Below are 72,089 nucleotides of genomic sequence, written 5' to 3'. Positions count from 1 at the left end.
TTAAAGGAGGGGAGAACACCATGGTCTGAGTCACCAGAACTTTGCTAAGCAGTGAGAGGAAGTGAGCTGGCATTTACTAAGCACCTGCTATATGTCAAGCTCCAGGCTATTTATTCTCTCACGTTTAGTCTTCAAATAGAATACAAATCGTGTCATTTCAGTTTTTAAATCCATTAGCATTTTTATTGGGATTGCATTAAGCCTATAAGGTGTACTTCCCCAATTACATTATTTAGCCCACCCTTCTAGAATTATTGTACATCTCTACATTTATTCAACTCTTCCTTTGTATCACCTGGAAAGTATTTTACTTTCCTTCGTATATGGCACATTTCTCATAAGGTTGTTTCTAGGTACTTTATAGGTTTAGCACTATTATGTATGGATTTTTTTCCCTACTATATGGTCTAAATGGATATTGTTGAAAAGTTTTTTTAGTATATTGATTTTGTATCTGACCACTATCCTGAACCCTCTGCTTGATTCTAAGAGGGCTAGTCTCAAGAGAGTGTTTTGATTGTCTTGAATTTTCTATGTTTAATGAAAGGCCATCTGAAAATAACTAATTTACCTTCCTCAACTGTTTGCACCTCTCACTTCTGTTTCATGACTATTGCATTGCCTAGATCTTTCAGAACAATAGTCAACAATTTGGTGATATTTTACATTCTTCTCTTGTTTCTAATTTTACTAGGAATGTCTCTAACTTAGTGATTCTAAATGTTTGGTATATATTAGACTCAGCTGGTAGAAGACCCTCAGGCATGTGTATTTGGGGTATAGGGGAGAAGAATCTCCACAAGGAAATCTGAAGTACATCAGTTTTACTACTATCATTACTCTTACTATTATTATCATCGTAGTAGAATTTGGTATACAAATGTTATTATAACACTGAGTATTACTAAGTTCCAGGCACCATACTAAACACTTAACATGCATCACTTTAATTATGCCCACACCAACTCTACGAAGTAAGAGATTATGATGCCCATTTTACAGACAACTGAGGCAGAAAGATTAAATAACTTACTGAAAGTCTCACAGGCAGAAAATGTTATAGCCAGAATTTAAGCCTAGGTCAGAACGACTTTGTAGCACGTTACCATAACCAACAGTCTGTATGGCTAAGTGTGATGATCAATGATCATATTAAGGATTCTTCTATTCCCAGTTTTATGAAATATACTTTTTAAATTTTACCTACTGCTTGTTCAGTATTCATTGAGATGGTTTTTCTCCTTTGCCCTATTGATGTTATTCATTATAGTGATAGTTTTCCTAATATTAAATCACTTTGTCATTCCTAGCATAGTTCATCTAATGGTACAGGATAACTCATTTAGATGCTATTGAATTTGACTGGCTAGTGTTTATTTAATATATTTCTGCCTACATTGATTAGTGTCATTGATCTATAGGTGGGGTGTGTGTGTGTATCTTTATCAAGTTTGGATTTTAGGCTCATGCTTCCTTCATTAAAAAACAAATTGTGTAGCTTTTCAGCTTTTCCTGTGCTCTGAAACAAATTATGTGGCAGCAGAATGATGTGATGTAGTTCCTTCAGTGTTTGAAGAAATTCGCTGGTAAAGCGTTATGGCCTCTGATATGGTTTGTAGATAATTCTTTAATAACTTATAAAATTCCTTCCATGGTGATTGATCTGTGGGAAATCATTCCTTACAGGTGAAAAAGGAGTCAGTGTTATTTTCTGCAACCTGCTCATTATTGAAAACTTAGAAAACACAAAAAGTAGAGAGCAGCAGAAAAATAATCACTGGAATCCCACACCGCCGATCCACCGCAGTTACCATTAATGGATTTCTTTCCACTTTTTTCAGACTCACAATTTTTGAATTTATACTGCACACAAAATTTTGTATCCTGCTCTTCTCGATTAAGGTGATAGCATAAGCATTTTACTTTTATTGTAAAAAATTGTTTTAAATTACTGAATAATATTCTCCCATTTTCAGAGTACTCTATTTGGATTCAGGTTTTGCACACTTGTTTAATGACTGCATTCTACTCAACTAGCTGTAGAACAAAGGAACAAAGAGAAGATAATATACAAATGAATTATCGTTAAAAACCATCCTACTGTAAGACGCTCCCTGCCAGTGAGTGCAAGAGAGAGCCACAGTAGATCTCTATGTCCTCCAATTTAGCTCACTTCTTTTTTAACATTAAATATTCAGTTGATTGATACTTGCATCATTCTACACTAGGAAGCAGAAATAATCAGAATGGCGAATGACTCCATTGGTGTAGGGGAATGAGGCAAGAGGATTCCCGAAAGACGGGACAGCTTCAATGTGTTTTAAAAAATGAATAGAAGTTTCTAGGACAGCAGCAAATAGAAAAGTCAAAGATGTAGCGATATGAAACAAAGAGGTGTGTTAGGGGAATTATAAGTATTGCCTCAAACACCAAGAGTGAAGGACAGGCGGTAGAAAGTAGGCCCAGAGACGTGGGTGCGGTAGCCCATGATCTGGAAGCCGAGGGCAGTTGGACCCTCTGACTCAGCTGTGCCTATCAATATCATCCCAGCCTGCAGGTGCTGTCAAATTGCCAAGATTTTTAAGTAGATGTCTTTTTAATCCTTATTTTCTCAAATTTTGATTTAGTTGGTTAATTATTTTCTACTGAATTGGCAACAATTAGTTGGTGTCTTAGTTTGTGATCTCCCAGAGGCGGGCCCTCAGACAAGGATTTGAGTACAAGTAATTTATTTATGACGTGATCCCAGGAAGTACAAGTAGGGGAGTGGGAAAGAGAGAAAGGGAAGGAAAGGCAGCCAATATCATTACTGTAGTGGACAATTGGAGTTTCATCCCACCTGGGAACTCTGGGAATGTAAAACACGCCCCCCAGGATCATCCCACCTGAGGGGCAAGGGCGCTGGGGCATATATATGCCAACTCCTGTCAGTCATTAGTCAAGGATTGCTGGGGGACAGTGAGTGGTTAGTTCCCTGCACGTCTGGCCTGCTACGTATGCAAGCTGAGCAGGCTCTGGAGGCCAGGGAAAGGACTCAGGTAAAGAGGTGCAGATGGAAGTCAGGCGAGCATGCACTGAAATAAGGCTCAAGGGGATAATGGGTGCGGTGCTGACAACTTCTGCTAAGCTAGATATTTTTTACTCCAGCTTTAATAAAATGAAATATTTTTAAAGCTGCTTTGTGTCTATAGGCCTTTGTTTCTTTTGACAAATATAGACTCTTAAAAATCCTAGAGGCCAACTACCATTCTTGTTCAAACCTCTTAGATTCATGCCTACAAATTGCTCATGTAACCCCATTTGAATCCCCCAGTGACTCAACACTCCCTCCCTTCCTGCCAAGGCAGCCCATTGAATCTCCGGACTGCTCTGTGTTTTAAAATGCATCTCCTAGTAATCTGCAAAGACCTGTCTCCTGTCCATTGGCTCTTGGTTGCATGCTGAGAAAATCTGATTTCTCATTTACTTGGGAGTTCCCAACCTTGGCTGTGTGTCAAATTCACCTAGGGGACTTTTAAACTGTACAGATTTAGAGAGGGAGATCTCCCCCATGGGGCACCTAAATAAGAATCTCTTAGGGGGTGGGACAGAAGAATCTGTAGAATTATCACAGGCCGTTCTTACAGGGCTGGTCCGATTCTGATCTGTGGATTAGTTGGGGACCGTTGCTCTATATAGCATCCTTCAGTAAACTGTAGGCAGCCATCACATCCATCTTGAGTTTCCCTTTCCAAGGAAAAGCTTCCCATTCCCTGCAAACATCCCTCGTATGACATGGTTTTGAGTCCCTTCAACATTCTATCCCCTCTTCTGAATATAGTTGTATCTATTTTTACACTAAAATGTGTCTCCAAGAACTGAATATAATTGTGATCTCAGAGTGTAGAGCACAGCAAAATTATCCCCTCTTGCCTTCTAAACACTATAATTTAATTAATGCAGCCTCAGGTCACATTAACGCTTTTTAAGGCCAATTAAACTATGGATTCATGATGAACTCACCATTGACTAAAGCCTGACTCTCCCTTCTTTACTTTGGAAGTTGGACTTTTAGTTTAATTTGGTTTTGACTCAAGGGCAGTACTCTATTGTTTTCCCTTTTCTTCAGTATTTATTTATTCCAATTCCAACACCTACTATAAGACAGACATTAAGGAGATGGAGTCAACAGGATTTGGTGATCAATTAGATATTTAGGTGTGATTAGGATGAAGGGTCAAGGATGCCTCCAAGGATTCTAGCTTGAGAAGCTACTTGAAGCTTCTATTTATTAAGAATTATAGGAGGTGAAGCAGTTTGAGGGTGGAGCAGAGGTGATAAATCCAGCTTGAGCCATGTTGAGCTTTTGGTGCCTCAGGTAGAGATGTCTAGGAGATGGATATGGAGCTCAGAAAGCAGGCTAGAGACATAAATTTGGAGCCCACAGGTTTCTGGATGGTAGTTCAAGCTATAGAACTGTTCTTCCTAGCTTAGGTTATTATTCACAGATTTTATCAATCTGTTTTAATTATAATAAAGTCATTGAAAAAAAATACAGGACCGCCACATGGTTCTAGAAACCTTCCTCCAGGTTGCCGTTGATTATCCAGAACATATTTCTATATTAAACCCATTCAGACAGCATAAGAAATCTTGTCAAATTTCTAAATGAAGTTCAGATATATTATTTCTATCTCATTTCCCTGATGTTCCAGATTAATAACCAGGTAAAAGAAGTGAGGTCCGACTTCAGGGACAAACCATTAGCAAATTATGTTTTTGTTTATAATTCTAGTCACAAAGTTATTTGTTCATAGTTTAATGCCTTTTAGCTTGATCAAAAGTCTTTACATATGAATTGCATTCTAAGCCTGGCCTGCTTTAAGTTTTTGTAAAATGTTTTAAGACATTTGGCAAACCAAACATACTTTCGATTAATGATAAGCACTCTTTCTCCAGGAAGAAACTTTTAGGAAAAAAAAAATGAATTAATTTAGAAAACAAAAGTAAGCCAAAACAATCTTAATGTAGCTACAAACTGTTTCTCTTTCTCAGCAGTCAGGTCTCAAGTTGCGACATGGTTAAAACAAGAGAAAGCATTTTGGGGTTTTGTTGGGAAGATGGTCCCTGGGATTCAATTCTCCTTTGACCTGACTTCAAACAGAACAGAGCAACAGGATGGGGTTCTCTGTGCTTTCGGTATGTATGTGATCAATTCCTTGTTATGAATTGCTGTTAAATTATTCCCTTTGCTCCTGTTTACCTCATTATTCTTTGAGCATAAATCTTATCCTCAAATAATTTATGCGTAAAGGAATCTGATAGAGGAACAGAACAAACTCACCAAGTGTCTCCTGCTCATTACAAGTGAATAAATAAATAGGAATACGAAACAATCATTCTCATCAAAAGAATCTGGTGGGTTTTTTTCCTAGACGTCTCTCATAATTGCTGAGGGCTTAGGGGAATCTAACCACTGGGAAACTAGGCAGAGGCATATCAAAATCGCACATTCAAATATCTGGGATCCAGCCTTGGTGGCATTATTTTCTGCCATAGTAAGCCTCTTCATGATTAATCAGAGATTTTCTGCTGTTGGGAGCCCAGTCTGTGGAGATAGAGTGGGGTTAGGGGTGGAGTGTGTGTTATTTGGGGAGAGGGTGTTCATAGTAGAGCACTATTTTGTTATGACACAATTCAGGGAATTGATATAATCTTTTGCCTCAGATTATCTGCTAATGCATGCCCACCCCAAGTTAACAATGAATAGAAGGATGAATCTCATTGGCCCACATGGGCGTTATGCATACACCTTTGGTCTTATTAGCACAGCACACCAATCAGCTCAATATTCTCACCTTTGATAGCCTTCTTCCTCTTCTATCAAATCTAAGAGTCAAATGCCCAATCCAGTGCCTCACTTTATTCCCACACATAGGCTCAGTATCTCTCGGACCAGGGGAGGTACTAGCTCCTGACTTTTCTTTGGCTCATACTAGATAGTGAGCTTATGCAGGGCAGAGGACACCGAATTTCATCCTAGCCTAGATACGAAGGAATCCCATCTGAAGTTTAACCCCACTGTGGTTGATGCTGTGCCCTTCTGTCCAGATCCCCTTTCAGGAATGAAGGACTTTTTCCCCCAGGTGGTGGGAGTACTCACAAAAAGCAGCCCTCAGCTGTCAGCCCTTTCTGGGGATTGTCTTGGCTGAAGAAAACTGCCTCGCCTTCCAAGGTCACACCTCTTTCCACTGGTAGCCCACATTCAATTCAATTACTGATCAACATGAGGATATAAAAGCCCAGCCCTCTGCCCCAACTCAGGACAACTTTAGAGGACCAACCCAGCTCCAGAGCTCCCTGTTGGGTCCCCTGAGGCTTGCAGTGGGACTTCATCAAAGCTAGCATCTCCCTCTGCCCAATCCTGATTCCTCCCCCTCCCTTCCCCAGGTATTGTTCCCAGGAGCTTTCCCTGACAAAAGCCCTGCATGCTAATCTCCATCTCAGAGTCTACTTCCCAGGGACCCACTCAACTTTGATGTGTATAAATTAGCTTTATTTTATGTTATTTCATTGGTTATACCCCAGCTTGTTCCAAAAAAGATTTAATTTAGGTCAAGACAAAGTCTGAATAAGCAAAATCCAGTGACTATTCATGCCACTTTGGGGACTGGGATTTTGGCTGATATACCTACAGCAGATAGTCAGAATGATTGAGGGAGATGAAGAAGACTTTTAAAATAGAGGCCCTCTTTTTAAGTAGGACTCTCCAGGAGTAAGGTCTCTGAGTCTGTATTTGTTCAAAGCCCACCTGGTATTCTGACGTGCAGTCTGGTTGGAGAACCATGGCTCTAGGCCATCCTGGCATCCTGACTTATTATGGAGAGCTCAAGGTACCAAGCCCCAAAACCAGCTCTTCCTTTGCCCTGACAGAAATGTGACAGTTATTAATAAGTTCAAAATGGATCACTTGTGTTTTCCTCTTGGCTCCAGGAGAAATGTATCTCTGGGAAAGTTTCCAGGGTGGTTTTAGGTCTGCCCTCTAATAGATATTCAGGTCCAGCCAACAACTGATACACGCTCCAGACTTAGGAGCTCTAGTATTGAGCTTGACTCTGTACTGCACTTGGAGGAGGAACACAATCTTTTGGTCATGAGAGAGGCTGGGGAGCTCGAAGCTGTGGGCCCAGATTTGCCAGCCAATGTGCCCCGTGAACCAAAGACTTGCACAGGCTCTTGGGAACTTTGTACAGCCTTGGGATGCGTTATCAAGCTTCACCAACATGAAGACGCCCCTGGAAATCCACTGGAGAGAATGCTTGGGCACCTACTAGGTCTTAAGAGCATGCTTCGTTCCCTGACAAAGGCATGTCTTTTTGGTGAAAATCAAATGCTCAGTTGGGGCAAATGCTCACCCCGGTGTTCCGCGAAAATCATTGAAGTTTGCAGTTGTCTATCAGGGCTCACCAATGCTCTTTCTCAACATGACTGCACCCCCATCCTCTACTACCACCCCCACCACTATCACCCCTACCCCAATCCTCACTTCTTTATCTGGTGCAAAGCTCTTTATCTTGGAAGCTATTAAATTAATCCTTTCCTAAGGAGACTTTGAAGACCTTCAGGGATTAATTTCCAATGGTGGAATTTCAGTCATTCTGGCAAGACATGGGGAGATATTTTTGAGCACAACGTGAATTCCCCAGTTCACCTTCAAGTCATACAGGAAAAGAGGCTTCTTCCTATGTCTAATTCTGAAGCTGTCCCAAGGAAAGCAGGAGGGTATGCAGGGGACTGACTTGTGACAGCCAAGAGAATTCACCTAACAGGTCTCCAGTACAGGGGTGCAATTGAGCAATGGCCCAGTTGGTGCACTTTGAAATTTATTGCTGCATTTGCATTGAGAACATGACTGCCATGGGTTTCTCTCAGCCATGGACTGAGAGTGGCAGGGACACTGAGGCCAGCCCATTTCTGGGAGATGCAGAATTCCTCTGACAGGCAACTTTGGTTCAAGGACTCCCCATCAGCCTTGCAGAACTTCCTGTAGACTGCATGGCAGTCTGGGATGCTTCCATCCAATCTCTCTTTCTCCGTTTTTCACTGAGGGATCAGAATTGCCTGGCGGTCTGACAGCTCTCCAAGATCTCCCAATGTTGCCTCATTTTCTCTCACAGGCACTTCCTCTAATAAAATCCTTCAACATTTAATCCCTTCTTGGCTTCTGCTTTTCCAAAACACAGATTAATGAACTAGTCTTCTGTCTTAGCTGCCAATATTTGACTATTTACTGAATAACTCCTTCCACCACCACCATCCCCCATCTCAGAAGAATAAGAAATGGTCCTTCCCGTTGGGACAAAAGGTTTTAGACTCAGGGATCTTCAGAGAAAACTTGGGGTAAGAGATAGCAACCACCAAATAATATGATAGTAGCTTTAAAGATTAAAGAGAAAATTCTGTTATTAATTTAATCTTCCTAACTACTGTATAAGATGGGAGAAAAGGGAAGAACAACTAGTGTTTATTGAGCACCTACCGCATGCCATGTGTTTGCCTCATGATTTTCATAAGAGAAATATGAGTGTCAACCCAGGTGAACAGATGACAAATCTGAGGCATAGAAAGGCAATGTGGTTAATCCAAGGTCACACTGCTGGCAAGAGATGAGCCAGTATTCAGACACAGCTTTGTAGGACCTCAAAATCTGTGCAGTGCCCACTTTGTTGGGAGTAAAGTAAGGATTTCTACTCCATCTTATTGACTGTAGGATGGAGAAATGGTGTTAGTTGCCTTAGCAGCTAGGCAAGCACTAGGGTCATTTCCTGGTTGTGTTGATAAGGCAAGGGTGACCCCTTTCTGCTTTCCTAAGTGTCTCTGCACCAAACAGTTGTGAAAATAGACTCCCAGAGGTTCTAAACAAGAGCAAATGCTCCAGGCTCCTTGTTAAGGAATTGCCAGGACTGATGGCAAAGCCTGGGAAAGCAAGAAGGAAGATGAGAAACTGCCTTGTTTACACAGAAAGTCCAAGACAAAGAAACAGTGAAACCTTTCTCTGGAAGGCAAAGCAGAGCTGCATCCTCACTAATAACCAGAGCATCCTCTAACTGCCCCCTCACCCCATCACTCCTGCCCATTTGTGAGTCACTTTCCTCTCATGTTGTGTTTGCCCAGATGCTAACTGGAATGTGATTCAACAAGGTTGAGGTAGGGGGAATTAGGGAAAAGGTACACAGTCTTTGTTGTCCCAAGCCCTACTCCACCCATGGGATGGCTCTGCCTCCCTCAGCAGCTGAGGGTCTCATTCAGTCCAGTGGAAAGTTCAGTTCCCTGGAGAAACTGGCTTCCAGACATTTGGGGGAAGTTTAAGTCTTCATATCCAATTGAATCTAATTTAAGAGGTGGTCAAGGCAGTTAGGAATGACTTCTACCCTCTTTTTAGAACCAAAAGGTGTTCTATAACAACAACAACAACAAAAACATCGTGATATAGAAGCTCTTAGGAAGGCTTTACTTTTGCTATTACTAGAGAACTCAAAATGAGAAGAAAATTAACCCAGGGTTTTTTGCGTCCTAGAATCCTTTCAATTCCCAGCACATCATATCACTCTAGTCTCCAGAGCAGGGATATGAATGCATATCCTGCAGAGTTAAACAAATGGAGCATAGATCCCCAATTTTATTTCTTTACTTACATGTAGATTTATTGATAAGTTATATAAATATGCTATTATCATTTGCTAATATTTCAAGGCACAATATATATAATTACATCAAGGTTTACATATATATAGATAGATATAGATATAAATCTATATTCAGATAGTCCTTTATCATTTCCAATTTTTTAAGCTGACCTCTTGTTCAATCTAATTAGAGCATCACTGTTTATATCCTGTAAAAAGGACTTGCTCATTCTAAGAGTAGAAGTATAAGCTCAGATATTTTCTTATTTTCATTGTACTTCATTAATAAGTAATTTCTTCTGTGAGACAGTTCTTCATAGGTCTCATTTTTTTGCGTGTTTTGCAAGCAGAAGGCGCTGACGGCTTTCATTCTGGGCTATCTTTTCAAGGATGTTTGTATAGCAAACAGCCTTGAAACGTAAAAATAGTGGCTCCCTCTGAAGCAGAGAGCAGGTTTGTTTGCTGTCTAATATTATAAAGATAATGTCTTCTTCTGGGGCAAAGGTTGGGCAGGTTTTCTAGCAGTCCCATTATAAAAGATTTGGGTTTCCTTCACTCAGGCTTTTTCAGCTGTGACACAAACGCACTGTACATGGGTGTGCAGCATCCACCTGGGCTGTCCATGTTGGCCCTGTGGGACTTGGGGGCAAAGGAGCCAGGACAAACATGAGGCTTATACTGCCTGTTGTGCTGTGAGTAATAAAGTCCTTGTTCTCTGACCCAGGAGCCTTGTGTCTTCTGCCAGCATCCATGAAATCTGGCAGGCTAGCTTGTGAGCTTGCAAGTAGGGTAAAACCTCAGACCCTCCATAGTTTTTGACAATATCTTTAATACATTTTTTTAAGTAGAGCAGGAATCTTTTTTAGTCATTTGTCTACTTTATGAGGGTTAGTTTGGTTAAAACTAGACAATCCTGGCAAACCTACCTAACTGTGTACACACTAATTCATCTCAACACGAAGACCAGTGTGAGGGCCTCACTGCCCACCCATCCTTGTTGTGATGAGCCCACTCTTTCCTTAAGATAGCTCACTTGTCTCCCAGGTCACATGGACACTCTGACACACAGACTGAGGGAGGCCATGGGTCAGCCCATATATTAAGTGTTAAGGAAACTAATTTCTTTTCTTTCTTGATAAAATACAAATATCAAAAGAAATTGCAATGTCTTCTCACAGTCCCCGAGGATAACCTTGGTACGCCCTTTGGAGACCGCTGCTTCTGAATGTGTCTTCCTTTGCATTACATTAGTAGCCCCATAATATTTATTGAACACTTAGGATGGACTAGTCACTGAGCTAAGCACTTCAAAGGAAGTGTTTTATTTGCTTCATATTACATCTGAGCACTGCTGTATCTGTTTTACATGTGAGTTAACCGTGGCTTAGATGCATTAAGTGATGTTTCACAAAACAAAGTGGACAGCCTCTGTGGCCACAGCCTGAGCTCCACTATTGTCTCTCTATTTCACAGACAAGAAGAATGAAGGCCAAGGTGACGGACTGACTAGTCCTTACTCAGCACCAATTCTTGTGCGTGACAGTTTCTTCCTTGTTAGGATGACATAGAGCAGGCCCTCTAGTCTTTGCTAAATGACTTGTGGTTATGAGCAAAACTTGATTAATTTCTATTTAATGAATTCTGTCTTGTTCTGAAATAATATTAGAAGACATTCAAATGTACTTTTAATTTTTGTGTTTTGAATATGAAGATTAAAATTTTGTTCCTTATGGATTTTTGGGGAGAGAGGGCGGGGAGATTTGGGGTAAGAGAGAGACCTAGGTTAGTTTAGGAAACGAAAAGAAAGGACAGCCCACCAAATGACTCTATCACACTCAGGACATACGCATGATCAAATACATACATGCCTGGGAAACAATTAATCCTACTGGTTCCATGGTTAAGATATGATAAATTATCCTCCTCAGCAGAGACTCCAGCAAGTCCGACACATCAGATCCGAGCACTTGAGCACTGCCACACTTCATGCCCGCTGGTCTTTAAAGAGATTGATTATCCTGACACGCTCTGAGACCACCGCTGCACTCCACCACTATTTTCCATGTTCTAAAAACAGTATTTCAATTTATTAGAATACAAGGAAAGTTTCAAAAACTGCCAGGCAATCTCCTCTGAAGTTTTAGAGGGAAAATCATCTAAGCTACTAGAAGTAGGAAGAGTGCTTGTGTTTGTGTATATGGGGAGGGGAGTAGATCGGGGGAAGGCTGAAGAAAAGGTGATGGGGAGGCACATGTTTTAATAGGAATTTAAACAGATGTGGCAATTTGTTGTACAAGCTAACCATAAAACACTGCTCAAATGCCCCATTTGTATTCTGTAGCAACATGCTGGATGGAAATCTTTCTAGCAGTTACCAAATATGTATTTGTTGGAGGCTCCAAAGGCACATGGCAGGAAAGGTTCCTGAGATGGATGGGTGGTTGGGGGAGAGGGAAGGTGGGCGAGAGGGCAGGACATGGGGCTGGGTAGCAGCAGTCGGATTTCTGGAATTATGTTATGTGCAAGTCTTTCTTACTTTCACGTCATTTGAAAGCCCTGTGATATTTCATTCACTGGCCGATCCTGTCTTTGCCATCCCCAAGATGGTTCTGGATCATGATCATTTTCTGGTTCCTGATGGTGTTATAAATGTGGAAACAATGGACACGCGTCTGCCTCCTGAGTCTGTGTCTCATAAGAGGATGGCTGCATATTTCTGGACCTTTTGTAGAGAAGGAAGCAGAACAAGAGAAAAGATATTGAGGTAAATAAGCCAACTCATCTGTAATCTAGGGAAATATAAGTCAATAATTTTTCTTTACCACTGATTAGGAAATTTTGAAATTAGTGAATAGAGTAACTAGGAATTTTTAAATTTCCTTATTCTTAGAATAAAGTCTTTTTTATCCCTGATTATATATCAATACGCCCAAGTCTTAAATTAGAGATAAGCATAATGAGATCATAAGACTGGCATCTAGCCCAACCACCTCATTTTGGAGAAGAAACTTAGGCTCAGAGACATGAAGGGACTTATTTGAGGCCACACAGCACGCCAGAGCCAAAATTAGGTCTGTAACTCAGGGGCCAGATGAAGCACCAGCTCTCCTTTTAGAATGTAAAATTTCCTGGAAGGATCAGAAATAAGTTTCTACCATCTTACTTCAAATGAATTTTCCCCTTGGCAAGAGGAAGGTGGACAGCTGAAAATCTTTGAGTTCTGGAGAGGTAGAGGGCACAGAAAGGGTCAGAACTCTGAAAACAGACTGTTCTTTAATATCATTGTCCAGAAGCATGCCACCCACAAAGTCACTTTCTTAAAACCCTGATGTCATTACGTCACTTTCCTGCTCAAAAATCCTCCACAGACTTTATCATCATCTACAGAATAAAAACCACACTCCTTAACTACACAAAAACAGCTCCAGCTTCATATCCACTGCTCTCCTGTAATGAGTCTACGCTCGGTCTGGTACCTATTTTGTGCTCAGCACTGTGAAGAGATGGAGGGACACAATGGTAATGGCCAACAAGGTCCTTTCCCTCACAGGGCTCACATTCAATAGGGGAGACAATGACCAAGTAGAGAAATGAGTGGACAAAATAATTATGGCTTATATTGAGTTGTGAGGAAAGCAAACATGATGAAGTGACAGAGAGTAGCTGGTGATTGGTGATGGAGGGGAACAGGGAGGGAGTTTCTAATTATTTTATCTGGAAATGACATTTGAACTGAGATCTGAAGGCATTGATGAGCCAGCCCTATAAAGAGCTAAGGAAAGAACTTTCTAGACAGAGGGAACTGCTGTTTCCCCAACTGAGTGGCTAGCTATGCTTGCCTGCCTTCACTTCTTTGTTAATGCCATTTCCATTGCTAGGAATACCTTTCCCCCACTTGCTAGACTGGCCAGCCCTATTTGAAGCAATGCTGAATAGCGGTTACAAGTGTGTGCTCCAGGTGAGATGTGGGTTTGGTTCTCTCTTCACTGCCTACAAGCTGGGTGGTCTTGGGCAAGTCACTTTACTTCTATGAACCTTAGTTTCCTCATCCTTAAAGTGGAGATGATACTAAAACCTGCCTTAGGGGATTACTATGAAAATTAAGCAAAATGTTTCATAAAAAACACTTAACATAGTAAAACATGTAAAAGTCAATAAGTGTTGGTTATTATCTTCAAGACCTAGCTCAAATCATATCTTCTCTATAAAATTTCTGGACAACAGCAGTCCAAAGTAGTATTGATTTCATTGAATTTTTTTATGTTTCTGGATCTGAATCCCTCATGACCCCTATAAGTTTTTGTATAAATATTCTCCCGTATATTTTGAGTATCTCTTTTATTCATCTCGCCTAATAGATTGTGAGACTCTTCCCTGTAGTTATGGTGTATTCTCATATTGCCTTGCTCATAATAAGTCACGCTACATGTAGGTTCAAAGTACATATGTATGGGTGGCCAAGAAGTGGGGAGAATGGAGAGGCAATGCTTATCATAGGTATATGAGTTAGGATACATGTGTTGTAGTTCTGGTTTTTACCTTCCTGATTGTGGTGGCCCAACTCTAATGGACTGCTCCTGGTATTCGCTTGCATTGCTCTTTGTATAAGCCTCCCCACTTCAGTGCAGATGAGATTTGTGACTTTATATTCAATAGATTATGGCAAAGGTGATAGGATGTTGCTTCCATGATTAGGTTGTATAAGAGTGTGGCTTCCATCTTCCTAGCAGACCCTCTCTTTGATGAAGCAAGTGACTACATTTTGGAGAGGACTGTGTGCAAGGAACTTAAGGTGGCCTCTGGCCAACAATGAGCAAAGAACTAAATCCTGCTAATAAGCAAGTAAGAGAGCTTGGAATAGGGTCCCTCCCCATTTGAGCCTTCAGATGAGATGCTGCCCTGACTGACACCTTGATTTCAGTCTGTGGGAGACTCTGAAGCAGAAGACCTAGATAAGCTGCACCTGTATTTCTGATTCACAGAAACTATGAGGTAATAAATGTGTGTTGTTCTGAGCCCTTAGTGGTAATTTGTAATAAGTTTGTAGTAATTTGTTGTGTAGCAATAGATAACAAATATACTTGAGTAATCTTGGAAAAATAACTTCATCTCTCTGTACAGGAGGCTCCTTATTAAAGACCTTCTTTGTGTTGAGCACTGGAATAGGCACCAGGTCTACAGTAGCAAACAAGGCAGGCAACATCCTGCCCCACGGAGCCACTAGTCTAGCTTTCGTCTCCATGGGATATTGCTTTCACCCTGCTGGTTGCACAGGGAACTTAAGCAGTTTCAGACCTTTCCATTATAAGGTCAACCCAACCACTAGGTAGAGAGACAAAAGCCAAAGCCATTCTGGAAGCTCTTAAGAAGGAAAATCAAATCAAACAGATGAGAGCTTTCAACACAAGCAGATATATTTAGGCTTTTTGTTTGTTTTTTTAATTACTGTGCTTTTAAAATAAAGGCAAATGTGAGGCTCCTTCTAGGAAATGAGCCTATGACATGGAAAGGCGTTCTGTTTACCTCCAGCTCAGACTGGAAGCCTTCTTAACTTTTTCAAGAGAGAAACATGATTACAAGTATCATTTGATGCAAGGAATACTAGGACATTATCTGTATGATGGGGTCAGTTCTGGGATATAAAAAGAGGCCTTCTTTATTTCAACTAGTCCCACATGGACTATGACACCACTGTCAGAAAGGAGCGCCCAATGTCCTAGTCTCTGGACCCCTGAGCCCCCTTCTGTTGTTTACATCTCTTCCCCCAGCCTTCCTCCTCTAAGGAACATTCCCTCCACCCCACTTCCCATAGATACCACTTTTGCTCTTACCCACCAAATTCTTAACTCCATCTCTTGTCGTCTTCGTTAGTACTCAGTGCCTATGTGAAATCGTTCTCTGAAAGACTCATAGCCCTTAAAGAAACAAAACTTGTTTATGTTCTTTCAAGGCTAAGTAAAGGCCTCAAAAATAAAAGACCTGTTGGCCCCCCCTGGAAAGAAGATGCAGGTACATTCTTTCTCCTTTGAGATACACATCCACATGCACTCTTAACCTTAATAAATAATGGGAAGAAGGTTGTCTTTAAGAGTGGGACTCGTTTACTGGGTTCATACTCCTACCTCAGGCATGTATGGCTGTGTGGCCTGTGGCAAATTATTTGACCTCTCTGGACTCTGTTTTTTAAATGTGGACAATAATAGCACCTACCTCACAGACATGGTGCAAAGTGCTTAAAATTGTGCCTGGCACAGGGCAGGCACTCAGTGAACATTAGCTGTTACTATTAATGTAGCACAAGGAACAAACAAAAACAGTTTTCATTTCCAATTACATTGAGTTAGATCAGGACACAACTAGGAGAAACTAGAAAGGTAGACATTTGTCCTCAGCTTTTGCATTTTTGATTCAAATCCTCCTTTACCCCTGTCTTTTCCCAGCTTCCCTCCTCTGTTCCCTTCTTGGCCACAGCCCCTCAGGACAATAGCCCCCTTGGGACCACCTCCCCCAAGCCTCGGATTTTACTGTCCCACTTCCTTCCTCATCACATCTCTCCTCTCCTCTGTCCTTGTCCCTAGGGCTTTTGCTAGCATCTGATCAACTAATTTGTGCCAAAATGTTAATCACTCTTGGTTTAAATCAATTGTTCTTAGTTCTTTTTTTTTTTTTTTAGTATCTCCACACCATGCATGTGAAATGCGTATTAAATCCCCATTTGTAACAACATCCTTCGCCACAGCAGTGATGTCAGCTCAGTACAGGAAGGCGGATGTAGTCTAGGAATGCACCCCCACCTCAGCAGGGTCTCACCCCCAGCCCCTCATGATGTTGAGAATCACAGCAAGTGCTGCCTCCCAGATGTGTCTTTTGGCAGGTACCTTCAATGACTTAACCCAAATAATATCTGATAATGAAAATTTAAGGTTTTACAGCAGAGCCATATTTAAAGCCTGGAAGGGGTTGTTGGGTGGGGACTTGGGAGAAGGCATATTTGATCACTTTTCTAATCATACATGTAAATTATACTCTCCATCCATCTCTAAAACACCAAGTAACTATGGTCTCTTAGCCTCATTTTCGTCTGGCTTTCAAATAAAATGTTAGACGAGCTCTTCAAGCCATCCTCTACTAGTGTCTTTAGAGCCGGCCCTGGGAAGATGGCAACATCTTTGTTTAGAAGTAGGAATGATATGGAAATTCAGCTCTCTGCTTATTCAAGGCAGTGTATTAACTGTTTAATAGAGAAAGCCTTCTTGCCACTGAGGGCTCTGGCTGGCCTTGAGGGCAAGATGGCTGGGAAAGACTAGATGGGCTTTCTGCTTCTATTCCCTGCCAACCAGGGCAGAGTGACTACCTACACCCTGGTGTTGGTGTCCTAGTCCAGGAAGTCCTTGATGTCCTCAAATCCCAATCCTCATTGGATGATCCTAAAATGTAAATTTCTCCCGGAGGAGATACACCTCATACTATAGTTCCCATTCAGCTTGAGTCAGGGTAAAGCATGATCATTGAGTGGTACCTGGCTGGAGGAGATGGGTGAAAATCACCAGGTCAGATCTAATTTCAAGTATTTAACTTGTCTCCTTAAAACCATCTAAGATGTTTAATATTTTGGCATCAAAACACATTCTTCTAATTTGATCAGGGTGATGGTTACATGAGTGTTGTTTAAGATATCCTTTAGATGATACAAAATATATATGTGTGTGTGTGTGTTTATGTATGTATGTATATATGGATGGATGAATCTGCTAGAACAGTGGTTCTCAAAGGCTGCCATATATTAGAATCATGCTGCATCCCAGACCAATTAAATGAGACTCCCTCAGACATTAGTATTTCTAAAGTTTCCCAGTTGATTCCAATGTGCTGCCTATTTGAAACCCAGAGTGCTAGAAGAAAAGGATCTGTTGAAAAAACAAACCAAAACAAAACAGAGTATTCAGCCCCAACGAAGACTTATCTCTAAGATCCTTTTCAGTTCTGAGTTTCTATGATTAAATAAGTATTTGTTGTTTTACAAAAAGAAAAATATTTGCCAGACTCTCTCTAGCACCTGACAGTTGCAAAAATATGAAGAAACAAATAAAAACTTTTTGGTTCAGAAAACATAGTCCCTAGACTGAAAAGTTTGAGACTTGCCAAACACAAGTTCTGAGAATTTCCCAATGTTCCTTTGGGCTGGCCCTGTCTAGTCTCATGCAAACATTCTTAGATGTTCATTTGATTTCTCCAGGGAAGATGCTCTAACATGGACAAGCAGAGACTAAAAACTAGAGGCCAGGTGGAAACCAGATTCCCTGGCTAAGTGTTGAGTCCCGCCTGTCGCGTTTGTGTGGATGGAGGTCCGGGGAGTCAATCTAGGCTGCCGGAAGCATCATTCATTTCAATTAGGTGGAAAGTCTTTGGAGTGGAATTCTCCAGTGACAGTCGTTTCAGGATGTCCTGCTAGCATGTTTTTTTTTCTTTCCCAAGGATACTGCTAATGGAGTTTAAGGTCCTTTCATCTCAACAGAGGCTTTATTAAGTCTCCTCACGTCTGTAAGTACCTGTAGCTGCCCTGTTCCCTCTTAATTCATTTTCTGTGCTGCATTCAAGAGTATTTGGAATCTCCACAAGAACAAATAAACCTCTGAACTCTGATACACGTGTCGTCTGCCAAGGTCCACCCCACAACTCAAGACTGTCCCCAAGCACAGCTGAAACAACATCAAAAAGCATCAGTGTTTCCTGTAATCCGTTTGCCAAAGACGATGCACCAGACATGTCGCGTTTCCTATTTCAGCTGTGCCTGGCATTGCTTTCCCTCCGGTAACTGGGGCAAGGGGTCAAGGGAGACTCTCAAGGTGACAGATTAGTTAAAGAAAAAATGCAGTCACTTGAGCTCCCAAGGCTCAGCACTAACCACTCCTTATCTACTTTCCTTTCTCTTCTTTATATTTACTCAGTGGATGAGTGAAGACCTTGTGTACGATGGAAAGCACAATTGAAAGTTCCTACTTGAACCAACTGTGCGAGCTTGGGCCCCACAGGCACCTCTGTGAAACAAATAATTCCTCAGCACGCTCTAAATTTCTCTGATTCTAATAAGCATACAAAGTAAAAACAGGGTTATTTCTGTCACCACAGGCACCCTTCTGACTCACCTCCCTCTTGACAGCAAATTTGTGGCCCTAAATACATGCAGACAGCTTCCCAAATACTGGACAGAGGCTGCTCCGGCTTTATCAGAGAATCAGGGAGACCAAGGACTTGATAAGTCAGTGCAATATCCTCTCCCACTTTCCGTATAAACTATCAGGAACCAGGAACACTGGGGACGCTTCTCCCTCTTGTAATTACTTGGGAAGGGATGTCATAGCCTCAAGCATAATTAACAGCATTTTAATTCATTCTCTCTTTTTAGGCTGTTCACATACTTGCTGTTGCAAGAGTGAGCACAGCATTATGGTATGTTAACTTTTTAAAACGAGGCCAAAGATGTTGAACTATGGCTATCCCCATAAGAAACCTTGCTCTCAGCTTACACACGGGTTGGGGGAAAGCATTGTGTGGCTGTGATAAAATGCCTGCAGGCCTGCTGTGGTCCTGTGCTCCCCAAATGAGATACAAACAGCATTTAGCTATGCTTGTCTGAGGGAGCGCCCGCTCATTATCTGGCCAGCAGGGAAAGATTCCACAAATACACTGCACACTGACAAGTTACACAGTTAGCCATGAGACTGTGGTGGTGCATCTGTGGGCTTAACCTCCCTCTCCCCATCCTCCTTATCACTAGGCCAGCACATCTCCTTACCTGCCGTGACAGCCATACTCACCCTCTCCAGCCCAAATTTTAATGAAGAGAAGAGGTTCCTGTGTATTTGCTTGTGAAAGACACTGTATGTTATTCCATAGAGTGGAATTCGATGATCTCCTTTCTTGGAATGTTTTCAACTCTCATGGATATCTTTCCTTCACTTTCCTTCCCAGACACACCCATACACACGGACATGCACACATTGACTTCACAGAAGCAACTACTTCTGCCTGTCTTTTAATTTCATACTCAATGGTAATGAGTTATTTCGAACGGAAGTGGTAAAATGTGAAACTGACAGTGGTTGAAATTTAGGGCATCCTGCTTTCCTATACATTATTCCTCGCTTCTAAAATATTCATAACCACTTAAAGATGATTTATAGGTGTATGTCTAGAATTGTAGCCTGATAATAAGAGCTATGTATTATTTATTTTTCAGAGTATGGATATGTTTGATAGCAATTGGAGACCAAAATGCAGTAAAATATTTGTATGTGTTAATTATGTAATATAAATATACATGTAATACATATACATATATATTGGCCAAGGCTCTACAATGAGAGATACCATGTCAAAAAGCAGTAAACTGTCAGGAATCTATGAATATAAATAGTTTTTAGCAATAGCATGTTATCAAGGCATTCTTAACTACATTTGGCATTTTTGGAGCAAGAAAAATGCTGGGGTTTCATTAAAGTGCAGCACAAAGGAAATGGAGAATTTGGATCCTATATGGAAATGTCCTTGAAATGAATAGATTACATAGAAAAGCTGAAAGGTTTGTTCTTGTAGAATCGCCTCTCTGCAAAAGAAATCTCAATTCATTTTTATGTGCCCAGAAATTATCAGAAAAAATGTAGTAAATAATTAAGAGTGTGTTTAAATGTCATATACAACATTATTTGTTATGAAAGTGATGTTCATAAAAGATTCATTTGTTTTCTTATTCATGTAAAGTAGCAAGATCAAATAGAGTGAAAAACTATTTTTGTGATTTACCTCAATTGTATACATTCTTATTTGATTCTAGGAAAATTAGAGATGATGTTTAGTGATATACTGCTAGAAAATATATATTTTAATGATGTATGCTAAAGGTATATAGAAAATTGAAATTATAAATGGTTCCTATTATGAAACATCCAAGCAATATTTTTGCTGTATTTTGGGTGCCAGGATATCACCCCAGGTACTTCATTTAAGCCAGCCAATCTGTGCTGTTCTCAGAAAAAAAGAATGCATTTCTGGGAAATTCGCCATTTGAAATTCCAATGGTTGCTTATCCCCTTCTGAGGCTAATGGTGCCAGTTGCTAAGAAAACAGGGCTTCTTGGCTGGCCAGAATACGTAGCTCTTTCTCTGTGTTGCTGCAGGATCAGGGATCAACTTTGAGACGCTCATTGTCCTGGAAAATTAGTGCATTGTGAGCCTTCTCAAACTTGGCATCCAAGAATATAATCCATATTGCTTGTTTTTTGATCCCACGGAAGGTGCTGATAACATTTTGAAGTCAGTATGTACTAGCTCCCAAGATGCTCATATTGTAAAGAACTTGAGATCTGGCTGGCTTGTGGGAAGACTTAGGGGAAGAATTTCTTAAGACAGAGCCAAAGAAGAGGGGCTGGCTACAGCTTTTAGTCATATTTTCATATCCTAGTCTTCTGTCTCTCCCAAGTCCAATAATAAGGTACATTAATTTTGGGGTATGCTCTCTGTCTCTTTATGTTCTCTTGGGCTCTGTGCTGGTCCCCTGATGATGATGCAATGTTAAGAAAGGATCCCTTAACTTCTGTGTCTGCATAATATGCCCAATTTGGCCAGAAACAAAACGGCTCACTGTCTCAAAATGAGACTCCATTATATGCAACAGTTAGGCTGCCAGAAGATTACTTTTATAGCCTTTATTATAGCATGGGCATTGTGGTAGATTATGTCACTGTTCCAAAGATTCACTGCCCTTTTACTTCCCTGTCCCATTGATGCCAAGCTTGGCCAGAGGACTAGTGCCCCTCCCTGGGGAAGGACTATACATCCTCACCCTTTTTAACTCAGGAGTGGCCATGTGACTTGGTTTGATCAATGAAATATATACACAGACGTCACTTCTGAGCCGTGGCTTTAAGAAACCACTCATGGTTTGTCATGACTCTTTTTCCTCTGACACGAGACCTGGAGTGTCCCAGGTAAGGGCTGCTCTGTCAGCCTGGGCCTCCAAGGGAGGATGATGAAAAGGAGATTCATGACAACCATGATGGACGTGTAACCCGAGTGACAAACAAGCCTAAGTTTTTGCAAGCCACTGAAGTATAGGGAGTCTTTGTTCCTGTGTTAGAACTTAGATACGGATGCTATCGCCACCAAATTGTCACACAGTTATGTTTGAATCCCTCCAGTGACAAAAATTATTACTACCACTGCAGGCAGAACATCCCATCTTTGGATAGCCTCAAATGCTATAAAGATCTTCCTGATATTGCACCACGATCTGCTTCCTCGGACAGACTTCTTCCTGTGCGACAGAATGGGCTCTCTTCCAGCTGTCGGCACAAGCAAGGGAGTAACGAGCTGGACTCGGGTCTTGGCTGAGGTCAGACAGCAGCAAAAGCAGAAGAGGTCACTGCAGGTTCCTTCATAGAGTAAGCAGAGCTGGGAGTGAGCCAAGGAACCATGTTCACAGCAGGAGAGGAGAACACGAAAAGCTGAGTCCAAGAGACAGGCAAGCTCAGAGCCATGGGGCAGATGAAGAGGAAAAGCCAGGGAAAGTAGGAAGTCCATACATGGTTGGTCCTCTAGAAGTTATCAGGAGGCATTGTGGCATGACAACCTCCTTTTATGAACACTCTGCCTCACCACAGATGCTCTGGCAGTGTGAAGGACCCCGAACTCTGAACTTGACATTGCCACCCACAATCTCTATCTACTCATTTCACCCGGGGAACCACAGTGTAAAGATTTCTCCTTCTGCCACACAACAGTCCTCCATGTATTTGTAGACAACTTCATTTGTCACCTGAGCAGGCTAACACTGATACTTTTTAATTCAGTTAGAAGAAGTGTGGTGCAGTGGTTCAGAACTTGGAGTTCAGAGTCAAGTTAGGTCTGGATTCAAATCCTGACCCCATCAATTGATAGCTGTGTGACCTTCAGCAATTTTCTAACCTCTATAACCTTCACTTATCTGTAAAATAACAATACTACCAACCTTGAATGGCTGTTGTTTTGAGGATTAAATGAAATAATATAAAGCACTTGCTACTGTACCTGCCCTTTGATAAATGATAGTATATATTTTTCTCTTATAAAACCAAAGGAAAAATAAAAGATCTATCAAAAGATGGATAACATCCATCCTAAAATGGATAATAACCACACTGATAACACACGCTATGCTTTTAAAGACTCATTTAAAGTCTTGCAAAATGCTCGGTCATGATATTGGTCCTTATATTTTAGGACAGAATCATCTGCTACTGAAATTTTGCCACATGATCCCTTAAAGGTTCATTTGAGGTAATTCAGAAAAGGGATGCATTCCATATTTCTATTTGTGTCCTATTTTCTGTTGTATTTCCTTATCTAATTCCTCCCTCCTGTTCTATTGAAGTCAGTGCTAAGAATCAGCACCTTATGAGAACATTACACAAGGGAAAGGAGGAATTCCACAGCCAATTTCATATAAATATTTGAAAGCACAGAGAAGCAAAAGGTGAAGAGAACACTTATCATGCACTGTGCAGTCATAAAAGCATCAGAAATGCTGCAACAGAACTGGTCCAGCCATCCAGCCGGCTCAAGATTCTGTCCCTGGCACCCAAGGCTGCCCTTCCCCTAAGTCACCTTGAAAAGTTTGCATCTGCCACAAACAACCTTGCTTCCCCTTAATATCCTAGTAAGCCTATTGATAGAGCATAATAAATGATTTTTTTAAAAATTCCTACCGGAGTGTGTGTGTGAGGAGAGAAAGGGCATCTATCGGACTCCTTGAAATCACTCTGTGTTGCTGGGACTCGTGCTCTCCTTTCACGAGGTCTCCTCTGTCCTGTGAGCAGGAAGCCTGGTTGTCCATTCCCTTAGTCACTTCAGATGTCCTTCTCCAACCTTCTTCAGGGTGGTTACATTTTATTGAGGACCAATGATCAGAACTGCTCTGGGCTTGTGGGGCACAGTGTGGTACTTGATTTTCCCTGTCCAACATTCATTCCGTTGTTGATGGTATCCAGGATGCAGACCTCCTTCTGGGCCCTAGCATATTCACCTGACACCTCCAGTCTACAACAATTTGTATACAAATTATACATATATGCAAGTAATATAGATACAATAACACAAGCTTGGGTCCTATAGTTCTATAAATATACTGAGGATCTTATATTTACATAATCCATTTTGTAGCATATTTCCAAATTTCTAACCCAATTTAAAGTGTCGCAATTATCGCCATTTGTTAACGGAAGTTATTCCCCAATTACATTGTGCTTACTTACCTTCAGGGGGTACAATAAAATAAAGTGCCTATATCTTTGTAAAATTAGGGTTTTTAATTCCCTTGTACCACCTTCAATTAGCCCATTTTCTGTCTTTATTCATTACAGACTTTTAAACTCTGATACCTGTATATCATGTGTAGGAGATTTTGAAAATGTACTTATGACTCTCGACTTCTGAGTTGTCACAGCGGTAACTTGGATGTGCCCAGTAAGCCTTCTCCCAATTTCCTATTAAAATGCTCCAAAAAATACATAAAAAGGTAGAAACTGGTGGCAGAATTATCAACTAAACTTACCATGGTCAGGGATTTACATTAACTGAGTCACTGATGAAAATGGATTAAGAAGCCCATTGTAGGACTACACATTACAAACCGTACATTCCACCCCATCAACCAGAGTAGGCCAGGTACTTGCTAAGAAGGCTGTACTCACACCCACTATCCAGGCTTAACCAGCGCTGTCCTGCCCAGGAAGCTAGGGAGATGTAGCCCAATTAAACACTGACTTCCAGGCCTGGAGCCCTACTCTTCCCTGCCGCTATCAGCTGTTTTTATACGCACGTTTAGTCACTGTAACTTAAAGCTTGTGATATGCCATGAAGTAATAGCTCTTAGTTGTCGAAGGAAAAATATCACAGATGGGATTAAGACAGAAAGATTTATGAATGGGAGATGATGTTTCAAACTGTCTCGTTCTCTATGTCATGTCAAAGAAGCAAATATCAGATCAAGGTTCAACTGAAGATGGCCACACTAGAAGAAGCCTGTCCGTGGCACACTGAGCAGGGGCAGTGAACGTCAAGCTGAACCAAGAAGTAAGAGCTGCCAGTAGCCAAGTGAGCAGCAGGGAGGTCCGAGGAGACTAAGGACACCATGTTTTTGTTGATGAGACAGTAGCCCTAGAGAGCATTTTCTCTCTGTAAGGATAAGTAAAGAATGGATGGATGGAAGGAAGGGAGGGAGGAAGGGAAGGGAAGAAAAAAAACATCACATGAGGATATAGATATAGGTATAGACATCTATATAGACACAGACACATACATAGATATATACATATGTGTGCTTATGAACTGATAGTAAAACACATTAAATAAAGGGACATTATCTGAAGGCTTGGAGGAGAGATTATCTTTAAAAATGATTTTCTGAAATTAGACTCTTATAACACATTTCTCTGGTTTCCTCAAACATGACTTCTATGAAACAAGAACAGGTTGTGTCATAAAAGAAAATGACTAAGATGAGGATAAATGTGCCAAAAGGATCTGGTTAAAACAAGAAATGACTGAAAAGCAGTCCAAATTTCAAGATCAGCTTGATAATTCTCATTGTAAGCCACAAAGCACAGTATTGATACTGCAGAAATAAATTGAATCAGTGATGTAGAGGCAAATATAAATAAATCATCCAGAATATGTATAGAAAGTCCAAGATAAAAATCAATAAGTAAGAAGCTGTTCAAGAGGAGGTCAGAAACTGGCTTTACAATAAAAGAATTACAAGTGATTTTGAGGATTAAACCAAAACAACAGAAATAGAAATAGTAATCAAAGATACAATAGAAGAGAGTTTTCCTGTGCTAAGCAATGAATTAAAAGAACTTACATCAAACAAACAAACAAACAAAAAAATTCACACTTTTGGCTTAGCAATGGCTTAATATTCTAGCAATGTTTCCGAATTTTGAAAATAAAGAAAAACTCACACACATCAAGGAAGTAAAAAAGTTACCTGTAAATCAGGTTGACCTCAGCCTCCAACTCCAAATAAAACAAAACAAAACAAAAAAGTAGATAACAATGGAGAAATGCCTACAGAGTTTTAAAAAGGAAAGTTTGTGATACATTTCTAAACCCAGAACTCTAATATTTATATATGAAAGCAACAAAAAGAAAATTCTAGAGATGCCTCAACAAATAAAATACACCACTTATATCAAAATTAGCAACTCAGGAATCGGGAAGTTATAGAATAAGATGTAATAGTGTGGGCATTGAAACCACTTACATATAAGGGGAACAAGTGCTCTCAATATGAGTTCATGTTTTTGAAATTGTTAACCAGGTTCTTGCTCCCACTTCTGATCTCCTGAATCAGAATCTTCAAGAGGTGGAGCCTAGACATTTGTGTTTTTCAAGAGCTCCATGAAAGATTGTGATAAGCAGCCAAGTCTGAGAATCATTGTAATAAATGGATAATATCTTTGCTTGAATTTGCCTTCTTGGTCAATAGTAAAGTTAAATTTTATATGTTTATTAGCTATTTTCATTTCTTTTGTGAATTATCTGCTTATGTCTTTGACAATGTTTCTATGACTATGTCAATATTTTTCTTACTGTTTTCAAAATTTTTATTATATGTTAAGAACACTAAACGTTTGTCATAAATTCTGCAGATGTTTTTCATGGTTTATCGTTGAATTTAAACTTTGCTAAAAAGTCTATAGCTAGCCATTCACATTGATAGTCATGGATTTTAACTATTCTAGACTCTCTGGGTCCATATCATATTTTAAATTCTTGCATTTCTTTTGTGAATGTCTGGCATTCGTACATCAAGAAAAACAAATAAGGAGAATATGCGCTTCTATAGGACAGCCATAGCACTATACATAGGGAAAATGCAGTATGAGGTAGAGACTTTCAACAGTAATTGGGACAATAGGATAATCAGTGTGTACACTTTGGGCCTTTTAAGGCCATTCCATGTTGAAGAAATATATCAAATCCCTGTTCAAACATAGAAAGGAGAAAAAGTAACCACTTTTATGGCCATAATCCCACACAGCTCACCCAATTCTGATTGGTGAATCAGAATTCACCAATCTGTAATGTTTCTTTCTAAACACTCAGAGGAGGACCCGCTGACCTTCTTTGGTTTTTCCTATGTTTTCATGTTTAGAAAAGCCTTTCCCACCCAAAGGTATTTTTTTAATTGATCTATATTTCTTCTAGTTTTATGGATTCATTTTTCACCTTTAACTCATTAATGCAAATAGCATATTATTATTATCCTTTCCTTTTTTCAGATGACAGTAAGAAAGCTCAGAAATGATTTTAAAAACTTGACTCAAGGTCAGGCCTTCCGAACCTAAAGCAGTTTATTCCCAAGAACCTGAGGATGTGAACTTGATTTTCAACCGTGGTAACGTCATATATTTCCTGCCATCGTAGGAACTGGGCAAAAGAACATGGCCTGGCATGGGCCAAAGACACAAGTGGAATAATGTCTGGCTCCTCAACCCCCTACCCTAGCCAGTGCAACAACAGTAATTGGAGGGATGCTCCAAGTGGGAGCCCCCGTCGTGCGTGTTCAAACCTCAGCACAAGAGCCTTTTCCAGGACAGATCTGTGGAACCTTCTAATATTTTGCTTCCAATTATTTTTCTACGTATCTTAGCTTTCAAGAAACTATAGGACTGGTGTTCTTTCGAAGATAAAAGCAGAATTGTTTCCCTATACAGTAGGTACAAAAGAAATCAATCAATCTCAGTAGTATGAATTGAACATTTTATTCCAGTGCTTGTTTTAGCCTGTTATATGAAAAATAATTACTTTGATCTTTCAGAAATGTGCTTGGTTCAGTTTTGGGAATTATTGAGAAACTTTACAGAATGAGAGAAAAATGAGCTAGATGGTGTCACAAATTTACTTTTACCTTTTCAACACCTCTTTAGTAACTCTAACTCTGAAACATGGGTGCCCACAAGTACCTTTTGGGCTAAGACTGAACCAATATTAAATACATCAATTTGTCAATACAGAGATTTACAAAAGGACCGAGGACAGATTATGTTGTTAAAAAAAGTGGAATTCAAGATTCTAGTTAATAAATCACTACCTGTATAGTGGATTTTTATTAAGGAGAAGGAAAGTGATGCCAGTGTACAGCCTTAATTAAAACTCAGCTCTGTTGTGGTAATCATTTCACAATATAGATAAATCAAACCATCATGCTGTACACCTTAAACTTATACAGTGATGTATGTCAATTATTTCTCAATGAAACTGGAAAACAAAACCAAGACAAAACTCAGTTCTGGCAATTGTTCTTCCCTTAGAACAGAAAAAGAGAAATAATTAAAAAAAAAAGATTCTGTTTTATAGATATCTATATTTTATCTTGATATCTCATAGATAAGAATAACTGTTCTTAAGGTATAAACTAACTGCTTACCTTTGCTTTCCCTGTTTGTTTTTTTATGATAGGGATGAATTGCAAATTGTTTTGGACACTATCTCTTAACCTTCCCTTGTGAACACAGCACACTTTTCTGTGAGATGAATAAGCTAATTAAATCAGTAAAATGTAATTTAACACACCATGGCCAGTGTTCCAAATTTATATGCATGGACTACAGATCATTCTTTCATTCATTCATCAAACACTTACTGAATGCTTAGTTAAGTCAGGCACTCTGCAAAATATTTGGAACACAAAAATGCAGACAACTGCCCTCAAAGAGCTCAAGGCTAACGAGAGACCCTGATGAGTGAGATAATTGCAATATGATGTGAAAAATGTGATAACAGAAGCATGTATAAAGTATTAAGACAGGAGGAGGGAGGGGCCGATCTGCCTGTGGGAATTACAGAAGAATCTACAGAGATGATAATATTTGGGTTGAGTCTTAAAGAAAGAAAGGCAGTTTACCAGTTTTAGCAGCATGAGCGATGTGTTCAGAAGTAAATAATCTTAAAACACAATGGTGTGTTTGGAGAATTGTAAGAAAATCAGTCTGATTTTAGAATATGGGGAATTTATATTGGAGGCAGACATAAAAGGAAACTGAAAAGGTAGATTTAGGCCTAAATCAGAGTTTTTAAACTTTTTCTGTAAAGATAATAAATTTTATGGCTTGGGGGAGATTTACTCAACTCTATCCTGGTAGTGTGAAAGCAGTCATAGACAATATGTAAATGAATGGGCATGGCTATGTTCCAATAAAACTTTATTTACAAAGAGTTTGTGGGCCAGATTTGGCCAACCCATGGTCTACAATGTGAAGAATATTTTAATGTCTTAGATTTGAACCCTATCCTGTGGGCATCTTGAAGCATGGCATGATCAAACTTGCTTGCCAGGAGGTTAACTGTTGTGTTATCAGGCAGGCAGAAGGGGAGTGGAGATGGACCTTAGAACAATGATGCTGTAGCTAAGGTAGGAATTATCTGGTTTTAGATCTCAGATCTTATTCCAATTGTCAAACCCTAAGTTGTGAAATTCTTGGAATTGGCCTCAGACCTGGCCACACCCAAGACCAGCAAATTAGTTCCCCTGCTGAATCCCTGACATTAAACACTGTTATTTTCTGAAAAATGTTTGGAGATCTTGGAATGTAAAGATATAGTAGAAGGAAAAAACATAAAGGATGAAAAAAATCCAATTTTTTTTCGTTTACATTCTTGTTTTACATTCTTCTCATGGATGTTAAATGTCCAAATGGTTGTATCTTGACTATGAGATGTCCAGAGTGCATTGGAACTTAAAAATAAGTCACTGCCATGATTCAGAATTGAAATTACCATATCATAAATCTCTTAGTAATCTTTCTATCTCTGGGCATCTAGCCTTGTCACTATGTGTTTAAATCCTGTGATTTACTCCTCACCCCTCCTCTGTTCTCCCACCTCCACCTTTGTTGTACTAGACAAGAGTCAACTTCTCTAGACAGAATATTTTTGCTCACCATTAGTGTTTTGGCTTAGTCTCAGACGTAGATCAACTCAGTGGTTTCCCAAAGCAGCTTTTAAAAACTGAGACACTTGACTTTGGTCATTGTTAAAGCATGGCTTATCAGTGAAACTCATTTGAATACTTTTCCTATATCCATGTCATGACTAATTGCTGGCTTTCGGACCTCAGTCTTCTCTTGTGTCGGGTTTCATTGTGGAGGCTATCTTGCTTTGTGGGATTCTTAAGAACACAAAAAACTTCTCTGCCTCCTCAAGGCATCACTGTTGACCCTGAGATTCACGTTGTTGCAGGTGCGTGTGCTTGACTGGGTTGTCTTCTGTTCCTTGGAAAGTACAGATCATCTCACAACTCTAAAATACGTTACAAACACTAAGTGATAAATGAATATAGGTAGAATGTGTACGCCAGAAATCTTCCCTCTGAAAGTTGTCTGCATGTCAATAAGGAAATTGAAGCTCATGTTCTTATATGTGTATTCTGTTTTCCTGATCGGAAATATAGGCAAGCCAAGTATTTTTCCCAGGAACTTTGCTTTCAAAATGAAGAAAAAATCAAACACATTCTAGACTTTTTTTTTTTAATAGTTTAATTTGACTAAAAATAGTATGGGTTAGGAAGACTTTAGAATACCATATACTAAAAGTAGTTTATAGAGAAAGAGCCAAATGTAATTAAAGCACAGTTAGGAGTTAAGAGAAGTAGGTTCCTGTCTTGATCACTACCAAAAAGTGTGTGCTGTGACCCAGTAAGTAATTTTTTATCTGTAAAATATCGAAGTTGGATTAGATGCTTAATGTCCCAACCCACTTTAGAAACATTATATTTGCTTGTGTATATAATTACAACAACTTTTAACATTTGGTAGTGCACCTAAGTAACTGTTTGTACAAAATGTGTGGCTTAAATCATATATTATTAAACTTGATTGAGGAATTCAACATTAGGTTGCAAAATTATTCTAAAATATTTCTGTCTGATGGATATAGGAATTCCTAAAAGATGGTGCTATGCAAAGAAGATGAAATGGGCTAGCAACTCTTCTTAGGTTTTATAGTAGATTATGTTATTGCTTCTTTTCCTGTTCTAAGATGGAGAAGCGATCCAGGCATTCAGATAACTAAGGCAGAGAGGTGAGATTCACTCTTCCTCCAAGTGTAACCATAGGACCATCTGCATTCAAATCACCTAATTTTTTTTTTCAATAAAAATTTCTTGATCCCTCTTAGATCAACAGAATCCAAATCTCTAAAGGTGGAGATCAGGATTTTCCATTTTAAACAAGAAACGCAGGTGAATTTTATGCAAATTCATATTCAAGAACCAGCAGCTCTGTTGTGAAGGGCTGGAGTTAAGTGTCTGAGAGGCTTTGGGGTCCAATAAATTCACCATAAAAATGACGATAATGAAATCCACATCGCCGGATTGCGAGTTACCAAGTGCCTGGGACATGGTAAACATTCAGCATGTGATAGTTATTAACTTCATAATTTGTGTTTGAATTTTTAAATATTTGACTCAATTCTCCATTTTACAAATGGAGAAAGAACTTTGTTTCGTGTCATAAATCTTTATCATTCAAAATAAGATGCTCGACAATTTGGCATACCTCTTACGATTATGTCGTTTTTCCTCAGGAATGAGCTCTGCACGGGAATCGAGATGTAGCTTCTGAGCCTGGCCCTGCCATTATGTGATTAGATACAGAGGCAGGGTGGCTGCTGTCTCCCATCTGTGCAAAGGAGAGGATGAGCCCCTATCACTTAGGGATCCTTTGTTCCCCTTCCGTTGCTGGATCTAGAGCTGAGAGAACTCAGGAAATTCTGGGCTGGGCTAGTCACTTCCCTTTTCTCATTCTCTTCTCCCTCATCTGAAAACAAGAGGGAGGAATGGAATGGTCTCTTAGGCTTCTTCAAGTTCTGAAGTTCAAAGATAGCATATAGTCTAATGTTTTTGGATCATAATGTTTAAGAACTGGAAGAGAATTTAGAGTTTATATTCCATGACATTCAGTGACATATTATCTTTGTGAAAACAGGAAAAGCAGAAAAAAAGTAAGAATGATTTTGGAATATTGCAAAATAGTACCAAGTTTCTTAGATCAACAACCTCCATTTCAGCCCACATATTCAGCTGGCCTAAAATTCTTTTGTGACAAAATTTAACCAGGTATGGCTATGTTGTGCTATTAGATAGAAATAACAGGGAATGTTTTCTCTTGGGAATAATCTGGTCGGGGAATTTGACATTGGGATTTGTTCAGTGCCTTGGGTTTGGCTACCAAGAAGCCGAATCAGAGATGCAGTCAAAGGGATTTATTGTGGGGGATTGCTCTCAGTTAAAGCTTGTAAGGGAGCGAGGGAATCAGGAGAGACCAGGGGGAGCAGCTAGGCAAAGATGCGGGTTGAGCTGATGCCTAGCCAGAGCCTGAGCCCACGGGGCTCCTCCCATTTGTCCTGCCTGGAAGCAACAGAGCCTGCCTTTTCTACCCCTATCAGTCAGTCATTGGCTGTTAGCCACCATCCCTGCCCCCCCTTGTCTTATTCTTGACCTTAAAATATTTCATCACTAAATGTCTTTACCCTAGGTTTTTAATACCTTTTTTTTAACATCATGATATTTTCCCTCTGTTCCTAGTTTTCTAAGAATTTTATTTTATTTTATCACATAAGTATTCTGAATTTAATAAAATGCATTTTCTGTGTCTAAGATAATTATATATCTCTTTTCCTTTAAGTTGTCAATGGAGATGAATAGTTTTTCTTCTGTTAAACCATCCTTGCATTTCAAAGATAATCCCTTCCTAGGTATAGTATATTATTTTTAATATATATTGTTGTATTCAGGATGCTCACATTCTGTTTAGTATTTATGTACCTGTTGTCATGACTGAGTTTATCCTATTTGATATCAAGCTTGTATTTAGTTTCATAAAATGAGTTGCAAGCTTGCTCCCTTTTTTCTGTTAGTTAGAACAGTTTTTATAATATTGGGATTATCTGTGTATTTGTTTCCTGAGGCTTCCATAACAAATTACCATGACTTGGGCTGGCTCCATGGCTTAGCGGTTAAGTGCGCGCCCTCCGCTGCTGGCGGCCTGGGTTCGGATCCCGGGTGTGCACCAACGCACCGCTTCTCCAACCATGCTGGGGCCGCGTCCCACATACAGCAACTAGAAGGATGTGCAGCTATGACATACAACTATCTACTGGGGCTTTGGGGAGGAAAAAAAAACCTAAAAAAAAAAACAAACAAATTACCATGACAATGTTTCAATCAATGACACACCGCATATATGGTTCCATAAGATTAGTACTGTATACACTATACCATTTGGGTTTATGTAAGTATACTCTATGATATTCAACAACGATGAAATCGCCTAACGATGCATTTCTCAGAACATATCCCCATCATTAAGTGACACATGACTGTATTCTCTTATAGTTCTAGAAGCCGGAAGTCTGACATCAAGGTGTCAGCTGGGCCAGGTTCCCTTCAGAGGCTGTAGGAGAGGTTCTGTTCTTTGTCTTTTCCAGCTTCTGGTGGCTGTTGCCACATCACTCCAATCTGCCTTCATGGTTATGATGCCTCCTCCTATTCTGTCTGTGTGTCTGTCTTATAAGGGCACGCCATTGGATTTAGGGCCCACCTGGGTAATCTAGGACGATCTTCTCATCTCAGGATCCTTAAATTAATTATATCTGCAAAGGTCCTTTGCTCAAATAAAGTTATCATTCATAGGTACTAGTGATTTAACGTGGACATATCTTTTGGGGAGGCCTTCATTCAACCCACTACAACCTGTTTCTTGAAAGTTTAGTAGATTTCATCTCTAAAATCATTTGCCCCTGGAGGGAGGTTTGTGGTTAAATTTTTGGATACTTATTCAATTTCTTTAATGATTTGAGGCCTATTCATTATTTCTTCTTGAGTCTGTTTTGGTACTTAAATTTTTTCTAAAAAAATATTCATCTTGCCTGTGTTCTCAAATTTACTGGCAGGAAGTTGTACATTGAATTCTCTTAGATTTTCTAATCAAAATATAGTCTATATATACTTATGTGATCTGGTGCTTTCTTGATATTTTTATATACTTTTTACTGTGTGTGTATATTCACAGATATGTAATCTATTACATCACTGTATAAATACTTGTATAATTTATCACAGTGCCGATATTATTTCACTGTGCCCTGTTGCTTTCCTTTTATGAATTTTTTATCAAATTTTCCAGAGACATCCAATTGTCTTCATGTTTAAAAGAACACAAGTCCTTTTCTTTCGAGATCCTCCGGGGCCATCCTCTCTAAGATTTTTACCTTGTAGGCCTCATGCAATTTCTGTAACCAAATTCCTTGCCTCATTTTTTTCTCCTTAATACATATCACTATCTAGCATACTATATATTTTATTTGTTTTTTCATCTTGTTATTGTCTGTCTCCCAAGTAGAATATAATTTCCATAAGAGCAGAGATTTTTATCCATTTGGATCACTACTGAATCCCTAGTACCTGTGATAGTCAATAAATATTGTTGAATGAATGAACCAAAATTTGTCTTAAATGTGTCAGTCTCTATCGTTGCTTTGTTTTCTATTCATTAATTTCTGCTCTTTATTATTTATCCTTTATTTTTCTTAAATTTCAGAACTTTTTTTTTATGTGTGTGAGGAAGATCAGCCCTGGGCTAACATCTGCCAATCCTCCTCTTTTTTTGCTGAGGAAGACTGGCCCTGGACTAACATCCATGCCCATCTTCCTCCACTTTACATAGGACGCCGCCACAGCGTGGCTTGCCAAGCTGTGCGTCGGTGCGCGCCTGGGATCCGAACCCGCAAATCCCGGGCCACCGCGGCAGAGCATGCGCACTTAACCGCTTGCGCCATGGGCTGGCCCCAAATTTCAGTACTTTTTAATACTTGTTTTCATCCTGACTTCTTGAGTTGGATGCTTAGATCATTCATTTTTTATCTTTGTTCTTTTCTAACATAAACATTGAGGATAAGCATTTTTTTCTGTTGGTACCTCTCTAGCAACATCCTAAAAGTTTTTATTTGGAGGGTTTTCATTACCATTCAGTTCTAGATGTTTTATAGTTTCTTTATGATTTCCTCTTTTATCCATGAATAATTTAGTAATCTGTGGATTATTTTTAAGGTTCTTAAAGAGGAACTGCTATTATTTTGTTATCAATTTACAATTTTATGTAAATTGCTGGGAAAATATGCTCCTTGTGGTATTAATTCATGGAAATTTATTGAGATTTACCATGTACCCTAGTAACATGTAAATTTTTGCGAATGTGCCATGTGTGTGGTATTGCAGATGTGGTAGATTCCTCTATTACTTTACTCTCCCTGAGCTGTGGCATATGATTCTCCTTAGTAACAACATTGGTACTTCAAACCTTACAAACATTCACTCTTATCGCATAGATTTGTCTTCCCAACGCCATGGTTATTGCATTGTGATTTATCAGAATCCATTGACTTTAATAAAAACATTATTTTTTTTTTTTGCCACTTACACAAAAGAAAGTTAAATTGTAGTTGAATATCATTTATTAGGCTATTCATGTCAATGGTATTAAACACTACTCCAAAGTGTCAAACTTAAATTTAAGAAAAAGTATCTTAATATTTTTCATAAAATATTATGAAATATCCAAAATGTTTTCCCTTACTGTGTCAATCAGAAAAGAATCTTATAAATATTATTTCCTCTATTTGATAAAACTCGAAAATCAAAATAAAAAATAAATGGCTCTCTCTATATGTATGTGCTCTAACTTTTTAAAAGTTTATTTTAAACAAAAGCCATTTTTTTACATTAAAAAAAGTTATTCTTTGTTGGGAGAAAGATATTATCATGCTGAAATGAGAATTTTTAACCTAAAGGAACATTTCCTTCAATTTAAAAAATATTTTTGTCAATCTAAGACTTAAAATGAAATGTCCAAAAAATTAAACATCAAAAATGTCACCAGCACCTCGTGACCCAAAATGTGGGTATTTGAATATGTATGTCATATATTATGATGTCCAAGATAGTACAGGCAAGCCTCAACTCTCACAAAAAGATCCCTTATAGAAATGTTCCTTTTTAAGCCAGTTTTTGGAACTTGAACCACAGTGGTCCTCAAATAGTGTTAAAGAGAGTGAGACTGTAGGCTAGCCCCATCACTAATGAACTATTAAATCCAAGTCCACTAGGAATGCAGTCCTGTATTATTTAATCACTCATAAAATGTTTCTAAAAGAAAATATGTTTAGAGTTCCAGCTTGCAGTGTCAGGCACCCATCTCCCCAGCAGAGATAGAAACTCTCCTTCCTTCCACCCTCTCAGCCTCCAGCTGCCAGGGAGCGACTGCTGAGCACAGTTACAGGATCAGAGTTTGGTTGGGAGCTTGGGCTCGTTGCCAGTGCAGTACTCTCCCTTCCTAGCCCCAACTATGGTGCCCTTCCCTCTTTTCTCACCCTATTGCATGCACTTATTATGAATTAGTGGGAAAGCACTGGACTGGAGAGAGCAGTGGAGACCAAGAGAAGGGCAACATTGCCTCCTGGTTAGAACATCCTTTGCCCCTTACCCATTGTCCAATCTTGGTTTTCAGTGCTTGCTCTGAACCTAAAGAGCCTTCTCTTGGAGCAGACTCCTGCACTGTACTTGATCCAGACGCTAGCTCTTTGAACTATAATTCTCTCCCTGTGAGTTTACTTCTACCAGCTTGTTTTTGTGAGCCCTTGGTTCCCAGATTTGTAAGAATCAGACTTCATCCAATTCAGCCTGATGCCCTTGATTCTAGGATCTATCCAAATGAGAGCAGCCAGTGCATGCTTCAGTCAGAGCACTGGAATATTTTTTTCTTCTTCAACTTTGAGTGCAAATTTCTTAACTCTACAGACCAGCTCAAATTTGAGAGCATACCAGGGATGCAATTTTATCCATTTCTAGATCCCCCTAGTACCAGTGCCTGACACAAAACAGTGGTTATATCAGTTGACAATGCATTGGCTAATAGCAACAAAAAATCTGATTGCAGTTGCTTTCACAAGAAGGGTTTGTTTTTCTCAGATCAGCAGTCCAGGGGTACGCATCTGTTGGTGTTGGTTCAGCTGCTCAGCTGTGTCACTGGGGATCTGGGCTTTTTCTCCTCCATTCCCCATAGTGTATTGGATTTTTATTCTCATACTTGTCAGCCATATTCACAAATGGCCACCCCAAGGTCCAGGCATCACAAGGCAACATGCTCGTCCCAACTCACCGTCATCTTCCTCCTCATATATTGCAACAATCTCCAACCGCTCTTTCTGCTTCCACTCTGCCACCACCCCCAAATCCATTTTCCACATAACAGGCAAGGTGACCTTTGTAAAAATAAAATCAGATTCTATTTGTTCATTACTTAAAACACTCCTATGTTCCTAGTAGATTTAGAAGAAAATCCAAACTTTTGCCCAGAGGCTGCAAGGTTCTAGGGATCCAGCCTCTGCCCTCCTTGTGCCTCATCTTCTGTCATTCATCCTCTCTCATTATATTCAACCATACCGTGTTCTTATTGTTCAGAAATACACTGCTTAGTCTCGCTCTAGACCCTTTGCATTTGCTGATTCCTTTGCTTGGAATGTTTTGCTGCTTCTTGTTATCCACATCTCAGCTCAAAGGTCATATATTCAGTGAAACATTCCCTGACCATACAGAATAAATTAGCCATGCCCTCTGCCCTCCACCTCCCTCCGGGTCGTTCCCTTTTTCTACTACACCAAGGCTACTCAGTGATTCTCACTCCTGGCTGCATGTTTGAATCACCTGGGAAACTTTTTAAAAATACCATACTCAGTCCCTATTCCATAGATTCAAGTTTATTTGGTCTGGGATGGGCCCCAAGCACTGGTATTATTTTTAAAGCACTCCACATGATTCTGTTGTGCGGCTAGAATTGAGAACTACTGGGCCACATGGTTAAAGGTAAGAAACCGTGAACAATAATTTTGGATAATCCTATAATACTGACATTTTTTTTCTTGCTATGACTTGAGGAGGAGGCATTACAATGATACCCATTCTTGGTATATATTCCCTGCAGCATCTAGTGGGTATTTGTGTTAAATTAAAACTTATAGTAAAGAACTTCTTTCTTAGAAGAAAATGATCCAAATGAGAAAATAGTGTTTTCTGTGTGTGTGTCTATTCCCATAGAGAGTGGGGTTTCTCAATTTAGCTCACCCTCTGCACCCCCTCTTCTAACTGCGTGGGAGTTGTCAGTTTTGGGGAGATGGACTGTGCAGGCAGGGACCTCAGGGGGCTCTCAGCAAGCCTGGAGCTAGCCCGAGTGGTCTGTGAGAGGGAAGGCACGGGTCAGAGGCTGACAGATGGTCTTTCTGCCACACGGACTGCAGGCAGATGGCTCTGACAGTTTGGACAAGGCTGCAACTTTGGGCCGCTAAGGCAGAGCTCTGAAAAGACGCTTGAAGAAGCTGCTTATGACATCCCTCTCTCTTGCCCTGAGCGGACATTGAGCCTGAAGACTCACAGGAGGTGGGGAGGAGGAGGAGAAACAGGAGAACGAGGAAGAGTGAGAGACTGAGGTGTGTCAGTGAAGGCAATCCTTTCATGCTGCTTCTACTTTCATGCTGCAGAGCCTGGAGGAGACAAGCTCCCAGGCCAGGAGGCCGTAAGTGTAGTGGTTGAGCGCATGGCTGTCACCGTGCACAGCTGCCCTAAGTTCCAGCTCTGCTGCTTACTACGTGCATAACCTTCAAAGGTTACCCAACACTTTTAATTCCTGTTTCCTCTTAAAAATTGAATCTAACTTGAAGCATTGTTTTGTGTGGGCACATTTGTAAAATACTCAGCAAGGGGCCTGGCCCATAGTAAGTGTCCTAATAAGTGGGCTATGACTTGCGTAGCCCAAGGCTTAAAAGGAAGTATACCGAAACCATGGCTGCATTATTAACACATCCAACATTTTTACTTCTGCTGTGTGGCACTAGTCTTCCCTTTTTGTACCATATACTCTTATTTTAATTTACCAAGATGATCAACTTCTGCTGAAAGCAAGGAGGTGAGGTGTAATGAGGAGATGGAAGACTAATCCATTTTTACCTCTTCTTAGCAAGTGGCCTAGGCACGTAACCCCTTGGCAACAATTGTTCACATTGTGCAAGATTTCTTTGCTTCCAGTCATCTCCGTCAAGGGCTCAGCAGAAGGTTTTTATGACTCTCCCACTTTGGTCTGTAGACACCTGGGAATGGCCACTACAGTAAGCATGCCCGTCCTGTTCTCCCCACGCACTGGATTTGCAAGGCCTCCTGGCACAGAACAACAGTAGACATTTAATTAACATAAAACGCTATATAACACCATTAAGACAGTAGCTAGATTGGGAAGCTGGCAATCCCCCAACCCCATGCAGCCAAGTTTCCAGACACAGGTATGTCCTTCAACTTGCATACAGTGGTTGAAGACACAGGAGGTCTTTCCTCTTCCAGATCTTTCACCTCTGAAGCTCCCCCACCAACACTTTCTGATGTACACTTTTGGGATGGAAGTTGGGGGCAGCCCCTTCTCCCACCTATCTTTTGTGACTCACCTTCTCCTTTGCAGTCTTTGGGTTACCCCAGCTAACTGCTAAACAACCTCTGAAAACTGCAGGTCCAATCCAGAACACCTGTGGCTTCAGAGTCTCTTCATCTTTCCTTGCTTATGCCAAATTGTCTTTCCTTGCACATCTCAGTATGTCTTCTTTGAACCCCACCCCAGATCCCTACTCTCCATTTTTACCCTTGATGTGACCAGAGCCTGATGTCCCTTGGAGGCCTTCAGGTTACACCTAACTTGCATGCCACACCTTATTCTCCAGTTAATTGGATCATCTTCATTTAAATCAAGTACATGTGAAAAAGGAATTTGTCCAGTTACTGAGAAAAATGCAATTGAGCACTTGCTGTGTCCAACAGCTAAGAACATACGGCTGAATAAGGTGTGGTCCTTATCGCTGACAGGACGTGTGGTCTGATGAGAAGTCCCATACATTCACCTCACTTAAATGCAAGGTAAGAATGTGTACAAACGATCTGGAAGCAGAGACAAAGGATTGACTCTTCTCCGAGGTAGGAGTGGACAGAGAATCAGAAGACAACAGAGGATTTTGAAAGCAGCAGTTTTAGCCATGGTTCTATGATGGCCACGCCCAGCCTTCCTCCTTGCAGAGCTCGGGCTTTACAAATGCCTGGTGTTGAATGATTAGTGGTGTCAAAAAAGGACTTGCATAAGATCACCCTCTGGGGCCTGGCCTAGATCTGAGATGTCAGCATTTGATATTTCTTTTAATTTTCATCATTTAGGGAGCAAATACTCCTTGAAGAGAAAGCACATTAAGCCTAGAAGATGCTGTTCTTTTGGATTAATTGATCCTACTTTTATTCTTTTGTTCCTCTTTGCTTGTTCTTTATTCCTAGAAGGAGAGTCTGACAAAATCTTGTTGCAAGGTAGAGGTGTGCATAGAGGTTTACTTAGGGTGAGGCCTACATATGGGCAAATTTCCTTTCTCTCTAATTTAGCCAGGAAAATTATCTGATTTTCCAAAAGTTACCTTATTTGAAAACCAGTGACTGGGGTGGGGGTGGGATGGTGGGTAAGGGAGGAAATACAGCAGATAGAGGCACAAAACAAAAACCAGAAATAGTAGCATTTACAAAGACAGGATGATGTAGAAGGGAAATAATGACTTTGAGGATTAGGAGACCTGGGCTCAGGTCCTTGTGTAACTTCTTACTGGTCTGCAACTGTCCCTGAGCTTTAATTTTCTCCCCTGCACTGTCTTTGAGGTTTGTTTTGCAGATCAAATTGTACACTGTTACATGAATGGCCACAGTACGGTTTAGATAAGCACAGCTTATTTCACATAGATCCCACTCAAAGTGTGATCCGTGGGCTAACAGCATTGGCCTTACCAGGGTGCTTGGGAGAAATGCAGACTTTTGGGCCCCATCCCAGACCTAATGAATGTATTTTAACAAGATCCCAAGTGATTCATTTTCAAACATTAAAGTTTGAAAAGCCCTGGTCTAGACCACTAGTTCTCAAACGTGCTTGCGTGTTAGAATCATGTAGGGAACTTTAAAAACACTAAAGGTTGAAGTTCCTTTCTCAGAGATCTTCATGTAATTGGTGTCGGGGTCAGCCTGGGCACTGAGGTTTCTAAAAGCTCCCCAATGATTTTAACATGAAACAAATTTTGAGAACCACTGCTCTCAACCAGTGCTTCTCAAACCATCTCTGGTGAACAACGATTTTGCTTGTAAATTTCCAATCCAACTGGTTGTAAAATTAAAAAGTGTCACATGCCTTGGACATAGCAGCAAAGTCAAATTGGTATAAAGGTAGATAAATGCTTACTCTCAATCTTTTCCTTCACTTGTCACGAACCTGTAACAGAGTACTCAGACCACCGATGATACTTGGGCCACACTTGGACTGAGTTGCACTGCAGTCCAGGCCACCCTTCACCCCAACGAGGAAACCAGCCCCTCCCCACCCTACCCCCATTGTCTCCCTTCCTCTAGGTCAGAGGTTAGAGTAGACTCTTTTTTTTTTGGTGAGGAAGATCAGCCCTGAGGTAACATCTGTTGCCAATCTTCCTTTTTTTTTTTTTTTTTGGCTTGAGGAAGATTGGTCCTGAGCTAACACCCATGCCAATCTTCCTCTATTTTATATGGGACACTACCACAGCATGGCTTGACAAGCCGTGTGTACATCCGTGCCTGGGATCCAAACCTGCAAACCCCTGGCCGCCGAAGTGGAGTGTGCAAACTTGACCACTACGCCACCAGGCCAGCTCCTAGAGTGGACTCTCTATTTTATTGAACACACACTTATATAGCACCTATCTTGTACCAGGTACTGTTCTAAGTGTTTTACAAGTATTTACTAATATCACTATTAAACTAATTTATCATTACCCCCTTCCCTTTTATGGGAGCAGAAACAGAGACACTGAAAAGTTAAGTAACTTGCCCAAAGTCACAGAGTTGGTATATGGCAGAGACAGAATTCTGAATCCAGGTCGTCTGGCTCTTTATCACTATGCTACCTCATCCACAAGTGCTTGTGAGAGAGCAGACTTGTCTCTAAATGTCTCTCAGTCCCATCCCTCCATCTCCATCCCTTTGCCCTCTTTCTACCCCCTGCCTCCATCTAGGCTCCCATCATCTATCTCCTTCACCATTGCAATAATTTCGTCTCTCCATTCTAATATATCCTCTGAACCTTTATCAGGGTGATCTTTTTAAAATGCAAAGCCGAGCAGGTTCTAAATCGTTTAATGGCTCTAAATCAGTTCATATTCCTTGGCACTGCCCAGCAGCCACTTTGCAATGGAGCTTCACCTGTCCAACCTTCTTTCCTGTCGCTTCCCCTCCTCTCACTCCAGTTGTGCAGAACCAACCACACTAGTCGTGGACTTTGCCTCTACCACTCACGCATCAGGTCCTTTGTGCATCTAGTTTCCTGGATGGAGGTCCTCTGTCTAAAGGTAACTCATCCTTCAAGACATAGCTCAAGCACTGCCTCCCTCAAGAAGTCTTTCCTCAACACCCCTACTGATACTACTCCCAGGTGGGCGGGAAGCTTCTCATTCCCCCTAGTGTCTTCCGCCATAGCATTTGCCACACTGTATCATGGTTCCTGGTTTCTGTGCTAGCATCCCTCTTGACTGTGAGCACCTTGCAGCAGTAACTATGCTTTAATCAACTTTGTACCCTTAAAAATTGTACCACTCCAGGGTCATAACAAGTATTCACAATTTATTTGGGATGAAAGAGTGAGTAGTGGATGAATGCGAGCAGAACCATTATACCTCCACAGAGACACAGTAGATGCTCCCTTGTTCCTTTTCTCCCTTCCTTACCCCAGTCCTTTACAACCCACGCCACCCTCTGCCTTTGAACAGAAAAGCTATATGTCCTCTTTTGGCTTTGCCAAAGCTCTTCAGACTGTCAGCTCAGGGAATCTGCCCCTTCCTTCTGAGAGCGTCAGCTGTTGGGCAGCCAGCACCAAACAGTGGTCTAGCTTCCTCTTATCACTTCCTTGCTCTGTGTGCCCTGGAGAGAATATTAAGTGTGTACACAAAATACATGCTAAAATATTCATGAATATATTCGGAAGGTTTTTGCTGAAGCCCCCTTTGTCTGAAAATAGAACAGAAGAGACAAATAGACAAATGCGACACACAAAAGCATGGAGAGAAGTATACAATAAGCAATTACTTGCAATTGATCACTTGGCACTAAGTTATCTAAAAACCAGTCTTAAAACATGCCTGAACATCAAAGGAGAGACATCTGTCCATTATTGGAAGAATATGCTTTTTAATGAATGTCTTCCTTCTGTCTTCAAGACCATGTGGTCTGTCACAATATCGTTCTGCCTTTTTCCCCACCTTTTTAACATCTGTCTCATTATCTCTTGAGGCAACCAGGCCTCAGTGAACACAGAGAATTAGGTCAATCTGGATGGCTTTGCCTCAGCTTGCCTGGCATTATGCGTGGGTAGACTGTGGAGAGCCCCCAGGGCAGGCAGCGGGGTGCTGATCATGGCTGGTGATAGTGGCTGGTGCTTTCTGGTGGCCTTAGACAGAAACAGGAAGGGGCAGCCTCACTTGGAGGGGGAGTGAGAGGGCTCACTGTCCTTCTGGATCTCCCACTTGTGATCTCCATCTCACTGGTTTCCACAGAGAGACCAGGTTCCTTCATCAAGACCTTCCCAATCAGCCTTGTCCACAGGCGTGTCTCACACTTCTAACCTCCTGTGATGTTGGTCACCTTTACCATTCATTTCCTTCCTGCATCCCCTCCTTCCTTCTTTCCTGCCTTTCCTCATTCCCTCTTTCTTTCCCTTATTTCCTCCCTTCTTTCATTTTTCCTTCCCTTCCTCTGCCCCTCTTTTCCCCTCTCTCTGAAGAATCATCTTCCTATTACTACTAAATCTGGAACAGTAGATATGTAGTAAAGGCTATTTCAACATTTATTAAATGGATTAGAAGTTAAGCTTCAGTGAGGAGACTCAAAGCCTGTTGCCCACTAAGATACAGCTCTTTTTAGGGGCTAATGTGGTAATACTTGTGTAAAAAAAATGCCTGTGCTAACATAAAACTCAGGCTTTGGGAAATCCACTGATGTCAGATTTGGGACTGAGTGGCCAGGGTGAGGGCAAGGCCACACCCTAGGGGTGAGGACAAGGGTGGGGTTTTCCCCAAAGAGTGTGGACTTTTTCACTATGTCTCATCCTGGAAGGATAGTCCCAGGGTGGGAAATGAGAACTTGAGAGAGAGGACGTAGGCTGACCAGAAGAGAAGACAACAAATGTGCCCTTTCCCTAGCACAGGGGTTGGCTCAGCCCAGATTCTGAGGCCTAGAGCAGTTTCTGCATTGGAGGGTGATCTCCCCCTGGCCTGGGGAGGCAAGCAGCAGGCCACATGAGAGGTCGCAGTAATTGTGATTTGCTCTGTGTTCAGTACACCCATTTTCCATATCTTCTATTCAGTTCTCACTCGAAGTTACCATTGGTCCCTATGGTGTGCAGGGAGCTAGGGAGAGACCAGTGGGGAAGGAGTATGGGGGGAGTGGGGTTCTCTCCCCTGAGGCCAGGGATCAGGGTGGACGCAGCTCTACCATGCCCATGCCTGGTCTCAGCAGGACCATGGGAAGCCAGGCAGTGGGTGGTGGGGTGGCATGACTAGGAGGTCCAGATAAAGAATTCAAGTGTTCATATTATGAACAATGAAAGGCAGGAGCCTGGACAAACTCTCCAACACAGCTGAGGGCCTTTGAAGGGACTGACTTCCAGCATGACATCACCAGGGACTGTGCCTCCATCGTTTGTGGCCAATGTAGATCGGATCTTGGATAACAGTAGCTCCAACTTAAAGGAAGTGAGAGCCTGATATGCTGAATGGAGCCAAGACCTGTAAGTTAGGCAGAGCAGGGTTGGAATTCCAGGCCCACTACCTTAACTTAATATTCCGCTACCTTAATAATGATTTCCACAAGTTACAATGTGTTTCTGAGAATTAGTGCATTATCAGTAACATAGTAACAAGTAAGAAGTCTGGTTGGTGTTATTAAAAATAAAAACAAACAAAGCAAAATAACCACAATACCTTATGTGTATTGTTAGATGATCCAGGTGATCATGAATATTAGTTTCTTTTCCCTTATATCCAAAATGGCAGCTGTAGGACACTTGTCTTGTCCCAATAACAGGCATCACCAATCATACTATTTTTCACAGTGTCTGCAGAAACTTCACAATCCTCAATAGAGGGAGGGAGTCCAGGTAGCTGCTGCTAACCCATGAAATTGGCATGAGAGGTGGACTTTGTCTGCCATTTTGCCTGCAAATCCATACCATTTAAACAAGTGCTTAGCTCCCATGCTAATTTCCAAACCTATTTCTAAGCTTACCTAGGGATGCAGGCAGTGTGATATGGAGGATCTCTTACTTCAAAGCACTGGAGGCTGAGGCTTCTGAGAATAGCCCCTGAACTCTGTAGCCTAGTACAAAGACAACATTTGAACATTATATGGTGCATGCTATGGCAGAAGTAGGAATAATGTCTTATGGAAGCTATGGCAGGAGTATGGATAATGTTTCATAGAAGCAGCAGCAGAGACTGGAATGGGATAGTAGAATGCTTCCTGGAGAAGACAGCACCTGAGCTGAGTCTTGAAGGAAACAATGAGAATTGACCAAATGAAGAAGGGGATAGGGCATTATATAGCTAAGGAGACATACTGAGCAGGAAACAAGGCTGAAAAAACATAGTGTGTGCAGATGTGCTGAAAACTACCGGAAGAATATGTTACTGGAGAATAAAATTCAAGGGAAGAATTGAGAGGAAGTGAGATTTGAGTGTTATAAAGGAGCTAGGTCATAGAAAGTCTTAAATTCTATGTTAAGAAGCTAGTAATTTCATCCATAGGCAATGGGTAACCACCAAAGGATATTTACCAGGGGAGGAACATGTTCAGAATGGAATCTTAAATCTGGAGAGGGACATGTGGCCTGGAAAGGGAAATGATTGAGAGACAAGTTAGGAGGAAGCTACTGCTGTGGGGTTGGGGGTAGAGTGGAGGGGACTGATCTGATAACTATTTAGGAGCTAAAACAAGGGGTGCATAACTGACATAAGGTCACAGGAACAAGTCTTGAAAATAGAGGAGGCACAAGAAGGCCCCAAAGTTCCTGCCTGCCTGCCTGGAGTCAGTCAGTACAGTCTGTTGTAAGGAGAAACCAAGGTACAAGGACAAGCCTTACTTTTCAAATTTGATGAGGGTGGCCCTTGAGCCTGGGACATCTACACTGAACAGAATAGCCCTCCTCATGTGGAAACCCAGAAACCCCCAGAGAAATTCTTCCTGCTACATAAGACAAGGGAAACAAGAAGAGGCCCTTTTTTTGTAAATAGACCTCTGTGGTCAATAACCTATAACCATATGGGCTATCTGATCACAGAGAACCAGATACATTCTACTTAGTTGAAAGGTAATTTTAGTCTTAAATTTTTTTCAAGACATAAGCTTCACAAAATCTACAGGCATATTATTTTATAGCAAAAGGAAGAATGAGTGAAAGAAAAGGAAAGAAAGAAAGGCAGAAAATTGAACCTGAGTCTGTTGTCAAATGAAGATACTTCTACCCATCTTCCCAACCAGGCCTACTTCAGTCCGCCCCTCTCCTAGAGCCTGCTTTCCCTGCTGGGGTGGAAAGGTGAAGGCTGATTGGTCATAGTGCAGAACATTCATTGGGCCCCATTTTACCAGCAAGCATGGTTACTGTGCCTTCACAGGCAAGCCCACTGCTCTCTTCTCACTCTGCTCTTGCACCCCACCTTCCTCCATGCAACTGAATTGTTAAGGAGAGACAGCACCCCCAGAAGTCTTGTCTCCCTCTTTCTTTTCTGTATTTCCATATGGCTGAGTGGATGAGCGAACCCATGCTGGCCATCTCTCTCCGTCTTCACAGCCTCATGTGAAGAACACTGGCCTCATAGTTGAGATTTGGAGTGTGAGCACAGAGACAGGAGGGTGGCGGTTGTTGGTCCACTTCAGCCTCAAGTGGAAGCCACATGCTGCAACAAGGTTTGTATGTTTTTTTGTTTATTGTGGTAACATTGGTTTATAACATTGTATAAAATTTCAGGTGTACATCATTATACTTCTATTTCTGCATGGATTACATCATGTTCTCATGTTCACCACCCAAATACTAATTACAATCCACCACCACACACATGTGCCTAATTATCCCTTTCACCCTCCTCCCTCCCCCCTTCCCCTCTGGTAACCACCAATCCAATCTCTGTCTCTATGTGTTTGTTTGTTGTTGTTATTATCTACTACTTAATTGAGATCATAGGGTATTTGACCTTATCCCTCTGACTTATTTCACTTTGCATAATACCCTTAATGTCCATCCATGTTGTCACAAATGGCTGGATTTCATTGTTTCTTATGGCTGAGTAGTATTCCATTGTGTATATATACCACATCTTCTTTATCCATTCGTCCCTCGATGGGCACTTAGGTTGCTTCCAAGTCTTGGGTATTGTGAATAACGCTGCAATTAACACAGGGGTGCATGTATCTTTATGCATTGCTGTTTTCACATTCTTTGGATAAATACCTAGCAGTGGAATAGCTGGATCATATGGTAGTTCCATCCTTAATTTTTTGAGGAATCTCCATACTGTTTTCCATAGTGGCTGCACCAATTTGCACTCCCATCAGCAGTGTAGAAATGTTCCCTTCTCTCCATATCCTCTCCAATACTTCTTGTTTCCTGTCTTGTTAATTATAGCCATTCTGATGGGTGTGAGGTGATATCTCATTGCAGTTTTGATTTGCATTTCCCTGATAGTTAATGATGTTGAACATCGTTTCATGTGCCTGTTGGCCATCTGTATATCTTCTTTGGAGAAATGTCTGTTTAGGTCTTTTGCCTATTTTTTAATTGGGTTGTTAGTTTTTTTGTTGTTGAGATGCATGTGTTCTTTACATATTTTGGAGATTAACCCCTTATCAGATGTGTGGCTTGCAAATATATTCTCCCAATTGTTAGGTTGTCTTTTCATTTTGTTGATGGTTTCCTTTGCTGTGCAGAAGCTTTTTAGTTTGATGTAGTCCCATTTGCAACAAGGTTTTTTAATCAGCATTTTAGTTTGAGGATTGGACTTGCACATCTATTGATAAACTGGCACCTTCATTCACATGTGTTTGTGTACCTTGTACGTGTAACGTTCTTGGGGTAGGGAGTGGTGGATGGAAAAAATGGGGAAGAGTGATTATTGGGAAAGGATATAACTATTCCTGGGTCTCTGGTCAAAATCACATCATAGCGGGCAAACCCTCACGTCAATTCCTAATGATTACAAACAGGAAATCTGTCCCAGTCAGGATGAACACCACTGTGGAAACTTGATCTAGACTTGAGGTTTGGGGAATCCTTTTAGAGCAGAGGCTGTGGCCTTTTCTGTGTGTACAATTGTTTATCATTCTCCCTTTGGCCTATGAAGTCCAAGGTCATATGCTGCCTGATCCCATGTTCTGATCTTGAAACCATTTTACTCAAAGGATTTATGTCTGAGGACCAAATGTGATGGCCAATGCTAACTATTTTATTAGCCCCTGAGGTTAATAAAGGTTATGATCTACTCAAATCCTTTGAGAGAAGGAGAGCAGTAAACAATATATGAATAAAAAGGGGCAGAAGCAAGTCCATGCACTGAGTGCCTATTATGTGCTAGACATGGTGCTGTTATTTTACTTGTGTCATTTCCTTTAATAAGAATTATTGGGAATGTGCTTTGCGCTTCACAAGGCACCGTACTGATGTCAAGTACTCTTATTATAGTAGAGAGGAAAGCATGGGTTCTAGTGGAAAAGACTCAAGTTTACATCCCAGCTCTATACCTACTGGTAATGTGACCTTGAGCCACTTCCTCATCTTTCTAGATATCTGCATCCTCTCACAAAAAATTAAATAGGGAATGGCTGTATCTATCAGCCTGAGATAATATCTGCAAAAGAACTTTATAAACTAGAAACACAATGAAGCATTTTAGAACACAGAGTTTGTTAATTGAGGTCCTTTGTATGTGTGTTGTTGGGGTTGGACTTGTCGGTGAACTGGCGTCTGGTGAAGGGGCACATGGGGATAGACCATGCAGAACCATGATGTTTGCAGGGTCCTCAGATGATTCCTATCAATGTTTTCAGCTGTAAATGAGTGCTCCGGCCTTCTAAGCTCCAGATTCTGCTAAGTCATTTCGGAGTTACATGCCTGCCAGGGAGGTGCCAGAGGAGCATAACTTGCTGCACTGCTCTTGTGAGTGTGAACTACACTTCTCAGGTACGACAGGGCTGGCAGGACTATTATAATATTTGGTGTGATGTTGCCTTCTATTATCACCACCTTATCCTCTCCTCTTTTCCCAAGCTGTGAGAATGGGAGAGGTGCTATATGGTTCATATGACTGGGCTGTATCTGAGGGTTTGGAGAAAAGATATATACATGCATTGTATCTTAATAAATAGCTCTTTATGATGTTGGAGTCTTGTATACAGGGTTTGGTGGTCCTGGGACCACCCACAATTTACCAGAAACTGGAATATGTGTTTGTCTGGATTTTTTTCCCACCTGAAGATGAGTACTGCATCTTATCTTCAATAGATATTCAATAAATGTTGAATGAGTGTTTCTTAGTTGGAATTAGTCAGTTCACCACTCAAAGAGCTATCCAAATGCTTAAGAATTGAACCCACTGTTATAGAAAATCACCAATAGGTACTGGCAATGCTGAACGTGGTGGCTGCTATCAACAGAAGGCCTAAAACCAGCGGTTCTCGTCCCTTTCAGCTCATTAGAATCATCTGGAGAGCATTGAAAAAAAATCTCAATGCCTAGGCTTCCTCCCAGAGATTCTGGTTTAATTAGTCTAGGGAGGGCTCTTAAAATTGATATCTTTAGTAATACATTGATACTGAAGGCTTGGTTTTACTTCGAGGAGAGGTTCTCAGCATTGATTATAAGTTAGAATCACCTGGGAAACTTGAAAAAGTACTGATGCCTGGATCCCACACTCAGGGGTTCTGATTTGATTGGGCTGGTGTGGCCAGGGCATCAGGATTTTTTATAGTTTCCTACTTATTGCTAATGGAGCCAAGGTTGAGAACCAATAACTTAGAGGGAGACAGAAGCATCTGTGTCTTTTCTCACAAAAGTACAACTCGTAATTAAAACAGCCAAATTTAAATAAGAAGATAAATAGGGCTGCTCCTACACTGTTCATTGTTCAGTGCTCTTTGAAGTACATTTTTATAGAAAACATTTTTAAAAATCAAATACCTTGACCTTTTGCATAAATCCTAGCCTTGAATATAACCTTATACTTGAATAAATTGCCTTTTTCTTAACTTAAATCTTGGTTCAGACTCCAGCTGAGATGACTCATGATTTTTAAGCCAGTTTGCTGTCAAAAGTCTCTGGAAATTTATTCTCAACCTCCTGCACCCCTTTCCTTACCTCAACCATAAAGAGCCTACTGCCCTCTTTCCATATGGATTTATAGAGCTATTCAAAGTCACCATTTACCTTCCCTTCTGTCTGAGCATCAGTTAGGAAAATCAGCTACTCTGATTCCCCAGGATTGCTTCTCTCCATACAGCTAGAACAGACGGCTGCCAGCCATATACATATTGGTATCAACTTTCAAGCTCAGCCCCAAATCCTGTCTGAATATAGTTAGGATGGATTGAATATATAGATCAATTAGGGAGAGAATTAATATCTTTGCTATATTAAGTGTTCCAATCTTTGAAGACCATATACTTCTTTATTTAGGTATTCTTTAATGTCATTTAATAAAGTTTTATAATCTTCTCTGAAAGGTCTTGAACATCTTTCATTATATAAATTCCTAAGTTGTTGAGGCATTAATTGCATCTTTTAAACCTTTATTTGTTGCTAGTATATGATTTCTCTGTATTGATATTTTTATCCAGAAAACTTACTATACTTTATTATTAATTCAAATAATGTACCTGTACATTCTTTTGGATTTTCTAAATTAGAATCACATAATCTGCGACAAAAAAGAAGACGTTTTATTTCTTCTTCACCAATAACTATGTTGTTATTTCTTTTTCTTCTCTTACTCTGTTAGCTAAGATCTCTGATGTCCAATAAAAATGTCTAATGAGGGGCTGGCCCAGTGGCGCAGCGGTTAAGTTCGCGAGTTCCGCTTTGGCAGCCCGGGGTTCGCCAGTTCAGATCCTGGGCGTGGACATGCTCACTGCTCATCAAGCCATGCTGAGGTGGCATCCCACATAGAAGAACTAGAAGGACCTACAACTAGGATATATAACTATGTACTGGGGGCTTTGGGGAGGAAAAAGAAAACAAAAATGTCTCATGAAAGTGATAATAGAGGCATCTTTATTTTCTCCTGATCTCAAAGGGACACTGTTCAAGTGTCATATATGTTACTTGCTGTAGATTTTCGTGTTTTTTTGTAGGCATCCTTTATCAGTTAAAGGAAGTTCTTTTCTTTTTCTGATGTGATATGTTGCGTCATTATTCCTAATTTTTTTACCTTTCCCTGTGTCCATGCCTTTCGTCATGTGACATTGCAGTTCCTCCCCCTTGAGGTGGCGTGTGTTTACCCACCTCCTTGACACTGGGCTTGGCTGTGTGACTACTTTGACCAGTAGAATGTCACTAGAAATGACTATGTGCCAGTCCCAAGCCAAGGCCTTAGGAGATATCCAGTGTTTCTACTTACCATTTTGTTGCTTCTGCTATCACCACAAGAAAAACAAGTGCTTGATGGCCTATTAGTCCAAATATGGACAGACTTGAACCTAACCTAAAACTGGAAACCAAGCCTAGATGAACCCATTATAGATCAGCCAACCACCAGGTGACCTGGCATTTTGTTACATTGCATTATTGCATCACTAGCTCACCAATATGTCTAATTTACTAATAGCTTTTGTTAATCATGAATGAATTTTGAATTGTATCATAGGTTGTCACTTCCTCTTTTGAGATGAGCATTTTTTCCCTTTATTCTGTAATATGGTGATTACATTAATTTAATTTGTTTTCCTGATATAAATCATTCTTGCATTTCTGGAACAAATCCTTTTTGGTCATGATGTATTCTAGTTTTTATGAATTTCTTGATTTGGTTGGTTAATTTTGTTTAGGACCCTTGAATGAATGTTTATGAATGAGATTCCTTGCAATTTTCTTTTCTTGAATTATCGTTGTCAAACTGGGTAACAAAGTTATGGTAGTCTTATACAATGAAAGATGGGGACCACTCCTTCTTTTTCTGCTCTTTGGAAGAGACCATACAAAATTGAAATGATATTTTCCTTGAATATTTTTAGAACTTGCCAGTGAAGAAACTGGGCCTAAAATTTTCTTTGTGGAAAAATTTTGATTTTTGCTTTACTTTTATTCATAGCTATGGAAATATTCAGATCTTCTTATTCTTGGGTTAGTTTTAATGTTATATTTTTCTAAGAATTTGTCAACTTTATCTGTATTATTCATAATATCTCATTATCTGTTTAACATCTGCAGCAATTATTATGTTCTCCATTTCATTCCAGATAATGGTTATTTGTGCCTTCTCTCTTTTATTAAAATTTTGATCAGTCTCCCAGGTTTTCAAGTTTTTAAAACTATATCTTTTTAAAGAATAGACTTCTGGCTTTGTTGATATTCTCTGTTGTCTGTTCTTTCTCAGTTTTATTCATTTCTATTCTTATCTTTATTATTTCTTTCCTTCTACTATATCTGCATAATTTCAGTACTTGAAATTTCTTGAGAATTGCTTTATAGCTCTACATAGAGTAAGTCGTTAATGTTCTATCTACTTTTAAAGAATGTACATTATATAGTTGCTGGGTGTTGTGTTCTATATTTGTCAATTAAACCAAGTCTGTTAATCATGTCATTCAAATCTTCTGTATCTTGACTGATTTTTTTTGCTTTTGCTATCAGTCACTCCTACAATGATTGTAGATTTTTCCTTTTTTCTTGGGAGTTTTGTCAATGTTTTCTTTATATAGGCACATACAAATTTCAAATTGTTATATCTTCCTGGTTAATGGAACCTTTTATCATTACGAAAAGTCCCTCTTTATCCTTAGCGTTTTTTTTACTTTTGACTTTAGGTCTGTTTGGTCTGATGTTAATGTAGTTATATCAGCTATCTTTTGATTAGAATTTGCCTGTTATGTCATTTTCCATACTTTTACTTTTAACCATTCTATAGTTGTATATTGTAGATATATATCTTGTAAATAGCATATGATTTGCTTTTAAAAATTCATTCTAATATTTTTATCTTTTATTTGGAACGTTTATCCATTTATATTTAACACAATTGCCAATATATTTATAATTTATATTTACCATCATATTGTGTGCTATTTCACCCTCCCTTGTAACCTACTTTTCCATTAATTATTATTATCTTATTCAGGTTTTCCCCACTACTAATTTGGAATTTATGTTCTATGTTTCTATTCTTTAGTGGCTACCTGGGAGATTACGGTAAGTCTATGTAATGAATCAGAGGCTAAAGTTAATACCTTAATCTTCTCCCAAGACAAGAAAAGAATTTAAAAGAGTTAAACTCCATATCTTCCCACTCCCCACCCTATATGCTATTGCTGTAGTGTGTTTTAACTCAGTCTTTTTTAAAAAACTTAGTAAATGTATTAGTTAGGTAATGCTACGGGTAATAACAAGTAAATCCTGGAATCTTGGTGGTTGTACCATGAAAGCTTATTTCATACTCATGTTCCAGTCCAATGGGGGATATTTCTGGTTGGGCAACCTTCCATGTGGTCATTCAGGGATCCAGGCTCCTTTCACCCTGTGGCTTCACCCTCCTTTTAGCTTTCGGATCATTCTTCATTAAGCTAGCAAATGGGGAAGGAGATCACAGGAGAAAGTACACCCATTTCTTTACCACTTTATTCCAGAAGTAACCCATATCACTTTTCCTCAAACACTGGTGGCCAAAATGCAGTCACAGGCCTGTATCTAATTGCACTTAACTCAGGTTCCTTACGATAAAATGGAGAGAACATTTTCTCTCTGTGAGAAACTGCCTCACAGCATTTTGCGAGCATGAAACTCAGTGTATGGCTGAGTATTTGGTAAGTGCTCATCATGTGCCAGGTACTGGACTAAGTGCATAGTTTTTGTCTTGTTGTATAATCCTCACAACAACTTGTAACGTAGGAGTTAATTCATCTCTATCTTCAGATGAGGCAACCGAAACTTCAGGTAGAGTGACTCTCCCATTCGGAAAGTGGCCTGTAGCTCCCTCTCTCCCATGCCAATCTCTTCATAGTAGTAGAATCCTTCAAGGCTAAGTAATTCCAGGAAGCCTTGTTTGACTCCTCCTGTACTTACTTATTTTCTTCTCCTATTTTCACATCTAAACCATACCATTTGCACTTATATGAGCCACCTTGCATGGTTCTCTTTTTGTTCCATGTGAATTAATCTTGTTTTCTCAACTAAATGATAACTTCCTTGATGGCATGTACCAAGTCTTACACTTAATTTATCATCCTCAAAACTGAAAGCTCAGAACGCTGCACACAGCAGGGTCTTAACGCCTGTTGTTGATAACGCCTGAGGCTCTTTTTATTTTATTCTTTACAATTACATTACACAGTGCTGAGCACATAAAGGATACTCCATAAATTGCATTGATTGGTGGATAAGTGTATCTTTATATGTAGGACTTGCAAAATGTCAGGGTGGCTACAAATAGAATGGACTAGAATGCCATTAACTAATTATATGATTTTGGATTTTAATTTCCTGGGCTTTTCCTTTCTAATCTATAAAATAGGGTGTCTGAACTCAGTATCATAAGTCTCTTTTGACTCTAAAATTCCATAATTTTGTGGAATTCAGGAATGACATGTTAAGTTCTTACATGATTAAGTCATTTAATCGTCACAAAAAACCTATGTGGTAAATAATTATTATCCCAGTTTTATAGATGAATAAACTCGGGCTCAGAGAGGCTAAATAACTTGCCTAAGGTCACACAGTTACTAAGTGGAAGAATTGGGATTCATGCCTGGGTCCCATGTAAACCAAAGCGCATACTCTCCCTCCTTCACCACTCAGCCTCCTAAAAACCTCTGCTTTAGCAGTAGTGGAAGATTTTTATCAGATTTCCTTTAACTGCTTTTCCTCTAAGTGGACTGTCTCAAGCTTAACCGTGTCAGAGAAAATCCTAAGGCTATTAGATCAGAAATCAGTCTCTGGCAGCCCCTCCTTGCAAGGTGCATGTTTGGCTCACTTTAATTTGTCGTTCATTAAGCCTGTAGGAACGGAAGGAGAGACATCTTTGACTTTGCAGGAGCCAGAAGAACAAAGTTATTACCCAAACTCAACGTAAGCACTTGGGTTTCGTTTGGGTTTGAGATTTTGGCAAAGGTTCAGAGCTTTCCATTTTCTGTGAAGCCATTGCCCATTCCTGTCAGGAGATCAGTAAATTTTAAAAGCGATTCCAGAGCTGACGAATGAGTCACAGACGTCCAGACTCCACAGAGCCTTGCTTGCACAAATGAAATGACCAGATAAGATCCTGCGGCTTCTTTGTGTTGTGTGGACATTTGCCATCAAACATGATATAGAACTGGGTTCTTAACGCCGGTGGATGAGAGGATAGAAAATTGTAAAAGGGACACTTGGAGGAGTGTCCAGAGGATCGCCTGGGACTTTGGTCGGACTGTACTTTAAGATACTGTCAAGTGCTATGGAAACATCAAGAGTATGTCAGGCCCAGCTCAGGGCAGTGGGTGAAGATGTGGGATTTGAACACGCTGGTCTGGGGTTGAATCCTAGCTCTGCCATCTATTCATGAACTTGTCCAGGTGACCTATCCTCTCTAAGCTTCAGTTCTCTCACCTATAAAATAGGGATATTATGAGTAGGACAGGCTATTGTGAAAACAAAATGAAATAAGGTGCATGGAGAAGTTAGCATAATCCCCGGCACACAGTAAACACTCCATAAATTGTAGGATTTTTTAAAACATTAAAATATCAGGTTTGCAAAGCCTTAGAGACCATCTGGTTCACTATCTTTTTGTATGGCTAAGGAGATGGAGGCCCAAGCAAGTGAAAGAAAACAGCCACTTCATTTAACCAGTGATGCAGAGGGAGGGTGGGAACCTATGTTTTTCAACCCATACAATATCTTTTCCCTATTTCTTGACTGAACTAGCTGGAGACTCTTCCAGCTTCCTTTCTTCATGGGTTCGTCTGGCCTGAGATGAGCAGAGAGCAGGAGGGTGAGAAGAGAGGAACAGCCCTGAGTGTCTCTGAGCTATTGGAGGTCTCTGTCAGGCAGGGCAAGGTCAGACGAGGTGCTTGTTACACTTTATGGGACTTCAACTTACAACTTCCTTCTGTTTATTTGTCATTGTTTGATCCCTGTAGAATCACTGGGCTATAAAAAGTCTCTGAGGGAACTTTGGGAGAGAGAAAGCCTCTTTCTGGTTCCTCCCTGGCCTTTGGCAGTCTGGCTAGGACCATCAGGTAGCTGACGTTTTCAACCTGGGGCAGAGCTGACAGGCAAGTTACGTTTGCACTGGGAGAAATTGGCTTCTGTTGTCAAAACTTCACAGAAAACTGGAAACTGTCTTAAAGTTTCACCAAAGTATCCGAGGAAATGCCATTGAAATCCAAGTTCTAGAAAACAAAAAAGTAACAATGAGGAAATTTCACATGTTGGATTTGTTTTCAGATTTTCTCATCACAGCCTGGGGTATCAGTAGAGTAAAATATTCATGGCTAAACGGACTAGCTGTTTGCCATCAGATTTGACCGCGAAGAAGGGGCACCATTGATTGCCATGAAGCAATTCCATCTTGCTATAAAGGACCTCACGGGCCAATATCCCCTTTACCTAAATTCAGTGTCAAAGCTGACAAATAACTTGAAGAAAAGGACCAAGACCTTTATAAAAATCTATCGATCAAAACGTTGTTCCCATGAAAAACAAGATATACAGTGATGATCTACATTACAACTTGTATTTTAGATTAGATTTATATGGTTTTATTGATTGCTATATCTGTGTGTGTGTGTGTATACATCATATATATCAGTAGTGTGTGTTACATCTGAGTGTGTATGTGTGTGTGCACCACAATCTTCACTTCAGAGTGATTAATTGTTCATTCAATAAATATGTGTTGAGGGCTTACTATATGTCAGGCACTCTTCTATTCAATCTGTTGCTGTCATTGTTTTATAGATTATCATGATCCTAAAACTTCTTCCACACCATCAATTTTGACAGAGGAATTGAGAGAATATTAAACTCATTTTAAACAAATTTGGTAGAAGTAGAGTCTCTGCTGAAAGCTAATATTTCCATTTATCAAGATATGTTCCTTCAAATGATAGGAAAATTATGTCCAAAGCATACACTCCCTCATAAAGAGAAATCAAAGAAGACTATGTTTGTCCATTGTAACAACAACCAGATTTCTAACGATTAGCCAAAGTTAAGGTATTCAGGTCATGGTATGGTAAAGTTTCAAAAGGAAATCACTTCTTCAGATATCTGAGGCTCCTATGAATTCATTTAGTGCTTTTAAGGGATTTGATCAACTAAATGAACTGGTAAATAGTTCTGTAATGGAGCTATAACTTATGCTGAAATATATATCAGCTATTTAAAAAAATGAATTTCTGTGCTCAATTAAATTTTAAAGCTTTTTTAAAAACAAAACTGTCGGGCCAGCCCAGTGGTATAGTGGTTAAGTTCACGTGCTCCGAATCAGCGGCCCTGGGTTCAGATCCTGGGTGCAGACCTACTCACCACTCATCAAGCCATGTGGAGGTGGTGTCCCACATAGAGCAACTGGAAGGATGTACAACTACGACATACAACTATCTACTGGGGCTTTGGGGAGTAAAAAGGAAAAAAGGAGGAAGATTGGCAACAGATGTTAGCTCAGGGCCAATCTTCCTCAAAAAAAAAAACAACAACTATCAAACATTATTTACCTTAAAAGAACACTGTGGGATAAAAGATAGATAAATGTTAATCAGATAAAGGGTACTGGTTTATCACATTCTGTGCTTTCAAAATATATATTAATAATCATTAATATTGTTTGAGCAGTTATTAGGGCCAGGCACTGTGCTCAGTTCTCGGATTCATTACTTCATTTAATCCTTGTAATATCACAATGAAATAGATGCTATTCTTATTCCTTTTCAGCAGATGAGGAAATTTAAGGATAAAGAAGGTAGGTAACTTTCCCACAGTCATGTAGCTGATCAAGTGATAAAGCCAGGCAGTCTGTCTTCAGAGCCTGCCTTCTCCAGAAGCAGCAAGATGGGGCAGAGGAACGTGGGCCTTGGAGACAGAGAACACCTGGGGTTAGAATTCTGACTCCACCCCTTACAGGCTGTGTGACCTTGGGCCACACTATATATTCAGCACTGCTATGTTGCAGACTGCTTGGCTGGTAGACAACACTATATTGATTAGGAATTATGCCAACTGAGTCAATGTATGGTGCTGCATACAAGATACCTGTATTAACTCATCAATAAGGCCAGGGATGTGCTGGTAAATGTGTAACCACAGGCCCTGCAGGGGAACAGATAGTTACCCAGTGATGAAGGGTGACCAAATGAATAATGCAAAGCTCTTAGCAGAGTGCCTGCTACATAGTAAGTGCCCAACGTACATTGGCTATCATTATTATTGTGATAAATTATAGTATCCCATATGATAGAATAATGGCCATTAGATTTTTATAGAAGATGTATTGACATGAAAAGATATTCACAATGTATTTTAAAATGAAAAAATTTTTCCTATTTTTGGAAAACGTGTTCAATTTTGATAATAAAAAAATATCTGAAATATCATAAGTGGTTCTTTGTGGATGGCAAGATATTGGGTAATTTTAATTTCTTTGTGTTTATGAAGATATCCAAGTTTTTCTACAATGACTATATATCATTTTTATTATTCAAAAATAATCTATTTAAATTAAAAAACAAAACATAGCTATATAAATATTTTTTTCCTTGTTTCCCTAGAAGAAAAATCAATACCTGTTCATGTGGTTCAACACCAGACAGCTGGCAAATCTTTTCCTTGTTAGTTCTATTGAATGGTAGATTGGTTATTATCTAGACAGAGGGCCTAGATAATATTTTAGTCCTATACTACTCCAAGAACCTGCATGACTAAAAAATAGAGCAGGCCCAGAGAATAGGAAATGAAACTAGAAAAAAATAAGAAAAACATGAAGAATCGCCTCATGTCCCTTTTCCATTTTTTATTTTTAAACTGTGTCTTTATATATAGAGTAGATTTTAGACCACACATGACTGCTCTTTTATCCAGTGCAGCAATCTCTGTCTTTTAGTTGGAGTGTTTAGAACATTTACATTTAATAAAATTATTAACATGTTTAGATTTAAATCTGTCATCTTGCTAGTTCTTTTCTATTTGTCCCATTTGTTCCTTGTTCCTTTTTTCTTTTCCTACCTTTTTTTGGACTAATTGAATTAACAATTTCATTTTGTTTTCACTTTTGGCTAAATAGCTATATACCTCTTTTTCTATTTTTTATTTGGTTGCTGTAGAGTTTACAATATGCATTTTTAAATTATCACAATCTACTTTATACTTCATTGTAGCTGGAAGCAGAAGTCTCATATCCTTTTTAGAGCATAGGTAGTATATAATAAGTCAATTAGAATTAATGAGCAAGACATGACAATTAAACAAAAATACAATCAATGAGTCTTTAAGTGAGATAAAACCTACTTTCATTGTAGGAGTACCTGAGTGGATTTTATGCACAATTTATGATAAGACTTTGCTTCCTTTTCCTTTTGCTCTAGGGTTCTAGAGAAGCAGCACAATGTAATAGAAAGAGCATTTACTTTGGAATCAGGCTATCTTCTCTAGGCTACCACTTTCTGTTGTGTGGCTTTAGGCAAATTACTTAAAATATGTGAGCCTCATGTGTAAAAACGAGGTAATAGTATCCATTCTTAGGAATTTTATGAGGATTAAATGTCATCATATGTGTAAATGCTTTGGTAATAGAAAGCTTATGCTTAGTGGGTGATGGTAGTTTTCAACTAGAATGATGTGTACATCTTCATTTACTAACTTTTAAATAGCTTCTTTTTGTTGAGCTCACCTTGGAGTCAAAACGAATTTTTATTTCTCTTAAGCTTCCCCCAACCACTGCCCCCCCTTCTCAAAAAAAAAAAGTCAGGCTTCAAATCCTGGCTCTGACACTTACCATATAAAGTTAGGTCAATCACAAATTTTCAAGCCTTTGCTTTCTCCTCCATGAAATGGAAATAATTTTGTCATAACTTTTTCAAAAATTGATTGTGAGAATGAGTAGAACTCTCTTTTTGAAATGGTTCTACCAATTGTATATCATTGTCCAAATGTAAGGTATTATTAATAATACTTCAATGATGATGATAATGATGATAAATACTCGAGTTTGTTACCATGTATTTATCCAAAACATATGATGTAGATTCTTCCCCAACGAACTTGCAGTCTAGTTGGAGGGAGATGGATGAAAATTTATGAAATTTTATCTAGAAATAATGAGTAGCATGTCATTACCAGATGAAGGGCACAAGCAGAAGTGCTAAAATATTTCAGGTTAGGAAGAAGCTTATGGACCCAAAGGATGAGACAAGGCTTTCATCTTGGTAAAGGGGAACACAGCCAGGGTCCTAAAGATAGGTAAGAGTCAAATGAATATAGGGGAGAGGAAAGAAAGGCCTGATGGGGAGGAACTGCGGCAAAGGGTCAGGGTGGGAAATGCAGAGGCTGATGTATTTATACCCAGAATCCACCAGTGCTGCTGGGGTATGGTCTTGTAGTGGGAGACAGGGCCAGATATATACACCAAGGCCTTGAATTCCTCAGTGAAGTATCTAAACATTTTTCTGTAAGCTAACTGTATTGGGAAAGGTTTAGAATAGAGAAGATTGGGCACTATATGAGGAAAGAGATGTTAAATTTAGTCAGACTCCATATTTGGCCATTCTGTTAACCTAACATCTAGCCAAAAGAGTGTCATTCCATTAAACTCACATCTAGCAACCTACAAACATGTTTTCGTAAATGTAGTAATTTTTCAGGAATGTGGCAAAACATTTTTATATAACTCTGTTTATCTGGAGTAGTCCACTAGTTTAAAACTAAATATGCGTATTTTATATAATAAGAGAATGTTATGCAGAAAACAGTATGTCTCTAAACAGTGTTTGTTCCACTTCATTGGAAGCATTACGTAAGTGCCACACGCTCCTTCAAGGGATGTGGAACCTGAGTAAGAAAACACTTTCCTTCCAAGGCTGCTTTCCTATAAACTACCGACACTGGAAATGCATTACTCCAGAACAGGGTTTGGGCTTAGATCTAAAAGACGATCTGCAGGCTTTCTCTTCTACTTTTTCCTCTCCGTGGCTTTTTTGTCCCATTCTTTATTGACTAGTTTCCTCTTCATGACGGAAAATGTGGTTAGCAAAGTTTTGCAGGTGAAGTAAAAGTTATTTTTAGCCTTTTTTTATAAGCTACTGGGGAAAATTGCATTTCATTTACCATATGTCATAATGGCTCTAGATAGAATGGAAAGCTATTAGACTCGCGTAACTTGAAGGTCCAGGCCAGTAATGTAAATTTTGTCAATTCAAAAAAACTCAAGGAGAGTACTCACTAGAATAATTATTTTACTTAAGCTATAACTAGTTCAGTTAACTTGACAGGCTTGAATTCAGTTGAAATTCAATTCAGTTTTAAAAAACACTCAGGCAGGCTGACGGAATTAACTAGTTATTTGACTAAATTGACTCACAGTGTGAAATGACTAGTCAGTTTAATCAAAATGTTCTGGCTGATTGTGCATGCAGATGTAAATGTAGATAGTTGAACACTCTCTCCTGGCTATCCTTTATTAAACGAAATGACAAATGTAAAGAGTTTTATAAAATATAATATGAACAGCAGATTATATAAAATGGGCCAGAAAGCAAGCAGTTTCTGCTTTGGGATTAGCACTCAGCAGTTTCACTCGCAGAGTTTAGATCCTCTAAATATATTTGCCAGATTCCTGCTTAAACTCACATCCCATCCTGGGCCTTCCTGACTATCCTGTATGATATTTCTGTTCATTCTCTGGACAGCCAAAATCTTTTGAGGGTCTACTCTGTTCTACGCACACCTTTACTCTTATGCATACAAGGCGTACATTTTCCAATTAAGGGGGAAAAACAGGAGATTGGATCATCTATAACATGCTCTAACAATGGACCAAAAGATTTTCTGCTTGGGATGTCTAATTGGCAAATTTTTGTGTCACGGGAAGAAAGAGGGGTGGAAGGAAGGAAAAGAGGAAGGAAGGAGGGGAGGGAAAAAGAAAAGAAATTCATTGCATATTAGAGAAAAAAGTACTAAGTAGAACCAACATCATATAAAATAAGTAGGAAATTGAACCAAATTAAAGTATGGAACCAGTTCCCTTCTCACTCTAAGGACCTCTGGGTCTATAAAACAAAATCATTCCTTCTGATAATCTTTCCTCCCTCCTTTGCAACGTTTTATTAAGATGCTACGGTGCATGATGATTACAGATTTCCTTTGTTTAAATCATGAGCTTTTACAGAACATGATTCCTAATACAATAAAATATTTAAGTGTTTAACATTTAAAAAAAAAAAGATGCTACGGTGCTCTTTTTTTAAAAAGAGCCTTTTTAAAAAAGGACAAATTTTTAAAGATGTAAGATATATTCAGTAGCATGCAGGATTCTAGAAATAGAAGTTCTGAATGTTACTGTCTTTTGGGAAATGGGTTCAATAGATGAGTCTTCCTTATTGTGGAGAAAGAGAAAAGTTGAACAGTTTGAAGACTTCTTAGCAGTGAAACCCCACTCTGAAGGCCCTTTGAGGTGAGTGAAAAGAATCAGAAACATATGGATTACATTTTGCTTCGAGTGCCTCGGGGCTCAGAATGTTTGGCTAAGTATGTTTTACGTTTTTCCCAATACAGAATTGAAAAAATACTATTGCCGGAAGCACTTTCCCAAACCCAACTTGTACTAGGATTCAGCTCCAGGAACATCTTGCCCCTCTTCCATTAGAAATGCAAATGAGCCCAAAGCATCAGTTTTTTTCAGAATGCTCTCAGGGAATGCATGCCTGATCTGTAGGAGGCAGCTGCATATATGGCATCATTTCTGAGGAAAAAAAGAGAGAGGAAAGAAAACGGTGGGGGCGGGGGGAGGGAGAGAGAAGGAAAAAAAGAAAGAAAATACCCTCTCTTCAACTATCCAGATGATAAATCGTAAAATTTAACTACTAGAATCGTCTACCTTTGTGCTACAACATTATTTGTGTCCTGTCTAAATGCCTCCTACCCTGAGCAAATTCAACTCACAATGGTGTCTTAACTCTTGAGTGTGAAACAGGGCATTAGTTGTCTCCAGTGCAGGTCACTGGAAGAGGCTGATCCAGAGGATCACGCCAGGAGTCTCTCAGATCCTCCAAAAGAGGACAGAATAGTATTTTTGCTAAAATGGATACAGCATACATATTTCTTCCCTACTGGAAGGGCAGTGATGGTGTTGGGACCAGATTTCAGTTGATTAACCTAGGATTCAAATAATGAAGATAATAATTTCAGGTATTTACTTTATATAGATAATCTAATTTTGATAAATTTTATGACCCCATCCCCCAGATATTCTGATTTAATTTTCTGGGATAGAGTATAGATATTTAGTGTCCAAGAGAGAACTTGTCCACCAGGAAATGTGTTTTAAGACTGTTGGGAGTAGCACTCTATTTGTAACCAAAAAACAAAAACCTGACAACAGCCCAAATGTTCCTAAGTGGCAAAATGGAAAAATAAACTGTACCGTTGTCATACAATAGAAAGTCTCTACAGCAGTACAATGGACTGCAGACACAAGTTATGAACACACAAACATGGCAACATCCCACTGAAATAACTGCTCCCCTGGCTTCTGGAGAGCAGACGAAGCTGCCATTGCCGCCACCTCACATCATCAGTACAGATGTTTGCTGTCCTTGGGATGAGGGTGTCTGACTGGCAAACCTGACCCCTGCTTCCAAGAAAGCCTGGTAAAGCAAATCTCTGTTACTTTCAAATTATCTAGTGGTAGGTCAATTATGGTCTAAATTATAAAGAAGGAAATTTCCAAAGTAGAAGAAGAGAGATTGGATGCTGGGCAGCTGAAAAGGATACCAAATGTTATTATAGACTCCAGGAGAAAGACAAGAGACACAAGAAGCAGGAGTGAGCCTGGAAACTAGTAAACTCATTATTGAGTCTAAATAAGCTGTAGTTGATGTTTTAAAAATGCTAGTAACAATCTATAAATTAACTCCCAGATAATATCTTATGGGAGATGAAGAAGAAATAGGGAATTAAACACATTCTAAGTCTTTTGTCCAGTTTTGGAGAATAATATAAATAATGCTTAACTCTAGGCATTGACAGAAAAATATGTCTAAATATTACATTAAAAATGTAAGAATGAGGGAAGAGGGATGAGTAGGTGGAGCACAGTGGATTTTTAGAGCGGTGAAAATACTCTGTATAATACCCAAGTGATGGATGTGTGTCGTTATGCATGTGTCTCAACTCATAGAATGTACAACACCAAAAGTGAACTATAATGTAAACTATGGACTTGGGGTGATCATGATGTGTCAGTGTAGGTTCATCAATTGTAACAAACATACCACTCTGATGGAGGATGTTGATAATCGGGGAAGCTATGCATGTGTGGGGGCAGGGGTATATGGGAAATCTCTACACTTTCCCTTTAGTTTTGCTACAAACATTAAACTGTTCTAAAAAAAATAATATCTTTAAAAAATCCTAAGGATAATCTCTTGGGCAGTAATAATTGGAATGGGCCACAAGAAGGGCTTCAGAGGTGCTAGTAATGTTATGTGTGCTGATTACATCATGTGTGAAAATATATTAAGTTGTACACTTGAGATGTATCCACTTTTCTTATCTATATTATACTCCAATAAAAAGTTTTTAAAATTTTATGAAAGAGTAAAATGGGTACATGGTAAAAAAAAAAAAAAAAAAACCTTTCTTTGAAAGTATAGAAAGACGTAGAGTAAATAGTAAATCTCCCTCATACCTCAGACCCGCAATCTCCCATGTCTCCTACCTAAGAGGCAATGCTGTAACAATTTCTTCCAAACCCTTCCAGAGATATTTTAGAATTGTGTGAATTCATGTTCATGTGTGTTTGTATTTATGAATATATATATATGTATGTGTGTATATATATATTCATGTGTATTTCCCCCTTTTTTATATAATCAGTACACTAGTACACTATGTACACTGTTCTGCATCTTGCTGATTAGGTTGATTTGTCTCCTTCTTTTTAAGGGCTGCACAGAAATCATGGATTCTATTGTATGGTTGTATCATTATTTATCCAGTCTATGGCTACTCAAGTCAACGCAGCAAAAAAATCTGTATAAATATGTCATTGCATACATGTATGAATGAATTATACATAAATTATACAGATATGCATGAATATGTGTACATAAACATATGGAATTGCTAGATCAAATGGTATGTGCCTTTTTAATTTTGGTAGATATTGCCAAATTGCTTTCTGAAAATATTTACATTCAAAGGGTACACAGGGTACATTACATTTACCCTTTACATTCCACCAATAGTGAATGAAAGTACTGTTCCCCCATGTCTTCACCAGCACAATATATTATCACACTTTTCAACATGGCCAATCTGATAGGTGAAAAGTGCCACTTGTTAATTTTAATTTGCATTTCTTTAATTAGTCAGCTAACTTAATTATTAGTTAGGTAGAACTTCTTTCATATGTTAAAGCCATTTGTATTTATTTTTCTGTGTGTTTTTATTTTGCTCATTTTTATAATGCATCACCATTTCTTAATTACTTTTGATTGTATTAAAATATACATAACATAAAATTTACTATTTTTAATTGTACAATTCAGTGGCATTAAGTACTTTCATATTGTTTTGCAACCATCAGCACTATTCAGCTCCAGAACTTTTTCATTATCCCAAACTAAAACTCTGTGCCCACTAAACACTAACTCCCCATTTCCTTGTTAAATTTACGAGCTCTTTATATATTAAGATGATTTGTGATTTGCCATTTAACTTTTCACAATATTCTTGAGTAGGCAATTGCTTTAATGATTCACTCTAGTCAGACTTTCACCTTCAGCACTCAACTAAAACTGCTCTTACCAAAGTCATCAATGACCTCCATATTGCTAAATCCAATTATCAATTTCAGTTCTCACCTTACTTGCCCTATCAGTAGAATTTGACATAATTGATCACTTCTTCAAGTAAAACGTTTTCCACTTGGATTCCAAGATGTCACAATCTCATGGTTTTTCTTTTGTCTCATTTGCTACTCCATCTCTGTCTCTTTTGTCACCTCTTCTCCAAATTTTCTAAACTTTGCATTACTTCTCTTCTTTGTCTGTACTCTTCCTTATGGCTTTAAATAATATCTATATGCTAATGACTACCAAATTTTTAACTCCAGCCCAGATCTCTACCCTGAACTCCACACTTGTATATTTAACTGCCTTCTCAATATTTTCATATTAATATTTAATAAATATGTCAAACCTAACAGGTTCAAAACTGAATCCCTGGATTACAGCTTCTGATAATAGTAGAAAAAATTGGTTGGACTATCCCTCCTATAAATAGCAATTTAAAAATCTGGACAAAATATTTTAAAAACTCATCTGATAGAATTGTGGAGAAAACAAATGTAGAAGGAAACTGTAGGGAATTTGGCCCTTGAAAGAAAGGAATTATATATGGTAATACGTGCATTTTTGTGGCTATTTGCCTGAGAGCACTCCCTGATCCACATGAGGCAGGGCTAGAGAAAGTCACAGACTTGCTGAATTGAGGTGTCAGAGGACAGAGTTTTGGGCTGGCAGAGTGACTTGAAAATTAAAGAGGGGAGAAATACATGAAAAGAAGAAACTGCAGAGGAGTCAGACCCCAAAACTATGAATATAACTCTTCTCACTATTGAATAATCATTGAATTGTGCATGTACTGGTGATACTCCAAGGGCCCAATGAAATAGTCTGTGAAAGCTAAGAACTGAGAGGAAATCTCAGCTACTTCCCACTGCAAGAAAGACAGTTTTGAATTTGAATAAATACTCTTCAAAGGTGGATATTAGAATCCAGAGTCTCTATAATATATTACACAATGTCCAGCATTCAATAAAAAATTACTAGACAAATGAAGAAACAGAGAAATGAGACCCAATTCAAGAAAAAAGCAATCAGTAGAAATGACCCAGAGATTTTAGAGATGTTGGACTTAGCAGATAGGAACTTTAAAGCTGCTATAATATATATTTCAAGGAACTAAAAGAAGCTGTACTCATAATAAATAAACGTGAGAAAGCTAGGAGAGTAATTAAAACTTTAAAAGAATACAATAATCAAAATTAAAATTTTATAAGATGGGTTTAAATGCATGTTGCAAATGGCAGGAAAAGGCTCAGTGGACTTGAAGATGGATCAATAGAAATTAACCAATTTAAAAAACAGAAAAGTTAGTTAAGTGATTAGCTTTATCAGTCTGTGAGAATATATCAAGCAGTCTAATATACATGTAACTGGAATCCCCAAAGGAAACAGAGTGATGCAGAAAAAAAAATTTGAAGAAATAATGACAGAAAATTTCCAAAAATTGGATGGAAAAACACTTAATTTTCAAATCTAATAAGCTTAGTCATTTTTGAAACTATAAAATATTTTTATTTAAAGGATAATAAAAATACAACATTCAAAATTTGTGAGATGCAGTTGAAACAGTGATGAGAGAGCATTCCGTACCTTTAAATACTTGTATTTTTTAAGAGGTTTAAAAATCACTGATCTGAGTTTCCACTTCAGTAAGCTAGAGAAGTAAAAGCAAATTAAACCCAGTATAGTAGAATAAAGGGAACAATGAAGAGCAGAAATCAATGAATTTGTAAACAGAGAAAGGATTTCAAGTCGATTGTGTTTCTACATACTAGCAACAAATTTGTATTCATTTGTCGTACCTTTCAAAAAATAACAGATTTAGGAATAATTTTTATGTACAAGGCTAGTATTCTGAAGACTACAGAACATTAATGATAGAAATTATTGAAGACATAAATAAATGGAGAGGTATACCATATTTATGGATTAGGAGACTCAATATTGCAAACATGTCCATTCTCCCCAAATTTATCTACAGATACAACACAAGCCCAATCATAATCCCACCAGACTTCCTTATAAGAATTTAGAACCTAATCTTAAAATTTTTATGGAAATGCAAAGAACCTAGATAGCTAAAGAAAAGGAAGAATAAAGTTTTAAGAACTTGCGCACTCTGACATCAAGACTTGTTATGAAACTACAGTAATCAAGCAATGTGATGTTAGGTATAGATAGACAAATAGATCTATAAGAAAAAAAGAACCTAAACTATTACTTCAGATCAAACACAAAGATACATTTGAGAAGGATCATAAACCAAAGTATAAAAGCTAAAACTATGAAATCTTACAAGAAATTATGGGAGAAAATCTTTCTTACCTAGGATTAGTCAAAGATTTCTTAGAAAAGTTAGAGACAGCAATTACCATAAAACAACAACAACAAAAAAAGATAAATTAGACTTCATCAAAACTAAAAACATTCGCCCATCATAAAGGAAAATTAAGGAAATTAGTTAATAAGCCACAGATCAAGAGAAAATGTTTGCAAAAAAATATCGGGCAAAAGGGACTCTACAATCAAAAGGCAAACAAACTAATAAAAAATAAGCAAAAGACTTGAATAGATGCAGCACTAAAGAAAATACAGGAATGGTCAATAAGCACATGAAAAAGTGATTAACATCATTATTCATTAAGAAAATACAAATTAAGTCGATTATGAAGTATGCACTGCATGCCATGAAAATGGTGAAGATTAAAAAGCTGTCATGCTTGTTGATGGGAGTCTAAAATGATATAACCACTTTTTTAAAAAGGTCTGATAATTTTTTATAAAACTTATCATATGTGACCCTATGACCTAGCAATTCTACTCCTAGTATTTACCCAAGAAATAAAAGCATATATTCCAGAGACTTGTATAAGAATGTTCATAGCATCTTCATTTATAATAGCTCCTGACTAGAAACAGCATCAGTATTCATTGACAGAATAGTGATATACAAACCATGATATATTTATATAATGAAGCATTACAGAGCAATAAAATGTGACATATTCATATATTCATTCCATGGAATACTATTTAGTAGTGAAATGAAACAAATTAATGATTGATGCAACAACATGGATGAATGAAAGAAGACTTACACAAAAGAGTACATACTGTCTGAATCTCACAGATGTCATGCTGAGCAAAAGAAGCCAGACCAAAAAAAGACACAAATGATTCCATTTAGACAGGCAAAATAAATCTATTCTGAAAAAAAAAAAACCTCAGAACAATGATTGCCTCTGGTAACTGAGAAGGGATGAGGAGGAAACTTGGTGATGGAAATGTTCCATGTCTTAACAGGGATGTGGTTACACAGGTGTATTGTTTTGTCAAATCTCATCAAATTGTATAAGTTTAGATTTATGAAAATTTTAGATTTTAGATTAAGAAAAAACTGTAAACTAATATTGAACTCAAATTAGTAGGTTTTCTTTTCACTACCTTCTGTGTATTCCAGGCTCACACAAAGGAGCAAATATGCTGAGGATAAAGGAAGTCAGTTTTCTCACTGTTGGAGAAGGGACTTACAATCAGGGGAAGGAAAAGGCATAAATGTACCCTGGCTTCTGGATTGGAATTGCAGATATCAGTAGGAACTTGTGGATATTAAGGCACGTAGGTAGATAAATGGATGGATAGATGAACAAAAGAGAAAGAGAAATGTTTTTTATATATCACACACACACACACACACATATATATATATATGTGTGTGTGTGTGTGTGTTATACATCTATATTATAGATATGTGACACATATTACCTAGCACTGTTTGCTGAGAGGGCCCAGAAGCAATGACACAGCAGTAGGAGTAAAGATACCTAGTGCCCAGATCTTGGTTTCTGCCTGGATACTTTTCCCTCATATACCCACACGGCTTATTTCCCTATATCCTTTAAGTGTTTTCTTAAATGTCTTCTCAGTAATGTTTAAGCTGGTCTATCCTTTTTACAACTGCAACCCTTCACCCAATCTGCACTTCTCATCCGCCATCCTTGCTTTTTGTCCAAAGCACTTATCACTTTCCAACATGCTATGTAATTAATTAGATATTTTACATATTTTCTTTTTTCCTGCTGGAGAGTGAACTCCTGGAGGGCGGGGATTTTTAGTTCACTGCTGATTCTCCAGCACTTAGAACAAGATTTGGCACATACTAGGCTTTTAGTAAATGTCTGTTGAATAAATAAATCACTAACCATGTTATGGGAAACTGAGGTTTGCATTCATGGCTAGTAAGTAACAGAGGTGGGACGTAAACCCATTTTATATTAACTGCAGAATTCATTACACAAAATGCTTTTATAGTGTGAAAGATCTGTTATGTGAAACCAAATCTGACTCTACGTCGTAAGCACTATGTCCTCTGTGGCGCTGAAGATAAACTTTGCTTGCTTTCTAGTTCAGCCCAGGCTAAGGCTAGGCAAGCTCTGTGACTGTACTCAAAGGCAATACTCAAAGTCCTTCTGTCCTGAATGCTCATTTGCATCCATGAAGTTAGACCAGGCCTTGTAGATGTGGTAGCATCTGCCAAATAAGCCCACTTGGGGGCAGTGGTTTTCTCAGCCCCATGGGTTGCTTTCTCTTTATCCTTGCACACTCACCAACAGCCTGGTAAGAGAGTGTTCACATGAACTCCTAAGAAATTTGTCCATGGAGGGAAAAAAGGGAGTGAAAGATGTCACATCTAGAGAAAGGTATCTGTCAAGAAGAAATAAAAATTAACATCAGAAGAAACAGCAACGTGTTGGGCAACTGATGACATTTTTTAAGAAAAAAATCATTTAACATTAGTTGCTAAAACGGTAATTATGCAGAAGAAAGAAAAGTCTAGATTCCTCCTTCGTAGAACCACAAAGCTAAAGTCAACAATAAGCTGCTAAACCAACAAAAGAGGAAAAGCTATGTCTGGACATTTTGGTTTAAAGCAATTTGGAATTGGAAGAGGAGAAAGGGAATATGACAATTTAGGCATCATTTCAGTCTCTCCATGTGCAAATATGGATCCTTTAGGTTCCCCAGTCCATTAGGTTCTGAAGGGGCTGCTAATTGCATGATCTATCCCTTTGGTCATAGGAAAAGACACATGACGCTTGCCTGGCTGATCCTAATACCCACAACCCTTGGCCAAGGTGATTGGCTTAGGAATGATCTCATGCCCAGAGGGGCATGATTTTCCTCCAGATTTCATGTAGAGACTAAGTGAGATAAGCCCTAACTTTCTCCTGGGCTTCCTAAGCTGGGTGGTAGAAACCTGACTTTGCTAGTAGCCATGCTCCCCTTCTCTTGCTACATGGAGAAAGCTTGTGGACAGCAAAAACAAATGAAGCCAAAACTCGGTATGAACAGACAGAGAGAATGAGAGAAGCCTGGTAGCACTGTCTGAATTCCTGGGAGCCTTTAGGACTAATCCTATTCCTGGATTTCCTAGTTGTTTGAAGTTGTTTCTAGCTCCTTTCAGCAAAGAGAGTCCTGACCTACAGACCTACCCTTCAAACATCCCATTTGTCTATTTGTCAAATGTTTCTTAACACCATGCTAAGCACTATAAAGAGGAAAAAACTGCCATGAACTCAATCCCTGGGAATTGAAAATATAAAACATACAATAATAGCTGTTGGGATTCTAAGAATCTTCCCACTGTAGTTTGGTAGAGCTCAGGATAGCTTTTTCATTGAGCCATCCTTAGCCACTGGTTGAGCTAAGGTGGGTGTCAGGAAGAAGATCTATGGATCTCAGCAGCATAGATAAGTGAGACAAGGGAGGAAACTCTGATGAGACCAAGTACAGGGGAACTTATGTAACTATAGGGCTGACTCGGAGGAGAGCAATCAGGACACCATCTAAGAGAGCTACATTTGGGACAGCCTCAAAATCAAAGGAGATCCAATATAGGAGTGAGGCAAAGGGACAGAAGCATAAATAGTGAATAAATCTGAGTCACAAGAGGCAGGAGAATTG

This window comes from Ceratotherium simum, chromosome 3 (assembly GCF_057802395.1).
Source record: "Ceratotherium simum simum isolate JZ-2026a chromosome 3, ASM5780239v1, whole genome shotgun sequence".
NCBI lineage: Eukaryota > Metazoa > Chordata > Mammalia > Perissodactyla > Rhinocerotidae > Ceratotherium > Ceratotherium simum.
Note: the sequence above shows the minus strand (reverse complement) of the source record.